General features: G+C 39.3%; 4 protein-coding genes across 4 annotated transcripts; 2 read left to right on the top strand and 2 right to left on the bottom strand.

The window, feature by feature from the left end:
* The first annotated feature begins 11,990 nt into the window (after positions 1-11,990).
* Positions 11,991-16,124, top strand: fdps (farnesyl diphosphate synthase (farnesyl pyrophosphate synthetase, dimethylallyltranstransferase, geranyltranstransferase)). The gene is made up of 10 exons (XM_056270323.1): positions 11,991-12,138; positions 12,604-12,759; positions 13,515-13,655; positions 13,797-13,877; positions 14,456-14,578; positions 14,749-14,837; positions 14,966-15,038; positions 15,123-15,200; positions 15,296-15,430; positions 15,540-16,124. The coding sequence occupies exons 1-10, from the start codon at positions 12,001-12,003 to the stop codon at positions 15,738-15,740; spliced, it is 1,215 nt and encodes a 404-aa protein (XP_056126298.1). The 5' UTR covers positions 11,991-12,000; the 3' UTR covers positions 15,741-16,124.
* A 473-nt stretch (positions 16,125-16,597) lies between these two features.
* Positions 16,598-31,222, top strand: rusc1 (RUN and SH3 domain containing 1). The gene is made up of 12 exons (XM_056270700.1): positions 16,598-16,749; positions 18,025-21,189; positions 23,364-24,350; positions 25,573-25,692; positions 25,798-25,874; positions 26,067-26,084; positions 26,338-26,512; positions 27,403-27,508; positions 27,626-27,672; positions 28,065-28,824; positions 28,914-29,078; positions 30,102-31,222. The coding sequence occupies exons 2-12, from the start codon at positions 18,117-18,119 to the stop codon at positions 30,265-30,267; spliced, it is 5,694 nt and encodes a 1,897-aa protein (XP_056126675.1). The 5' UTR covers positions 16,598-16,749; positions 18,025-18,116; the 3' UTR covers positions 30,268-31,222.
* Positions 31,223-33,894: 2,672 nt separating this feature from the next.
* On the bottom strand, positions 33,895-41,869 carry trim109 (tripartite motif containing 109). Its single transcript, XM_056270312.1, has 6 exons — positions 41,216-41,869; positions 36,616-36,711; positions 36,270-36,503; positions 35,011-35,102; positions 34,810-34,925; positions 33,895-34,616 (listed from the first exon to the last, which is right to left on the bottom strand). The coding sequence occupies exons 1-6, from the start codon at positions 41,672-41,674 to the stop codon at positions 34,111-34,113; spliced, it is 1,503 nt and encodes a 500-aa protein (XP_056126287.1). The 5' UTR covers positions 41,675-41,869; the 3' UTR covers positions 33,895-34,110.
* Positions 41,870-49,563: 7,694 nt separating this feature from the next.
* Positions 49,564-64,985, bottom strand: LOC130103943 (histone-lysine N-methyltransferase ASH1L-like). The gene is made up of 10 exons (XM_056270298.1): positions 64,932-64,985; positions 56,406-56,508; positions 56,164-56,266; positions 55,968-56,035; positions 55,620-55,792; positions 54,200-54,337; positions 54,036-54,090; positions 51,721-51,835; positions 51,102-51,350; positions 49,564-49,740 (listed from the first exon to the last, which is right to left on the bottom strand). The coding sequence occupies exons 4-9, from the start codon at positions 55,991-55,993 to the stop codon at positions 51,243-51,245; spliced, it is 615 nt and encodes a 204-aa protein (XP_056126273.1). The 5' UTR covers positions 55,994-56,035; positions 56,164-56,266; positions 56,406-56,508; positions 64,932-64,985; the 3' UTR covers positions 49,564-49,740; positions 51,102-51,242.
* Between the last annotated feature and the right edge of the window lie 1,225 nt (positions 64,986-66,210).

Genomic DNA, 66,210 nt, shown 5'->3' with positions numbered 1-66,210 from the left:
GCTTGACTCCGGCGCATGTACGCAGTAATAGCGTTGTAAAATGCAGAATTTACTTGTACAACAGCTGCTAGCAAAGATATACGCCATGATGACACCCAATCATAGAGCCGAGCGTGAGCCTCTACTACGTCATCGTTTCTAAAGTCCTCCGTTTTGACCCGTCTATACTAAAACGCCCTCCGGAGATTCAAAACGAAAAACGGATCGGCAGCGTTTCTAAACTTCTCCGTTTTTGCCGTTTTAGTCAAGACGGGAGGTGCGTAGCAAAAGGTCTCCGTTTTTAAACGAAAACGCAGTAGTGTGGACGGGGCCTGAGAGAGAGAATGAAATGTACACTCACCGGCCACTTTATTAGGTACCCCATGCTAGTAACGGGTTGGACCCCCTTTTGCCTTCAGAACTGCCTCAATTCTTCGTGGCATAGATTCAACAAGGTGCTGGAAGCATTCCTCAGGGAGTTTGGTCCATATTGACATGATGGCATCACACAGTTGCCGCAGATTTGTCGGCTGCACATCCATGATGCGAATCTCCCGTTCCACCACATCCCAAAGATGCTCTATTGGGTTGAGATCTGGTGACTGTGGAGGCCATTTTAGTACAGTGAACTCATTGTCATGTTCAAGAAACCAATTTGAAATGATTAGAGCTTTGTGACATGGTGGAAGTAGCCATCAGAGGATGGGTACATGGTGGCCATAAAGGGATGGACATGGTCAGAAACAATGCTCAGGTAGGCCGTGGCATTTAAACGATGCCCAATTGGCACTAAGGGGCCTAAAGTGTGCCAGGAAAACATCACCCACACCATTACACCACCACCACCAGCCTGCACAGTGGTAACAAGGCATGATGGTTCCATGTTCTCATTCTGTTTACGCCAAATTCTGACTCTAACATCTGAATGTCTCAACAGAAATCAAGACTCATCAGACCAGGCAACATTTTTCCAGTCTTCAACTGTTCAATTTTGGTGAGCTCTTGCAAATTGTAGCCTCTTTTTCCTATTTGTAGTGGAGATGAGTGGTACCCGGTGGAGTCTTCTGCTGTTGTAGCCCATCCGCCTCAAGGTTGTGCGTGTTGTGGCTTCACAAATGCTTTGCTGCATACCTCGGTTGTAACGAGTGGTTATTTCAGTCACTGTTGCCCTTCTATCAGCTCGAACCAGTCTGGCCATTCTCCTCTGACCTCTGGCATCAACAAGGCATTTCCGCCCACAGAACTGCCGCTCACTGGATGTTTTTTCTTTTTCGGACCATTCTCTGTAAACCCTAGAGATGGTTGTGCGTGAAAATCCCAGTAGATTAGCAGATTCTGAAATACTCAGACCAGCCCTTCTGGCACCAACAATCATGCCACGTTCAAAGTCACTCAAATCACCTTTCTTCCCCATACTGATGCTCGGTTTGAACTGCAGGAGATTGTCTTGACCATGTCTACATGCCTAAATGCACTGAGTTGCCGCCATGTGATTGGCTGCTTAGAAATTAAGTGTTAACGAGCAGTTGGACAGGTGTACCTAATAAAGTGGCCGGTGAGTGTAGATGAGGTGAGACTTTTGTCTCAAGGGAAGAGGGGGGGAAGTCAAATGTTAATTTCCAGCAAGATCCTTTGTTTCAATAGACCAGTGGGTCAGGTCTATCTCTTCGACCAGTTTTTCCAGTCTTACACTGAGCATGCGTTTACAACCCAACATACAGTCAGGTACAGCCACGGTCGCTTCGGGCAGGTGATATTTATAGCATAGGGGGCGGGACGCTTCAGATTCTAGAGAGCATTTGTTTGGACAGAAGATGTGATGAGAAGCTGAAGTCTGCAGTGATGTCATAAAAATCCATGATCCATTTTAGCGGAAGTGAGAGACTAAGTTTTGAATGCTTATATCTCCTAAATGTGAATTGTGTCATTGTTTTGGAACACACCAGCTTATTTATAACATTAAAGGCACAATATGTAGGATTTTTGCAATAAAATATCCAAAAACCACAAGGCCAATCTTATATATTTTGTTTAGTGGATTACTTACAATATCCCCAATGTTTCCAACTATTTGTAAATCGTGAGAAAATTGCGATTTTAACCAAGGAAACGGGACGTGTCTGCAGAGTCGACAGTCAATGACGTCATATCCGCGTTACCCTCGGTTTCCGCTTGTACTGCCATAGTAACCATGGTGACAGACGTGGACAACTGGGTTATGCGTTATGCCTAGCAGGACGCTCACGCTGTTGTTGTTTTGTTCAAACATTATGGACCATGGCAAGCAGATTTTGAGACAAAAAGAGGACTAGAACGAGGATCAAAATCTTTCGAGATGCCGAGAGCTCCACGTCCGCGACTAACTTCAACTTGACAGAGACGCGAGTGTTCCATGTACTTTATTAGACAGGTGAGCAAATGTACATAAAACTAATCATTGTTATTTAGTTCAATATGATGAAATGTTAGAATATGATCTGTATGTTATTGTAATGTTGATCTAGCTTAACGTACTTAGTCTCATCCTAACTAACATTAACTAACAACATTCAACACACTCAAATGCCCTTTAGTGTGATAGTGTAACTGTTAGAGCAAGTGAAACAGCGCTGCGTTACCTCAAGTTTAATTCGTCTAATAAACTGTCCTGTGTGAGTATTAATTCAGCACTTGCGTGTATAGTTGGGTAGAATGAAATGTCCTTATTTCTTTATATCTGCGGGACTCGCGTTGCGGGTGGCGCTCGTATACGTCTCTCATTAGCAATCGCGCCCAGCTTCACACCACAGTCATGATAAAAACATCACTGTATTCACTCATCCATAAACGATCCATCAGCTTGACGACAAGATCCATAATTCCGTTTTACGTTATTCCGTTCCGACATTAACGTTTGTAGACTCGTCTTACATTATCTAACGTCGACAACAACTCCCATGAGCCCACGCTCGACGTCATCAAAGTACGTATTTTGTTATTATTTTGATTGAGTGACCCCTGGTGGCCAAAAATTACATTCTGTACGTTTAAGGCTCATCCTAAGACCTAAAAAACTAAAATTTTGATTTCAGGGGGCCTTTAAAGTAGTTTGACTCTGCACAAAAGCAGCTTCTTATAATTGCATCTAACCTTGTTCACAACGAGCGAGCTGGACCTTTTTCACAATGGCGTGCATTTTCACAAAACACGTAATGGCGTGTTTTAACGGTCATTAGCATCTTAAATCCTGCAAAGTTTTTTATAGTTCAATTGTGAAAACATTGTTGTGGGGTTGTTCTTTTGCTATTTGAGCAAATGGGAACAAAACCTCATTCAATGCTATAGAAGTTTACCCAACTATGACGACTTCCATTTCTAACTTCCACTTCCATTTTCCACCCAGAAATGTGAACAGGGTCAATAGGATGCGTCATGTCATTTTCTTGCATCTAGCCAAAAACTGTGATAGGCAATTTGGTTGTCCTTGAAGTACTTTATGTTTATGGTCCTATTAAGCCTGGTTATGAAAGTTAATGAAGTATATTTAAATAAGTATTTTAAATACAAATAACAGTCTCTCAAAGTATTTAATTACAAATTACAAAATACTCAAAAGTAATTAAATACGTATTTCAAATAGATGTAATTAAAATACTGCCCATCTCTGGCTATAATTTAAAAAGAACATTTCAATGCACTGGCGCTCATCACTGAACACAGCAAAATATCGCCATCTCAGATCTCTTGCTATAATACAATACAATACAACACTCCCACCTGTGTAGTAATGTACTAATCAATGTCATTAATGCCAGTTAAACTAATATTAACTTATAGGGCCAATTCTGCCACAGAACAGGAAAAACCTAGTTTAAAGTCAGTGGCGCGTTATTCAGATGCTATTTTAAGGGCGCATGCTTGGCCATAACGTAGCATGTGCACAATGCGCATTCACTTTGCTTCTCTCATCTACACAGACGCAGCAGTTCCCATTTTTGCAAACCATACATAATTAGGCCTACAAGGAAAAATATTACCACACAAGGGTAATCATTGTGGTGTCCATGAAGATGTGAAAAAATAGGCATAAATCTAGCTTACACATTTACCCAAATTATTAGGCTATACGCCTGTTTAACCGAAGCTAATTTGGGTGGGTTTCTCCCATCCCCATACAATGTCACTTCTTTACGGCCCTGACGAGAACGTCAGTCTCCTCGGCTGTGAACCGCTACTTTTTTTCCACATTTTTTATTTATTTATTATTATGCAGTAATAACAAATACAAATCAGGACAATAATAAACATAAACAATACACAATACAGAGGGTTACATTACTTAAACATAAAGAACATTAAACTAGCTTAAATGATTGACACCATTTCAGAGTCTTACATGCAGTGGATTTTTTAGAGTTCTTCAAATAATTAAAAAAATGTATTTCTTAAAAATGAAAAAAGAAGGAATTTTCTTTGAAAATGTACCCTTGTGAATATAAAATTTGGCAAGAAAAAGTAGCAAGTTAAGAACAAATTTAAAATGAAAGGGGTCTAATTTCAGAGAGTCACCAAAAAACTAAAAATTTTGGCTTATAGAAGTTTAAAGATAGATACCTTTTAACAAAATTTGAGAAGTCAACCCAAAAGATTTTGCAATACACACATTCCCAAAACAAATGAATAATTGTCTCATAAAACTGATGACAAAAGGAGCATAAAACTGATGACAAGGAGGAGGGTGAAATTTATAATTAACTGGGTAGCAATTGTGAATAATTTTAATAGAGACTTCAACCACTTTATTAGATAAAAATATTTTTTTGCAGAAGGAGCCAGAAATTCTCCCATACTATATCATCAAATTTATTATTCCAAAAGTTTACACAAGCAGGTAAAGAAATCTGATGAAATCGCATCAGCTCCGCTTTTCCACCATCAGCAGTATCACTTTTTCGGGCCAAAACATCGCCCTTTCCACATCTGTCACCAATTTGGGTGTTAAAATGGACTCTCAACTCACCTTTGACACCCACATCAAACACCTCTGTAAGACATCATTTTATCATCTCAAGAACATTGCCAAACTCCGTCCAACACTTAACCTGGCAGATGCAGAGAAGCTCGTCCATGCCTTTGTGTCCTCCAGGCTGGACTATTGTAATGCACTTCTCATCGGGATCTCTGGCAAAAGCATCCAGAGACTACAATACATCCAGAACAGTGCTGCCAGGATCCTGATGAGGGTGCGCAAGCATGATCACATCACGGCCATCCTAAAATCTCTTCACTGGCTCCCTGTCCCACTCAGAATTGAATATAAGGTCTCCCTCCTCACCCACCAGTGCATTCATGGACATGCCCCCCTTTACCTACAGGAACTCCTCCAACACCAGAGCTCCTCACGCACTCTCCGGTCTGCAAACACAAACACCCTTTATGTCCCCAGAACCAAGCTCTGTAGCATGGGTGGTAGGGCCTTTTCATCGGCTGCTCCGAGGCTGTGGAATGCCCTCCCTGATCACCTGAGGGCCCCACAGACTACAGATGTTTTTAAACAAAACCTAAAAACGTATCTTTTAAAAAAGCTTTTAAATAAATGTATTTTACAGGGACCCCCCCCTCCCCCCCCCCCTTGATTTTGAGTTTTTAATTATATTACTATATGGTCTGTAGCACTTTGAGATTGCTAAAATGTAAAGTGCAATACAAATACAATTTATTATTATTATTATTATCTCTGTTAAGAATTGAGCGAATTTTCTAGTTTGACAAGCTGCTGAGAAAACCTTGATCAACAAATAGATTAGTGTTGTCAAAAATAGGTGGAGAGCATAAAGGACCTTTAGGGCCAGGTGTGACTAAAGGTTTCACTCAATCAGGAATTGCACCAAAAACAATGGCATAATCTCTAGGGGGGATTGGAAAAGAGAATTCTTGCATAAAGTGTTCATAAGAGAGCAAGACACCCCTTTCATCTAAAAGTTGACTCACTAAAAGTATATTTTTATCAAACAAAAGAAAAAAAAAAGAGATTTATTTTTATATTTAATATTTTGGTTGTTCCATATAAAATAGCTGTGGAGAAAAATTATAATTATATATTAGGGACTAGCATATTAAAGGGATACTCCACTTTTTTTGGAAATAGGTTCATTTTACAACTCCCCCAGAGTTAAACTGAGTTTTACCGTTTTTGAATCCATTCAGCCGATCTCCAGTTCTGGCGGTACCACTTTTAGCATAGCTTAGCATACATCATTGAAGTGGACAAGACCATTAGCATTTCTAAAAAAAAAAAATGACCAAAGAGTTTCAATATTTTTCCTATTTAAAACTTGACTCTTCTGTAGTTACATCGTGCACTAAGACCGACGGAAAATGTAAAGTTGTGATTTTCTAGGCTGATATGGCTAGGAACTATACTCTCATTCCTGCGTAATAATCAAAAAAAACTTCACTGCCGTACCATGAGTGCAGCAGGCGTAATGATATGACGCAGCGCCTGAAAATAGTTCCGTTGTGTTGACGGAAGGTAGCCTATTTTCAGGCGCTGCGTCATATCATTACGCCTGCTGCACTCATGGTACGGCAGTAAAGTTTCTTTATTACTACGCAGGAATGAGAGTATAGTTCCTAGCCATATCAGCCTAGAAAATCGCAACTTTACATTTTCCGTCGCACGGTGTAACTACAGAAGAGTCAAGTTTTAAATAGGAAAAATATCGACACTCTTTGGTCATTTTTTTTTTTTTTTTTTTTTAGAAATGCTAATGGTCTTGTCCACTTCAATGATGTATGCTAAGCTATGCTAAAAGTGGTAACGTTACCGCCAGAACCGGAGATCGGCTGAATGGATTCAAAAACGGTAAAACTCAACAGTTTAACTCTGGGGGAGTTGTAAAATGAGCCTATTTCCAAAAAAAGTGGAGTATCCCTTTAAAGCCCGTTTATGAAAACTAGAAAAAGTTAAAGGTATTTTAGAGATGTCATAGTTGCAGCGCAACAAAAAAATGCAAATCTCCAACTGAACTGAAAATATAATTTGGGATAATATTCCAAAAAGATGTAGGGTTTTGGAAAAAGGTCAAAAAAGATTTTATCCAATCTTGAAAGAATTATTAAGAGTGGAAAAGTCCAATAAGTCAAAACCACCCATTGTCCGATCAGCTATCATAACACTCTTTTTAATTAAATTACTTTTAGATTTCCAAACAAAGTTAACTATCATTTTGTCCAGCATTCTACAAATCTCCCCAGAAACATCCAGAGCCATTGCAGGATAGATAACCCGAGATAACCCATCTGCTTTGGAAAGCAACACTCTACCGGTTACAGACAGATCACGCTGTAACCAAGAATTAAATTTGCGTTGAATAGACAGAATAAGAGGTTCAAAGTTCAGTTTTGATCTTTACATATAATTATACCCAAGTATTTAACTTCGGATTTGACTGGAATGTCACAGACTTTAACATCAGTGGAATGTTTAATAGATAAAAGTTCACATTTGTGAATATTAAGAACTAAACCAGAAGCAAATGAAAAGAGATCAATTAAATTTAAAGCTACAGAAACTTGATCTTTATTTTTTCAAAAAAAGAGTTGTGTCATTAGCCAATTGGCCTATTAATATTGATCGGTTTGCAACAGAGATACTTTTCAAATTACTACTTTGAATGTGGACGGCTAATAATTGCATAGGAAGCAGAAAAAGATACGGCGATATTGGGCAGCCTTGACGGATGCCTCTGTCTATATTAAATCTATGAGTAGTACCATGCTGTAATTTAATTGAAGCATTGGCGTTATTGTACAAAGTTTAATTTGCATTGATAAAGTTGGGGCCAAAACCAAAAATATTCAAAGATTTAAGAATAAAAGGAAACTCAACGGAATCAAAAGCTTTATAAAAATCAAGAAAAAACAAGAAACCGTCATCAAGGATCAGATCCGAGTAATCTAAAATATCAAGAACAAGTCTAATATTATTTGAAATAAGTCTGTCTTTCATGAAACCTGACTGAAAGTCATCAATTATATTATCTAAAACACATTTAATTCTTTTAGCAAAAATCATGGCTAGTATTTTGTAATCATTATCTAACAAGCTTATAGGTCGCCAATTTTCAAGTTGAGTGGGGTCCTTTTGAGGCTTAGGGATCAAATTTATAACACCCTGAGTCATAGAGCTTGGGAGAGTTCCCTTATGTAGGCTTTCTAAATACACTTGGAGAAGAATGGAAAAAGAATATTTGAGAATTTCTTATAAAACTCTGTGGTCAGACCATCACTTCCAGGAGATTTATTAGGTTTCAGCTTATCGATCGCCTCAGAAATATCTTTAATTTGAATAGGAGATTCATAGCCTGACAGACTTCGTACTTCCGCTCAATTTCAGTTCGCTTCTGTACTCAGTCTGAGATAGCGACCTATCTCTCAGTTTTCCTCCGGCCTGAAAACAGCCGGCCAATCAACGAACAGAGGGCAGGCTGAGAGCCGTAACGTAGACGCTAAGCGCAGAGTTTAAGATTGTATTTTAGGTTAGGGAAATCGAAAACGACCGCGGATATGGATACACGGGATGCAATTCGCTCTGTTGTGGAATATACTCCCGGCATTCGCAAACTGAAGCCCGAACAAGAAGAGTGTTTGTTAAACTTTTTGAATGGAGGTGATGTTTAAGTTGGAGAGAGAGGTGATTGCATTATGTGATTGGCTTACGGGTAACCAATGATTTTATACTTCAGACAAGCCCCCCCCCGAAAAAAGAAAACACTTATGCCATTCCAGACTCTGTCTACGAAGCAAAGTGAAGTAGCAGAGTTTGGTATTACCAGGCTAGGAGATTCACACAAACTTTTGCCAATATCATCAATTCTGGTCTTAGTCAAGATAATTAAGAAATAAGTCAAAATTTTGTTGAGAGTTTCTAGAACGATAAAGATTTTTATAAAATTCTTCACAATATCTTTGACTTCCTATCTAAAGGATGCTCTAAGTCAATGTGACCTTGATTATCTGTGGTTGTTATTTTAATTTCTTTCACTTATTACTGTCTTTTTATGATTTGTACACCCTGTAATACGAATAGAACTTTATGCTGTGATACTGTAAATGTAAATTTTCTACTGTGGGCAAAAAAAAAAAAAAAAAAAACATTCTTCACAATAATTAGAAATGTCTTTATGATCTTTTAAAACCACTCCATTTATGTTAACCCTCTGGGGTTCTTCGGACCAAATGGACCCGAAGAATTTAAATAAAAAAATGTGTAAAATCATAGCTTCATCGGAATGGTCCGAAATTTGGTGACTTTGTTGGTACTTGGTATATGAACACCCAAAAAAATTGGGGACAGGATTTGAATAGTCTAAGTGGTTGTAAAAAAAATGGTCACACTCAGGGTCTTCGGGTCCAAATGGACCCGCCATAGGAAATGAATGGGAAATTGACAAAAATGTGACAATACAGAGTTGTTTTGTGCGTACAATCAACAAATCAGCCACGATCCAGAAAAAAAGCACACAACAGTGAAGGGGTGAATCTATAAAACATCAAGAGTGCAAAACAGACACATCCACACACACACACACACACACACTTTTATACACAAACACACTAATAAATTCAGATTACATAAATATGTTTTGAATTTTTAAAAATCACAGCTTCATCGGAATGTTACGAAACTAGGTGACTTTTATGGTATTAGGTATGTGAACAAACAAAAAATATTGAGGTCATGATCCAAGCATGCTAAGTGGTCGTCACACTTCTGCTCTTTGGTCAAAAATGACCCCCATAGGAAATGAATGGGAAATTGTCAGAGTTTTTTTTTTTTGCATACAATCTACAAATCAGCCAGGATGCAGAAAAAAGGACTCAACAGTGAAGGGGTGAATCTCTAAAACATCAAGAGTGCAAAACAGACACACACATACACACACACACACACACACACACTGTATTATATATTTATAATAATCTGTATTATAAAGTAAAACTGGCACTTCAAATTACCATTTAAACCAAACAAACAAACAAAAAACAAGACAAAAATAGTCTTTGAGAATCTGTTATTATATTTTAAAATCAACAACCTGAAAAAAATTGTCAAAGATGTGCAAAACTCACAAGAATTCTGAACCCTTTCTACAGAGAGCTGTAAATCCACTAGTGGTAAAAATGTGCTATTGCGTGATAAAAATGCTCAGTGTGTCCAGCAGATGGCATCCATCTCATTTCAAAAATTGTTTTCATGAGGCCTAGGCTTGACTCTAAAATGAAATACAGCTTTAAAAAAATAAAAAAAAAATAACATATTTATAAAAAAATTTATATTATATTCAATGGGAAAAAATGGGTCATAATTATTGCATAAATATTAATTATAAATCATAAAATTTTCTCAAAACACCAAAAAATAAAATAATTTTTTTTCCATTTGGTCCCGAAGACCCTGAGTGTGACCCTGAAATGAAGGACCCCAGAGGGTTAAGACTATTTATAGAATTGAGATGATGCTGTTACTCTAACCTAAAAAAAGAATTGGAATTTCGTTCTCCCTCTTCCATCCATCTCCTTCTTGAACGAACAAAAACACCATTTGCTTAACATACAAGTTATCTAATGAGTTCTGAAGTTAAGCCAATTCTAATTTTTGGACAACTGATTTTAAAAGGGGATGCAGGAGAGACGGACAATTTTTTTAACAATGTTAAGTTCCTCTAATTTGTATTGCTTGGCTTTTTGAGATCCAACTTTGAATAACATTAACCTAATATTGTATTTTAATAGCTCCCAATTAGAACCAACATTATTTTCAGCTTGAGCTTTAAAGTCCCCATGAATTCAAAATTGACCATACCTACTTTGTTTGCCTAAATTGATCGTTTTGTGGTGAACAATTCATCCATGCAAGTCAATCTACACAAAAATTTTTTTTGGCTTCGTAATCTTTAATCAAAATCTGAAATTTCCCCTCCCCTCTGCGTTGGAGGACCTTGCCTGATGAAGTAGGTTTCACGGTTTGGGCGTCTTCTTAACATCCATAATCACGCCCCTCCAACTGACAGTAGACAGGCTGAATGAAAACACCTACTTTTCTAGATCCAATCAGGTGCTAGTTGGGAAAAAAGCCACGCCCACCATTTTGCCTCATTTAGTATTCCGTTTCTCTCGGAAATACGACTCACAACACTGGAGAAAAGTCGTTTGCAACTTCCAGTTCACGGGGACTTTAATAAGAAAGAAGTGAATTTTAGAAATTACAGATTGACAAGTTTCCTCATCCTCTAATAAAGCAGAGTTTAGTTTCCAATATGAACAATGTTCTTGAGTAAGATGGGTTATCAAAAGACATGAATAATATACTTATGATCGGACAGTGGAGAAGGCAAAATTTCAACCTTATTGACGTAATCAGATAAAGAGTCAGATATTAACCAAAAGTCAATCCTAGACCTATAGACCTGCTTTCGACTATAAATTATAGAGTATTAAATGAGATGCACTTTAAATAACATGTTTAAAGACAATTGTTCACGGACATAACTTCACGCCGCCATTTTCTCCCACGCTGTGAACCGCTCCTGGCAATGAACACGAGAAATAATGACGTCAGATTTCTTACTAGTGCAATTATAATTGCAGATATATCTAAATATTATTCTAACTAGTCAAATTATAATTATGACTATTCAAAATACATTTATGACTATCCAAAATATATTTATGGATAGTCAAAACATAGTTTTATATGCTAAAACGGCTTGCCATAATGGTTGTGCCCCGCTCTCCCCTATGTTATGCTATGAGATAGTTTGCCAAAATCTGATAGGTTCACTTGGATTCACTCCACCCTTTGCGTCCTGGATCGTTTCTTCTCATTGGCTAATTTCTCCGGAGCCCATCCTCGTTCGATTACTTCAGCCAATGGATGTACGTGATGTCATATGAGCTTTTGCGTACACGCACCAACAGATCATGCGCAAAGCATTTCGGTACTTGACGTTTAAAAATGAAGACTAGAGACCGAAACAAATGTACAGAAAAACTACAATATGCGTTACGCCTTCGGTCTTATGGGCCGTCTTGACTTTTCATACGGCAGGTGAAATAAAAGCACACAGACATGAGTGTGTCAGTAATCTGAGCAAGGATAGATTCCCAATGCCAATGGTAAGTCAAAGTAAACCTCTTACATGATGAAAGTGTACAGTGAATAAGTAAATCTTAAATGTTCATATTGCTCTTAGCGAAGCTAGCAAAGTTTATGCGATCATGTTTACATCTGAGAGTTGCATTGCTTGTTATGTTGAGCATGCTAAGTAATTTTCTTGCTGTTATTTCCTAAAATTAGATATACGGTAATTCATTTAGCAATGTTACATAAAAGCAAGCATGCGAAACCAGGCTTTTACTGCGGATTAAACCCAACCCAACGCAAACAATAAGTTGTCTGTAGGTTGTTATGTAGGCTATGTGTGTATGTATTTTCAATTTAGGACAATATATTATTTCCATTATTTCCATTGTTTCCAAATCATACAGTAATCATGTTGTCAAATGTTTGCCTAGTGGTTGTATTTGTGTCTATGTCATTTGTACATCTGTGCACTGTATTTGTGTGCCCTGTCACTTCAGGGTGACAGCAGGTGCAGTAACGGTGTCCAGCAGAAAGCAAAGATGTTGTCGGATGCTCAGCTCTTTGATGGGGAATTTGAAAAGCTGGTGTCTGAACTTACAGAGCAGGACTTCACTGATCCAGTTCTCACTGATGCCCTCAACAGACTCAGAGAGGTAAAGTAAACTCTCACAACCAGTACTGAAGAAACATGGGTAAGACTAAGAGATAAAAAGATGACACACTGCACTGGTTATTTAATGTGAAATGTATTTTAAGAAGTACATAGTGTAGGATTACAAATTTATTTAAATGTTTAATTTAGGTTTCAGTACAATAGTATATAAACTGAGAAAGTTCTGTAGATTGAATTTAGCATTCAGCTGTTGAGCACGAGATTCCTGTCCTGTTCTGTTTCTCTCTATTGTAAGTTAAATGAAATAGATTACTGAAACTCTTGGGGACTCTCGTGAGCTTTTGTCTCAGCAAGAGAGAGTCATGGCATTCATGTTCTTGAGTCTCAGTGTTTGAATAAGTTATCACTCTCAGTTTCAGTACAGGTTTCCTAAACCTGTATACGAGTTTGCTCCACCTCTATGTAAATCCCTCCCCCTAAATGTATAAATTGCAATGTAAAAGTTCCCTTAGTCAGACGAGATTGAGATGCTACAGCGACGCACTAAAGAACTTCTGCTTGAAAGATACCTCAACGTCTCCTGGTCTTCGCTTCTGACTTTTCTACACTTTAGAAGAAAATAGTTCACAACAATAGTCAGTACATAGACATAAAGAAGTTGAGACACATGGAAACTGGCACACAAAGCATTTGCCGTTTAAATCTCCAGAACATATCTAAACGATTCTTAATCAACTCTGCACTGAATTTATTGTGTTATTTGTCAGTTTTGTGAAATGTGTAATTTTTCTCTAGGTGCTTCAGTACAATGCCCCTGGAGGCAAGAGAAACCGAGGCTTGTCTGTGATTGGTTCTTTACGGGAGTTAGTTTCTCCCTCTGAACTGCCACCTGATGAAGCTCACAGAGCCCTTTTGGTTGGATGGTGCATTGAACTGGTGTGTAAAATTGATAATATTAATTGCAATGGGGGATGGGGATGGGGGTGAGGGGGGGGGGTGAGGGGGGGGGGGGGGGCTGGGTAGAGAAAGAAAAAAAGAGAAAAAAGTGCAGTGAAAAACTTTTTGATTTCTTCACAGCTTCAGGCATTTTTCTTAGTGGCTGATGACATCATGGATGCGTCCATGACAAGAAGGGGTCAACCCTGTTGGTATAAGAAGGTAATTGATTTATGCTCATTAAAAAAAAAAAAAATTCCAAACACAAGAATATATATTTTTTTAATGATTATTACATTTTTACTGTTAAAGGCATTGTCCAGCCAAAATATTATGTCATCATTCCAAACTTGCATGACTTTATTTCTTCTGTGGAACACAAAAGAAGATATTTTGAAAAATGTTGGTAACCAAACAGTTTCCGTTCCCATTGACTTTCACTTCATAGTCAAAAATGGAACACACACCTTTTGGTTTCCAACATCCTTCAAAATATCTTCATTTGTGTTCCACAGAGTTTGTGTCATACAAGTTTGGAACGACATGAGGGTGAGTAAATGAGGACAGAATTTTCATTTTTGGGGGAACTATTCCTTTAATAACAATACAAATCAGAATTCTTGTGTCTGATAACAAAACAAAATTGGTACAGATCACGGTATTGACAATTCATAGTTGTTTAAGAGGAATAAGTATTATATTTGTATGTTTATTATGTTATATTATATAACAGTAGTGTATATCAGTTGTGTGGAGTATTCCTGATCCTGTGCTAATTGGGTTCTTTTTGAATTTGTCAGGAAGGCATTGGTCTGGATGCCATTAATGACGCTTTTCTCCTGGAAGGGGCGATCTACCGCCTTCTTCGCAGACATTGCAGAGGACAGCGCTACTATGTCCATCTGCTTGAGCTTTTTACTGAGGTAACACACACAAAGGTTCATTAGTCTGCTATAACACATGTACGCACATTTTAATTGTTCGTACAAAGGTACACAAAACTGTTAAGCTATTTCGACCACATTATGCATATTGTTTAATAGATAAAGACATAGCTGCGCTGTCTTAAAACTGAATCTTTTTTTCCTTCAAGACCTCTTTCCAGACAGAGCTGGGTCAAACTCTAGATCTGATGACTGCACCACCACATAAAATCGACCTTGATCGCTTCACCATGGAGAGGTGAGAAGTTGAGCTGGACTTTTTAAACTTATGGCACAGACAATTTAAATGCTTGCTTGCTGATTTATCTATAGCTTATTATTTGCCAATTGCCTACCGTTCACTGATTTACATTGTATTTGCCTCAGGTATAAAGCCATTGTGAAATACAAGACTGCATTCTACTCGTTTTATCTCCCTGTGGCTGCAGCAATGTACATGGTGAGTTTAGCATACATGTGTTCTGTGTATATTTAATGTAAATAATTATTTTTGTGATCCCTTTTTTTTAATTATTGATTACAGGCAGGGATTGAGAATGAGACTGAACACAACAATGCTAAAACAATTCTACTTGAGATGGGAGAGTTCTTTCAGATACAGGTATTAGTATAAAGCAACATTTTTGAAGCCTAGTATCCTCAATCAGATCTGGTTGCAATATCTCAAAGCATTCATAACATGTTTGTTGTTGACAGGATGACTACCTGGATTGCTATGGGGATCCTGCAGTGACTGGAAAGATCGGCACAGATATACAGGACAACAAATGCAGCTGGCTGGTGGTGACCGCACTGGGCATCATGACACCAGAACAACGGGCAGAACTAGAGGTGAGAAAGTGTGGGAATGCTGAATGACAAACAAATATATTGAATGCGAAAATAGAGCACATTAATGTGGGAGAGTTAACAGTTTTTTGTCTTGTCTTCTTTCTCTCAGGCATGTTATGGGCGTAGTGACGCTGAAAGCGTTGAAAGGGTCAAGGCTTTGTATGATACTCTGGAAATGCCTATCCGATACCATCAACATGAGGAGGGGAGCTATCACCGCCTTCAAAAACTCATCCAGTTTCATGCCAAGAATCTGCCTCATGCTGTTTTTCTTAATTTTGCCAAGAAAATATATAAGAGGAACAAATGAGGTGTGGTTCAGGGAACTGGAGGGACTTGACAAATGGATTTGAGTATTTTAGGCACACAGACTTCAGGGTCAAATAAAGATGCAGTGAGGGATTTTAGTTGTATATGAAAACAATATGAAAATGGTAGATTTTAACTGCACTTTAAATATACTGTCAAGAATTCAGATGCATTAAAAAAAAATTATAATTATGTCGCATCATTATTTGTTTTTCCCCATTTATTGCATCAAAAATGCAATCGCTGATTCAGAGGTCAGGCATTGCACAACAAATAGTACATCTGTCAGTGTTTAAATCGAGGTACATATGTATAAACCATATATTTTCATCAGCTTTTGCATTGTATTTTCAACATCTTTGGAAGAACTAGGGAGAGTAAAGAAGTAATGAAAAAAGATTTATAGATAAAAATAAGTAAATAGTTAAATAGAATATTTTTTGAAGTATGAGAACCAACCGTTCAGATGCACATATTCCTTGAAATATTTAACTTATGATTTAATAATAAGAAAATACCCTAGAGAAAATATCTTCAGGGCAGTTTCATTCAGAATCCTAGCTTTTTTGTTTGTTTGTTTTTGTGAAACCTGTCACATTACCAGTTGTACTGTACGTTTATAGACTACCAGAATGTCTGTCTCAAGTGTCCGGTCAGGTGATCATTAATCCCCAACATTGCTGTAAATGTAGAATACAAAACGACATAAATGTGCAAATAAACAAATCTGATCAACATTTTTTACTATGCATTACTCTGTGTGAGGTGTTTGAATGAGTGTGTGCAAGAGAAGTGTCGAGTCGTCTGTGAGAGCCGAGCAGAGAGATGCTGCTGAGGGAGGGGTGTGGTCTCGAGGATGGGATGAGAGAGAGGAGGGGAGGGTTAGATGACGGAGCGATAGACTGGAGGAAAGAGAATAACGGCATAATAATTTCAGAGTCATGGCTTGTGCGGTGGAATAGAGATCGAGATCAAGAAGAACGCATCCTTTATATCCTTCTGGAAATTGGGTAAATTCGTTTTCTTTTTTGTATTGCATTGTATGCTAGATTTGAAGCATTTTGTTTTATTGCCGAATTTTCTGATTCTTTTCTGATCTTTTTTTTTTTTTTTTTTTGCTCAAAGAAAATACTTTGAAGCTATATCATAATAACCCAATACGTTATCAATGTGAAATTTTAGTCTACCGTATTGATACAGTATTACAGTCTGCGGAGGAGGTGCACAACTCGAATCATCTTTTTAGATATAATTTTAAAACGCTCTTTAAATATTTATTAGCCCAACATTAAATAGTACACAATGGTGTATTAGAGAACGGGATGTTCATGTATTAAATATCAATCATGAGTTTATTTACTAAAACGCTCGCTAGGCCTAGATTTACATCCTCTGTATCCAAGGACATTGGTCGCGAGCAGTGCATTGCCCACTGTGTTTATAAAGAGCGAAAACAGCGTTGGTTATTGCTACGATTTTCTGCTCCACATGGCTCCCGCAGAGAAAAGCCATATATATTGTATTAGTGGAATAAAGAGATTTAAGGCTACATTTTGCTACAGCATGTTCTGTTCTCTCTAGGCATGATCATATATTTAGATTAGTAGGCTATTCTCGAAATAATGTAAGAATTGCAAGAATGAAAACAAATTTGTCCTGAGGCCATGGATTGGGAGAATGCAATTAAAGACTTTGAAATAATGCTATAATATTGATATAATAGGTCTACAGTGCATAAAATACTGATCCAAACACACACACACACACACACACACACACACACACACACACACACACACACACACACACACACACACACACACACACACACACACACACACACACACACACACACACACACACACACACACACACACATATATAGATAAGTATTTTATATAGGCCTATTATATCAATATTATTTCAATTATAATTTAATTAATAATTTAAGACAGAAAATTTAATTTTACTACTAAGAATGCCAGCAATTTGAAAAAAAAGAGAAAAAAACGAACAAAAAAAATGGTGGTGTACAGTAGGTACTTGTGTTTCAGTAAAACAGAATAGTGTATATATTTTTATGCTCTGAGAAACTGGAAAACATAATGATGTTCAATATGTTCAATGATGTTCCGGGAACAACAGAGAAATACTTTATCTATAAAATTTACCAAATGATGTTAAATTATGAAGAATGTTTGTCGGACCTCTCAAGCAAGGTGGTATATATATATATTTTTTTGCTTTTGTGTTTCTAAATAGAATCTGTCTTTTTGATATTTCAGGTACTAACATAGTCCAGGATGTGACCCCATATGTTTACAGACTCCTTAGACAAACATCAAAATAATAATCAGCACATACAAACTATACCACCATGCACCCCTCCTCTCGTCCCTCTGTGCCCCCACGTTCCCGCAGGTTTGACAATAGGCGCATAGAGGCAAAACCAAGCCAAGGGGCTAAGAGGGATGACAAAAACATGAACACAGCATCTTCATCCCCTCGGCGTGGCACTCGGGGACCACCTGAGTCTTCCAAGTTAAAAGGCCCCGGTCAAGGTGCACGAGCCCCAGTGGTTCAGTCCAAACTGGTGCGGCCACAGAAGAATGGTGCTCACGCGTTTCCAGCAATCTCAAAACCAAAAAGTGGACACACTGTATCAAACCTGGCCCCAGCTGTCGATCCAAACTGCAATGAGCCCAGCCTACCTTGTCTGTGTTGTGATGGCCATTCACCTCAGGATAGCAACAGCCTTTTTAATCACAACCATAACAACAATAACACTGTAAACATCAGGCAACAAATGAAGCTACCGCCGCCACCTCCTCAGAAGGAATTGGCTGTTCCAAAACAAGACATCAAAGAAGACGAGTGTGATCCAGAAGTAAAGCAACCTCATGCCATCCCAGTGAAGGAGATAGAGAAGGAAAATGACGATTTGGATGAAAAAGAGGCTGGTGACCTCAAAAATGATGACTGCAGTGTAAATGTAAATGGCAGTATTGATGTCAATGGCAACGGCAATTGCAATGGTGAAGATGATGAAGATGATGATGATGATGATGATGATGAAGATGATGATACTCTTGTCCCTTCTTGCTGCAACTGCCCAGAATCCATGCTAGACTTCTCCCTCACATCTTCTACCTCATCTTCTTCCACATCCATTAGCAGCTGCTCAGATCTGGAGTGTGACTGCCCTGATACATTTTCATTGTCATCACAGGACCAAGAAGCCACTGAAAGCTGTCCATCTTCTCGCTCACTGGTCTCCAATTGCCCTACCTTTCACTCCAATGTCTTACCATTAGATCTCAACCCTGCAAGATCGCCTTGCTCTTCTGATGAAGGCTATCCCTCAGCCCCGTGCTCTCCTTCCTCTGACTACACAGAGAGCAAGAAATCAGAAGAAGGAAAATGTATCAAAGTGGATCTCCTCCATTTTTTAGACTCCATAGAAGAGTTGGGCAAAATGGATCTGTTCTACCGCATTGTTAGGCTGGCACATTGGGAACTGGGTGGTGAGCTGATTGTCAGAGATAGATTGGATCACCAGCAGAAGCTTCAGAGGGTCAACAAAGAGGTTAAGTTGGCATATCTTGTGAAACTTCAGGAGGAAGGGTTAGACTTTGACAATGAGGATATCACTGGCGTTTTGGATGAAATGGGCAACATTGACATTGCATGGAATTTGTATAAAAGCAACAAATCAAGTGACTCCCAGGAATTTTCTGATGCAGGGGTAGATCTGACAGCTCCTTCTGACCTTGATGAAACCCCTGCCTCTGATTCACCTGCTTCATCGCCATTGGATCCTCCTCCCCGGCCCCCAAAGCCTCCAACAAGGCATGTGAGTGCTCACCCAGAAACGCACACTTATGAGAACATCAGTGGACATGCCTTCTCAGTCTCATCCACCAACGACACTGCTCCTTTCTCTTCAAGGGTCCCTGTTCCTACCTTGCCTGCACTGTCATCCTCACCCCCAGCCTTGAAACCTCCTGCCCTTCCTCCTCCTCCTCCATCACAGCCTGTGCCCTACTTCTCCCTAAATACAGACAGACCTACTCTCACCTCCCCCACACCACCCATTCCTCCTCCAAGAAGACGTCATAAAGCCCGTCTAGAGGCTCAAAGGCTTGCTCAGCTTGAAAGAGAAAAGACTCCTCTGTCCCTTCCACCACCAACGTCCAGACCTCCTCCATTGCCACCTCCACCTGCAATGTCCTCGCCTCCAGCTATCCCACCTCCACCATCACTCCTGCCCCCTCCATCATTTCATGCTCTGGATGTGGAAATCAGAAAGTTGCTTGCACTTGCAGGCCTCACCCAAGCTGAATTGCTTAAACTTAGTCCCGAGTTGGGTGTCTGTGTAGATGTAGTCCTGGAGAATGAGCAACCGCCAATGTCTGATGTCTCTCAGTTTGGAGAAATCAGTGTTAACAGAACACACAAGGAAGATGGTGTAGATAAGGGGTTGCACTCCATATTGAGAGAAGGAACCAGATTTGGGAAAGACAGGTCTACAGGTGTAAAGGAATTAGAAACGCTCAGTGAAAAGGACATTTCTAAAGAAGAACAGAAAGAAGCAATCAGGACAACATCCTTCACAGAAATGTCAAGACGACGTAAGAGAAATGGTGGAAACTGTAATCATAGCTGCAATTGTGGATCCAATGTTAGCCTATCTCCCAACTCATATTACAGCACTGATCTTAGCAATACAAACATCCCGAATGTTAGCTTTGGGAGTTTTGATTATACTTCTATGATCTCAGACACCCCTCCTCCTCCACCTCCACGACCATTGCCCCCTTGTCCACCAATTGTCTCCAATCCTCCTGAACTTCCCCCTCTTAAGCCATGCACTCTACCTGCCAATGCATCTCGCCCGGAAAGATTTGATTGGCTGATAGCCTTCACCCCAGAAACAGAGTCGCCACCTCTTGAGATGCAAAAATTGTCCAATGATGGCACATTGCAAAAAGGCTTAACTTCAGGCTTAAAAGTCACAACCTTTAAAGAATTACGCAACAGAAGCAAACAGAACTCCAATCCAGCCCCTATTCAATCAGAACCCGATCCAACTGTCGTCACCCCAGACCCTGATTTCCTGTACAACCTTAAATGGAGAAGAGAGAAAATTGATGGGGATGGCTGGGAATATACTTCCCAAGCACAAGCCTCTTTTCTTCAGCCACCACCCACTCCTGCCTCATTGTCCCTCTTTAGGGAAATGTGCCGCCTGAATATACAAGATGTTTGCCCTGCAAAACCCAAAGTGTCCCAACAAATTGGCTGTTCAGTAAGCGAAGCCAGCCTTAGGACTATTTGTGATGAAAGAGATAAAGCTGTTCACACCAAAATGATGGAAGACGAGGATGAGGATGAAGAGGAAGTTAGGGGAATGGCAGATGGAGCTTGGACTTTGGAATCCAGGACAACAGGTAAAGTTGATTTCATAAATATATTTGTTTTCTCTGACCTGTTTTGTCTTAAAAGGGTTCATCAACATCATACAACAGTGCAAATTCAGTGGAATATTAAAGAGAATGTAAAAGAACAATGCTCTGATGACATAGAAAGTGATGAGCCAAGATGAGAGTCACACAGGCAGATGGGTAGATGAATCAGCAGAGCAAGACTGGAGGGAATCTCAGAATGCAGCAAGCTTAATGCTCTGTTGTTTTTTCATGATGTCACAAAGCCTTTTAATTATTCATCCTCTCAGCAAGCTAATTCCCTTTTTCTGTCATCCTCTCTTCCCTTGCCATGCCACACATTCTGTCATAATTTCCTCAGTCAACCTTTCTATTTTTCAGTCAATAGTTTCTATGAATTTCTAAGTCAAATTAATTGGCATTTCCCTTAAAATTATATTACCATCACAAATATTGCTCATACAATAGTCATGATGCACATTCCAAACCTTTCTGCTTCTGTCCTCAACTTTGTCATCTTTCTGACATAACTCGCTGTATCCTTTTATTAATTTGATACTCCTATGCTTGCTATTCTAGCTTCTTATTATTTGCGATTTGCAATTTCCTTTTTGCTGTGCTCCTTTCTGCACTGTTTATCTGCCCAATGGAAAAGGTAAATTTGCTTGGATCAGGCTACCTCACTGACAACAGATATAAATGGCCTCTAATGTGCCTGTGAATTGAGTAGCAAATACATTTGGAGGAGCCCTCATTTTTTTTTACAAGTTTATCATGCAACTCTGCTAACCCATGCTTTGGCAATATTAGTGATATTCATCTTTTTCATGGATATTATTATTTATAAATTAAACACTTGTGTTTAGTTCTTCAAGTTAGTTCTTCAAGTTGTGTGTCTGTTACCATTTTGTGTTACTAAATTGCTGTTTAGTGAATCATTACACTCATCATCACTCGTATTTTGACTTTATCAGTTAGCACAAGAAAATGACCATATGCCTTTAAGTGTAGGAAAGGCGTGACTCACCTTTACACCAATCACAATACAGCAACAGGGAAACAGGAAATACTGAGTCAAACTGACTTCACTTGAGAGAGAGAGAGAGAGAGATATCAGCACATGTTAAGGTAAAATAAAATGGTTTATGTGAGTAAATCATAATACTCTATATATACTGTATGTATTACAACACTTAGTCACCATAATCCATTGAAATGAAACATGCAATCTACTGATAAGAGTCAGAAAGCAATTGTCAATATTGTGCATATGAAAGAGCATATCCTGAAACCCAAATGTCTAGCTTGCCTTTTAAGTCAAAGTTGCCATTGCAGGTGTAATGTGATCCATGATACAGCTCCTAGTGAGATCCTAGATAGAGAGTGCATGCTTTTCTGCACCCGGTCGGATGTTGAGGGATCAGATATAGTGCTGTTAGGCTTTGCACACCATATAGGCCTACTGCCATGGAAGATTGTAGGATGTTTAAGTAACTCAAAAAGACACAGAAAAGATATATATTTATTTAGGCTAAAATAGTTAGTCTTTCTCTTTTTTTCTATTTTAATTTAAAGGAATAGTTCACTTGAAAATTCTGTCATCATTTACTCACCCTCATGTTGTTTCAAACCTGTATGAATTTCTTTCTTCTGCTGAACACAAAGGAACATATTTTGAAAAATGTCAGTAACCAGACAGTTGATGAACCCCTTTTACTTCCATAGTAGGAAAAAACAAATACTTTCATCTTTCAATATTTTCATTTTAAGTGAACTATTCATTTAATGTTCTGTGAAACACTGAGTTGCATTTCATAAAATGTGCTATCCACATTAAATGTATTATCTAAATGTTCTCATCTTTGTACAGTGAATAATATACATACTTTCCCCATACACTGTGTCGTGTTGCGTTGTGTTCTAATGTTTGTATGGTTATTATAACAAAGAAAATACTCTCTTTAGCATATTGAATGTTTGAAGGAGTTCTCTATCATGTTTCATCAAGAGCATTCTCTCTTCTTCAAAATGACACTAACATTTTTCCATTCTCTCTTTTTCTTCCTCTTTCTTTACTGTTTGCTGTTTTACCATTCTCCCCATCCTTTCGATTCTGAATCTTCTCTATTGTTATACTTTCATAATTCTTCACCCCTGTTCCTATAATGCTCCTGTTGAAGTGTCCTCACCTCCCCTGTCCCTTTCCTTGACCTCACCTTATTACCTGCACTCTGCTCCCCTGTCACAAGCCTCCCAATGTTACCACACTGACACTAACAGGAATCATGCCGTGGCACACTGTGAGGGTTCCATAAACATCTCAAACCCATTATGCATAAATTCCAGCGAAAACGACTATACTGACTCCCTGTACTGTGCTGGGCCAGAAAACAATGCGTTTTTGTTCTTTAAACAAGACAATGATCTCAGTGGTAACATGAATTCTCTGTACCACCGCTGTAATCATGCTGACAGCTTTCTAGATTCTTTATACATCTGTGGGCATGATCCTGACAGCACAAAAAACAACTTCTGTCCTGAGTATAACAATGAAGTAGATTCAATCAGAAATGATGATTCACTCTACAGTGATGCCAGATACACAAGAAATACCCTGAAGCTGTTCACTGACCCTGAACCACCAACTAACATTAACACACTCACTGAGGGTAACATAACACCATACAAAAACATTGACATGCAGACTTACATTACTATGCGAAACCTCAAAAATCGGAGCTATGTGAACAAAAACAGTTATAAAGATGACTCGCTGTTTGATTTGAACTCAGACAACATTGATAACTCAAAACCACCAATCAACCCGTTTTATGACAGTAATGAAAACACACTAATGAACAAACAGCAGCTAGTATCTTTCCCTGCCTACTATCTTTACCACCCCAAAAACTGCCCCTTGCATAAAGGTGCCCCACCACGGCTGTCCCCCGTAGGAGCGATCTCACCTCCCCACAGGTGCGGGCCTCCAGTTCCAGGCACAGATGTTGCCCGTCTCTGCTCACCCCTGTTTCCTCGTAGTCACACCCTTCCTGCCCTTGCTGCACCCCTTTACTACCCTTATCTGTACACCCCCCCTGTTCAAGTCCCTCTGCGGGAGCCATCGGTTCCCATACTTCACTCTCAGAGTCCACCACCGCTCACTTCGAGTAAGAAATCAGTCCATTCCCATTTCTCTCACTTTCTTCCACTTCTATCCCACTTTCTTTGATTGTAAAGCACTATGTCTGTTTGTCTGTGTGTCTCATTCATAATCCTGTGGATACTGTAGCACTGTCAGTGTCTATGACAGTGTGAAATATGTGGCTGTCCGTTGCATGATGACATCACAACCTCTTTCTGAAAGTGATCATAAATGGCTTATTTCATGTTATTTTTTTACTGTTCAACTGTTAGTGTTCCTTTTTTTTGGTTATAAATTCTGTTAACTAAAACTACACTACAGTGTGTAACTTTTGACCCTCCAGTGGTTGAATCATACAACAAGTTACTTGTTGAGGAACATTGTTTTGGTAATTGCGTGAGTGGTACTTTGGATGGATAAATCTGATGACTTGAGGGCATCAGACTGAAACAGTGTAAACTATTAAAGTTAACTATTAACTCAGCTAGTATAGGCTAAAAGACAAATAGACCAAAGTAGTAACTGGTTTAGAGATTAAAAACTATTTATGCACCTTCCATTACATATAGTAGTATCCTGACCTTCTCTCCTTTATTTACGGATATGTTGAAACATGCACAGAATTAATGCTGGGCGTTTGCATTTTCCCAAAAAATCCGTCCCGACTCTAAAATATAAATTATTATAGGCCAAGGCAAAAACATTATTTGGAAGATGGATTTACGATGTACTCGCCCATTATTTAAATTGTGTTAATTTCAAACAAAAAAGTTACATAATGTAGCTGTAATAATTTTTTATTTATAAATATACTTCTTGCTTTCATTTAACCTTTGCTTTTTGTGTTTATAGTGTACATGTATGTATATATATATATATATATATACTGTATATATATACTGTATATATATATATATATATATATATATATATATATATGTGTGTGTGTATTTTTTTACATTTATAATTTTTTTTTTTTTTTTAAGGGATTGGTGTTTCTTTTTTTATGCTGCTCAGCATGTTTTGTTTTTCACTTACCTTATGGTAATGCATGTGGCAAACCCAAATATGTCTTGAATGAATAAATATATTTCATAATTTATTCATGAATATTTGTATTCAATCTATACACATTCCTCGCGAACTGCTGTCATGTACTGTACTGGATGAATCAGGATCAACTGTAATACATTATCTTCTGTTAATCGAGTTTCTAACTCCACCCTGCTGTCTTTCCCTCCTAATAGCGGTTCGCAGCTTCTCATTTGCCGGCTCTGAGCAGAAGAAAGCGGCCTGGATGGGAGATGATGTGAGGACCTCACTGAGTGCTGAAGGGCTGGCTTCTGCATGCCTGCAAGAAAAGAAAAGTAATATAGTATAGTATACCTCATGATTATACAAAGTGCTGGTCCATTATTTTTCTTTCCTTTTTTGTAAAGAAAATAGTAAGTTTATATGTTTTTGTCACACAGCTCTTGTCAATTCAGTCAGTGTGGCAGTGGAGGCCATTTTGGCTCAATTCAGTTCATCCAGGACTGTTGTACAGAAGGTCAGTTTTGTGCTAACTTTCGTTTTCAAACTTGGCATTATCAACCCCACTTTAGTTTAATAGAAAAATTCCCACAGAAGAAACAAACAAACAAACTTTGAACTGAAATTAGTAAATCCCTACCTGTTTTTTTCCCTTCTCTCCATGCCACTTCCATGCACTTGGCTTATCTCTTCCTTTTTCTTTCTCCAGTTTTACTCAGTAAATAAGGTACATCAAAGTCCATAAACACGAGCTTTGCAAATTACTTATTTGCACACTAACCTCATGCACCTTTTCACCTCTTTTTCCTATTTCTTGCTCCCTCTCTCTAATCTACCCTTTTTTATTCATTTTAAATACTTTATATCCCATATCTCTTTTTTCCATTGCTTTGCACATTTTTATTTTTTCTCTTTCTGTCTGTCTCCCTTTCTTTTATCTGTCTATCCTCCATTGCCCTTTTCTTGACCTATTTTGACAGACTCTTTCTGGAGACAGCAGTGTAAATCCCTCTCTGGGTCGTCTGGTACTGCAGTGCCTTTGTCCAGCCCTGCGCAGCCTTCTCTGTGATGGACTCAAGCCCCACCAGAGTGACCTCATTGCAGGCAGAAGGCCAAATTCACCCTGGGGATTGGTTCAGGCCTCCACCAAACCAGGTATAAGACATCTGGACCTGGATTACAAGACAATTACATTCATTAAATATCTATATTTTTATATTCTACCTCTCTTTCTCTCTCCTTCATCCTCAAAATTGTTTCATTCTCTTCTTTTCTGGCACTGTGAATCCCTGCAGTATTGACTCATGCATCTCTGTCATACTTCCAATCTTTAAATATTCCTCGGTTTTCTCCCTCAATGTTTTTGTTTTGTTTTTGCTGCTCATATTCAGTGTCATATTTTTTGCAGCTTCAACATGATTTAAAATGAACCATACAGCATTGTACACAATCATTCCCTTTGCCCTTCCTAGCATTTTAAAATAATTAATGATTTGCTTAAATGTAACTTAAAAGTGCTTTATGCAATGTTTTTGACTGTAGTAAAACAAAACAACTATGTTTGCAGTTATTTAGGAAACATGCTAAGTTCACATTCTTGTTTCTCCGAAAAAAAAAAAACAATTCTACAGCCAGTTATTCTACTTCAAAATGAGCGTTCTATGTCGGAATGTCTGTTTTTGTTTTGGTTCATGTGATCCCGCCCACTGCCAATTTACCCAAAAGTATTTCGACACCCCGGGTTGCCAGTTGGCGGAAAACACTGCGTATTGCAGCCATGGAACCCAGCAAATGAAATTGGTCAGAGATTACAGATTCTACCTGACCTAAAAACCCTCGCCATCCATCTAAAAAGCTCTATGAACAGAGCCGTATTAAAATGCAGATAAATTACCTTGTTGGCTTCCATTGTAAATTTCGCTCGTTGCTGTTGCGTGTTCCAATATTTTGAATTTAAACTGCAGTACTCATTTCAATATGACATACTGCACCTTTGAATGTTTCTTTAAAAAAAACTTTTCTCTTCATTTATGGTGCTTCTTTAGGCCCAAGCACACAGGCTTTGCACAACCTCCAGACTAAAGTAGCGGGGCTTCCCCAGCTTAAGCAGAACAGACATCGGTTCAACGCCTTCCTGTTTGGCCTTCTCAAGTAAGGCAGAACTTTCCTCCGTCCATCTAAGATGATTTAATTGGCAAAATTAATAATGTGTCTCTTTCTTCTTTTCTCCACTGTTTTATTCTTATTCTCTTCTAATCTGTCATGTAGTGTCAAGCTTCTGGATTACTGGCTTTCGCATCTACTGTCCTGTAGTGGTAGGCATTCATATTTACTGTTGTTCTCTAGTGGTCCGTGCTGGAAAATCCATCTTAAGCTAGTTTTTGGAACAATATCTTATCAGCTCTGGGGTTGTGATGGCAATGATGGATTGTAAAAATACCAATGTTACATTTTTATTTTCTTAAAATCATTTCACATTGATCAAAATTTACTAACAACAATATGCAACTTAGCTAAAAACGTCTCTCATAGAATGCTGCAGTAATGACATGTTTTTGTAGCCCATACGGTGCCTTCAAACAAAAACCCATTGACAGTGCAACTGGAAGTTTCAAAATACTAACTCATTTCCAGATGTAATAATTTTTTAATAATAATATTTTTTATTAACTTTTTAAATAATAATACCTTTTTTACTGTCCCGCAGATGTGTTGGAAACATATTATCGCCCCACTTCCTTCATGCGCCTGTCACTCACTTCTTGCCAGCCTCTTTTTGAGGAGCTTCTCCTCCTACTGCAGCCTCTCTCTCTTCTGACCTTTAACCTCGACCTGCTGTTTCAGCATCACCACCTTGACCCCTCCTCCCCAACTCTTACCCCAGCCAGTCACACTTCTGACATACATAGCCCGCCAAATGAAGACTTCAGCTTCCACTTGTCACCCAAGGGGATTTTCCAAGGAAATGGCCATAATCTTGGAAGCATGTTAGAGCAAGACCTTGGCATTTTGGGTTTAGACACCAACCCTAATTCAGGTCTCACAAGTCAGGTTCTTGATGTGTCAGCCTATCGCAATCCAATTTCGCTGTCATCAAGCAGCACCAAGGAGGAAGCCAATCCGCCATTATCATGGTTTAACGGGAATGAGATCTCCGCACCTCTTAATGTCGGAAGCCTTTCCCAGCAGGCAGGCCAGGCTCTTCAGCAAGGCTGGGGGGCAGTAATACGTTTGGGGGAACGTTTAGGGCAGAACTTTGGTTTGGCCACTAACACAGAGGATGTTAAAGGTCCTAACTCACCAGATGACTTCAAGACAGGCTTCTCACTGAATCCAAAAAGTCCAGTTGAAAACAGGCAGCAACCAAGAGAGGATCTTTCCTTGTGGGATAGTGGAGCAGCTGTTCCCTGGGGTATGGGACGGCTCTTTGGAGCTTCTAAGAGCCCCAACAACCCACCAACAAGCAGGTTTGATGATGTTTTTTTAAATGTCAGTTTAGTTTGTTTCAGATGTGTCAGGTTTATTCATGCGACATATCTTTGTATTCTGTTTATAGACGTCCATCTCAGTGGCTCTCCCCTGGCGTATCCGTCTTTTCTCGCATAGTGAATCTTGGCCAGGTTTCTCCGCCTGAGAAGAAAGAGCTCCAGAGAAACAAAGATAAGGAAGAAGATGAAAATGAAAAGAATAATGAAACCAGAGATCAGCCAAAGCCCCCGAGGTAAAGGTTTCATTGGATTATTCACAATCTTTTTTAAGAGATTTACATTTATGCATTTTATGAGAATAATGTTCAAACCTTTTAGGGCCTTTTTTTATTTAACTTAATAATAAAAATAATAAGATGTGTGCACGTATTTAAGATGAAAGGAAAATGTTTTATTACTTTGCACTACATTTGCAGAGTCATTAAGTTTGATTTATCATGGACAAATTCTATATCTCATTGACCCATAAAGCACAATCTATTTTGTCTTTGAACATTTTTACTCAGTGTTATTTTAATATTATTCATATACTATTGTAGTTTTTTATTTTAATATTTTGAATAAGCTTTTATTTTTAGATTTAATTTTAATTAAATAGTTAATATAGTTAATTTTTTTGTTATGTACTTTGTAATTTTTATTAGGTTTTTTATTTCTAAATAGTTTTCATTTATTATTTCAGTTATATATTTTATGGTTTTAGTTTCATTTCAGTTAGTCATTTTAGTAAATTTATTCACTCATCTGATATCCACATTACATAGTATTTCAGCTTCAGTTCAAATAACAAACCTGTTTTTAATCGTTTTAATAATAATAATGATAAACAATAATAATATGTTTAATTTATATAGCACCTTTCCCGAGCTCAAAGATGCTTCACAATAAAGAACAATAACATGACAATCATACAGTCAATAATATGCACAGTCATATGGACAATGGACATTTGCCCAGTCCAGAACAAGAGCCAATGCGGTTGCGTTTAGCAGTTATATCAAATTGTGCAAAATATTCAATTCCATAAAGATGAACACAGCACAGTGTCAGCATAGAAAGATGTAAGCATACAAACACAGTGAGCAGTACATGAAGAAAATACACACTATGACTGATAATATTGCAAGAACAAATAGGTTTTAAGCTGAGATTTGAATTTATAGATAGAGGTTTTGTTGTTATCATTTAATTTTATTTAACGACAGCAACGCTGCTATTACTGTCATTGTTCTGAGTCTTGTGTTCTGGTTGATCAGGGGGGTCAGAACTCTGTGTGACCACACAGGCACTGGAGCCGAGCTGAGCTTCAGGAAGGGGGAGGAGCTTGTTCTGTTGGGAGGTGTGGACCACGACTGGATTCGATGTCGTCAAGGTCACAAAGAGGGCCTTGTTCCCATTGGTTATGCTTCACTTATCATGTGACTTATCTTTAATTCTGCCCGTATGTTTGTGTGGAAAAAATATCAGGGGATAGCATACAAGGAAAAAGAGACCATATAATAGACGTAGTTATTAGTAGCCGTGTTACGTGTTTATCCGTTTATCTCTGACCCTCTTGCCTGGTTTGTGATGTCTGGAATATTTTCTGTGATATATAGCTAAAAAATCATTATAAATTACTGTATAAATTATCAATATATATATATATATATATATAGATTTTACAAAGATAGATAGACAGATAAACTGGAAATAGAAATGGGTAATGAATAAGTATCAAGTTTAACAAAAAATAAAACCATCATATTGTATTTATTATTAGGTGTTCTGCCATAACAAATGGCTTGCCCACAAGCTTACTTAATTAAACAGCTCAGCGCAAAGTTATCAAAAAATGTATATTCTCAAAGCAGCACTTCATCATAATTTTAAGTCCAATAAACAACCAATATCCATATGTGGCTTTTTTATCCAAACCCTTTCTTGTCATATCATCAGCCCAGCAATGTTTTATAAAGATGCACACAACTTCATTATTGCAAAGGCATGAGTTTTGGTTATTTGGGGGCTGCATTAGTGCATAAATCAAAGATTTACTGAAGTTAACTCTTTCATTTATTATACAATTTTATTTTATTTTTTATTAAAAAGCTAAGGATTTACTGACTAGTCAGTCTATAAACTAATTGCTTGACAATAAAAAATAATTTATTCCTCAAAATAGTAATAATTTGTTCTCCTAATTTGTACACAAACAATTAATGGATGAACTTTGTGTTGCCTGAGGATTCCCTAATTTTATTATCTCCCTTACCAGAAAAAAAGGAAAAACTTTTTTTGAACATTTTTGACCAACATTATTATTGTCTTATTGTTATTATTGTAACTCTCAATGGTAACAGTCAAATATATTAGTGTGGTAGTGTGTAGATGATTCTTTTATATTTCTTACAGTGTGATGGCTTATGTGGTAAGATCTGTATCACCATGAGCTTGATAGTGACTATGCATACTCTGTACTGTACTGTTTATGAGGCTTGTTGCTGGGGAAACCCATATATGATTGATGGCATTGATGATTTTCTTTTGAATGGATATTCTGCATCAGTATAATGTGTTGAATCAGGGGTTTACATACTAAACCTGCATGAATGTGTATGAATGTGTGTAGCAAATGTAAGGTAATAATCATCTATACAACTTATTTGTGAGCACGGACACATTCACTCAAGATAAAATTGCTTCATGCTAAAGGTAGCCTTTTAGTGGCTGTAGTGGGAAAGGTGATTTAAATTAGAGCTTGCTAATTCTTGTTCATTAAATGGCCCTCTGTGTTTCCCACAATTGAATGCTCATGTGTAGTATACATTTTTGTCACACCTCTGGCTTGGCACTGCTTTCAGCTGAGCTGCTAATCAAAAACATATTCGATAACGTGCCAGTCCGCATGGAACACAGCTTTGTCCATTACACCACATGATGATTTACCTTCAGGACGATTCCATCCAATTGCAGAAAAGCAGCCAGCTATACAGTATCAACTGAGCACTGAAAGAACTGAGCATTCACATTACTGTAAGTGTAGCGTATGAAAGCTTACAATTGAAACTTAATGTCTGGGATTTATGTATCTACTATTTTGTCAGGGACAATTGGTACTGTTTTTAGGATATAGTTTAGGCGGTATATTCGAGAGAAAAAATCTGAGACAGAACTCCTTGTGAAGTTAGCTTTGTAATTGGCTTGAGAGTTGAATTGAAATTGAGAGTTAAGCAGGGGTTCGGTAGAAAATCATATTTAGTATCATAGTCTTACCTCACAGGGCAAACTGCAATGATGCATGATTTATTATTATTATATTATTTTTCATGTACTGTAGCTGTTATTTTCATTATAACTGCATTTATAATTGTGAGATTTGAATTACATTAGTATGTTTTGGAGAAAGAAACGGCTATGTTGCATTATAAATATAGTGTACTGATTGTTTGTGGTTAATTATACCAAATTATCTGCTATTCATCTGTTTCTCTTGTCTATCTATCTCTCTTTCTATCACTTGTGTGAGTGTACTTTTGTGTGGTGATGAGCTGCGTAGCTCTGTGTGGTATTGCCCATCGCTGGTAGCACACTTAAAGCATAATATGTTCTGTACCAACTCTTGAGTTCTGTAATTCCCTGTGAATCAGCTCTATGCATGTTGGTGTTTGTAAATATACCCAATAAAAGATGAAAAGAAACAGGTGTGTGTGGTGCTGAAGAGTATAAGTGCTGTGGCCACAAATGTACAGTGTTTGGTGTTGTTTATACACGTCAGCTGCAATACAGGGGGGTATTCCAGAAAGCAGGTTATATGACATAGCCGGGGTATGATTAAGTGTAAGTAAATGGATAACCTCAACTTTCGGTTCCAAAAACGGAGGTAACTTTCAGTGTGTGTAAGTAGCCATAGAAACCTACTCTCTGAACATAACCTGCACAGGTTCAGGTTCTGTTCCAGGATTAGTTTACTGTTACTAACTGTAACTTACTGTTCAGCGCATACATGCCCTATTGATGAGGCTCTAGTGGGCGTGACAGGTAGTCCACTGAAGGTGCGCTAGTGCAGTATTTATTAACACCCAACGTGAACAGATACAAAATTAAAAACTTGACTTGACACTCACCGACAATGGTTACAGGGACAAGACAAAAGACTGGAAACATGAGGTTAATAAATACGCAGAGACTAATGACCCGACAAGACATCTGTGAACAGGATTAAACAATGAACCAATGAGAACACATTAAAGGAAGCACATGACATGATCACAAGAGGACAAGTGAATCACATGACAAAGGTGAGGACAAGGCAGGATAACATAACTGAAAACCACAAAAATAATACATGAACATGAAACAAAACCAAAACTAGACGTGACACCAATAGCCTCTATTCTTATGGTGAGCTTCTAATAAACATCGTATTCAAAGATCACTTGTGATCACTTATCTCATATGTTATGATTGGTTATTGCCATACATTTGACTTTCTTATTGGTTATGTGTACATTTGAATTTTGTCTTTGTTTGTATTTAAAGTCTTTGTGCACCTTAATTGCGGATCTTTTAGCCCTGATGAAGGCCTGTGCGCCAAAACCCGTTCATGAAATAATAAACAATATTATTTTTTCAGCTCCACTTTCTGATTATTTTGACAACTTCACAAGTGTTACTGGTATTGTTCAAAAACTGCTTTTGCTTTTTCCTTCCATGCACCATGGTTGCACCAGTATAACCATACAACACTTCTAATATCAAACAAACCAAGTCCATAAACTATATATATATGATGTATTTTCTATAAATCTATACTCTATATTGTTTTTACTGTAATTAACCATGTTGAAAGAATGAAGGTGACTTTATAACCATGGTAGCTGCATCTAAACTATTTCCTATATAAGTCAATTTCTGCCACATAAGACAAAAAAATGACAAAAAAGTCATAATTATGAGATAAAAGGTTGAAATTGACAAAAAGTTAAAATTATGAGATAAAAGTTATAATTATTACATAAAAAGTCAAAATGATAAAAATCATTGACTTTTTAATCTTGTCTTAGTATGTCATCATTTTGACTTTTCTCATAATTACTACAGTATCTGATCATTTTGACAATTTATGTCATAATTATTATTTACCAAAGCATGATTTGTTTCTTATGTGGCAGAAATGCCAGATAAGCTTGCATATATTTCCCTTGTTGTCTAAAATAAAGAACAAAAATCTCCTGTGGTCTTTTTTCCTTTCTTGATAAAGTGTCTAATTGTTTCCGGGACGGATCAGTTCCAGGACACTGTCAGAGGATCAGCATTCTTCCCTGCCAGATAAGCTCCAGGAGAGAGGCTGAGCGAGTAAGGGATGGAGGAAGGGTATGTGGAGGTGTGCAGTAGAGTCATGTCATCGGCATTATAGAAGCGCACCTGACATCTGTCGCAGTCCAGGTACAGCCCTATCCTGTGTGGTTTCACTGTCAGATCTATGTCTGTCACTGTCTCATACTCTTTGATGCAGTAGCCTTGGTCATGTTTAAGGTGAAGCCCAATGTCCTTGTTCAAGTTGCTTATACAGCCACCATCAAAGCCCGCGCTCCAGTCTATCTTCGCTCCTACGTCCACCTCCCAGTAGTGCTGCCCTGACTGGAAGGTCTTGTGGGTCCTGGCCAGAGGCCTATAGTCTTTGTGACGCAAAAAAATCCCCTTTTTGGATGTGCGGATGACGCTGCGCCCATCGGAGGAGACCCTCAGGTATGGGTCATGACAGTCATGTATGACATTACGATCAGGGACTAAGAAAGACAAACAAAAATTTGAAAGATAAATGCAGCTTATCTTACAAGTCCAAAACTACTGGTCAAAAGTTTTGAAACAATTATGATTTTTTTTTTTATGTTCACCACTAAGTGTGCTGTATCTTTAATATACTTTAACATGTATTTTAATACATAGTGTTGCCTACATATGGAAAACTAATGTCCTCACCTGGTTTGATAGAGCCCAGCATCTCCTTCCACACAATAAACTGCAAATGAGTCTCATGAAGGCCGAGGAACAAAGAATTAGGTGTGAAATTTACGCTTTTCACTGTTGATTTGAACCTACAATGCAGGAGATGAATGTAACTGATGGGATATATACAGAGTTGGTCATGTTTACCTCAAGCATTACAGTATATTGTCATACTTGGTTGTTTGAGAAGCACTGTCATTATTTTCACTGCCGCTTTCTTTTTCTTTCATCTCTTCAACTAATTCCAGCCCTTTCTCAGTCCACCACTACAGGAGAAGAACCAGACAAAGCAAATGATTATCGTCATGAAAACTGCAGCTATGAATAACCCAGTGTTATGTTATGTACAATATATGCAATAATTATGTGCTTATAGTCCTTTCTTACCTCGCAAAAATCACATTCTTAAACCTGATTCCTCACTCTCAGAAAAATATGCAAAAATACCTTTAGGGGTGCAACAGTATTTCACTGGGCCATCTTTATACTTGATTCACACTTAAACGATTCATAGTATTATACCTTAAGGGTACATATATCTCTAAATCTTTAATATCCACCTTTTAGGTGAACAAATGAATGTAAAAAGTTGTCCTGCTAAAGGTACTGACCCAGTAACAAGCTGTTGTACCCCTGATGGTACAATTTTTGCACATTATTTCTGACAGTGTTGAGGTCATTGCATGCAACGAGAAATATTAAATTATATATAATATTTTTCTAAATATTCTAAATGTTGTATAGGCTTTATTTTAAATTTGACATGAACAAACAGGTCTCATCGCATCCGCTTGTCAGAGAAAGTGTCAACAGCAGTATGAACTGACGGTGATAGCAAACCAAGCTAGTTATTTTATCCGCGTTTTATCTTATTTTTATTGTAATTAAGATATCAATTTTTTTAGATATCAATCTGCATATGCGCTTGACATCAGTTATGGTGAGTTTCTTCTTCCTTGTTTCTTAATCAAGTTTAGCCAAGTCATGTCAAGTCTTTGTATTTGTTTGTTTGTTTGTTTGGTTAAACTGCACATTGGTTTGTTAAACTTGCCTGCAGTGGATACGTTACAAAGATTACCTACTATATAATTATGGTAAGGGTTTGTTTTAGGGTTTATTGCTTATAATTTACTGTTATTACTATTGTACCGGTAACTACATGTAAGATGTGTAGCGGAAAATGTGTTACCTAATTTCTATATTATAATATTTATATAATTTAGGATCATGTTTATGATTGTCAGTTTTGTTTATGGTGATTAAATCAGCAGATTTAAGTGAAAGGACTGTATTCAGGGTAAAAAAAAGTCTTTATATTTGTATGATTTTTAATCAAAGCAAACTGTATAAAATCTAATTATTATTTTTTAGTCAAATTATGTTTCTGAATAACATTAAAAATGATTGTGCTGAATGCAAATGTTTGTTTGAACCTGCAGAAACCCGTCTGGTTGATCGGACTCAAAGACTGAGTGTAGAATCCCTTCCTTCTCTCTTCCATCATTCAGCTTCTCTTCTATTTCTGCTCTATTTCTTTTCATCTTTTCAATCATTTCCTTCTCTTCTTTCACTAACATTTTCTTCACTTGCTCCTCCTTTTTCCTCAGGAACTGGTGCATCTCCTCAAACTGTGCAGAGATCTGAGAAGAGAGCTGTCGAGACCTTTCCTGAGAAAAAAAGAATCACGGATAGTAATGAACCCTGCTATGATCCTTTATGGAGTCTTTAGAGTGATGTTGATAGATTGTTTCACTCTTTTGTGTAAAGTGTATTTTTCACCTCAGTTTTAGAGATCTCATTCGTCTGTTTCTTGATAAGAGCCTGCAGGTCTTCATTCTCCTTTGACAGGAAACTCAGAGGCTCTAACAATAAATTCTACAACACACAAGATATTTCATATTTCAGGCATTATCTTTAAACTGTTTTACTCAAAAAGATGTAAAAAATTATTTCAAATCATAATTGCACTACACATAATGAGCTGAATGAGCTTCATATTACTACCAGTGACAGTCTACATAATATGGCCGTAGAAAGAACCAAGCTTTTGGGGTTATTCGTGGTCTGTTGAAAGTACTTTGTTAATGCTTTTACACTTAAAAAAAAAAAAAAAGTATTATATAAAACAGAAAAAAGGCCTCTTCTCTTTTGCCAAATAGGTAGGAAAACTTCAACACCCATAATGCACAGGGCATGTTTCCGTCCAAGGCCACTCCCACCAGTCTGCTATGGATACGCGTAAGTCAAATAGGTCAACCGCCTTGCTTTAGTTGGAAATACTTCGAAGCAAACTTTTAGTCATAATGGTGTCGACTTAAATTGTTCTCGGGTGTAAGCATTCAAAGAGTAAACATTTAGCGGGAAGGAGTTACTTTCTGTTTCCAGTGAGGAATCCTTTGGCTAAAAACTGCAAAGAATCTTATAAACGTATATGGAGAGAATACCGCGACAGAAAATCTGTAAAACCTCAGTGTTTTTAGTCAACATTTCAAACTGGATGACAACAAACACAGTGTATAGTAACTGAAAATAATACTAAAAGAAACTGCTGTTTTCACGAAAGCCCTGCAGCTGTCGAAAATCCACCGAATGACGCGTTTTGCATTATCTGGCGGACTTTTGCTGACGGATAAATGTGAATTTCTTGCAGGTAACACGGAGAAAGAGTAGGCTAAACATTGTTAATTTACATATACTACCCACAATAACAAAATGGCAATACAATATACAATACCGAACGCAAATTGGGTTGAAAATCGGTGAAGTTACACTTTAATAAGTTTAACCCTCATGTTCTGTTGAGATGAGACTTGTTTTTAAGCTTGAGATCCTAGACCCCAATGATGAAAATGTAAAAATAATGACCGTACATTTGAAATTAACCTCTTACTTTCCCCTTAAGTTCTTTAATGTAAAGAGAATAATAATTTCTTATATTTTCTACTTGGCCTAAATAACTAATCATTTATTGTGTTTTAGTTCCTGACAAACTAAACCCCAGTAAAATATTATTGAAGCTTTATCCCTCTTTTTTTTTTTTACCAAAGTAAAAATTCACTTTTTACAAATATAAATAATAATATAATAATAATAATTTTGGTTATATTTATTTATATTAAATGAAAAAAGTAAATAATAAAATAATAAAATTCATTATTTAATATTCCTTACTTAAAATCTCTGAAACAATTAGTAAAGTATAATGTCTTAAGTACGTGTGGAGAAAGTTATCAAGCTTCGTTTTTTATGACCCGTTCTTCTAATTAAGGCTGGAATACACTTGACTGAACAGATTTCTGAACAGATTTTAATACACTGCCAACTTTGGAAATGGTTACAGAGAAAAACTGGGCATCATACACTGAACGAGTGAGGATCACTCACACTTTCAAGTCGTTCCAAACACAACAAATCCGCGTAGAAACGTGTGCCTCTTCCGTGTAACAAAGTTTTCTAAAATGGGCTCAAAATATCTCAATCTGAAGCTAAAAAAATCTGTGTCCATCATACACATGATTTTTTGTGAAATTGGTCAACTCAAATCTGTACACTGGTTACTGACTTTTGGTACTAGTGACTCTACAGATTGTAAATCGGGGCCAAAAAGTTGTGTAGGCCTAATGTATTCCAACCTTAAAGGGGTCCTATTATGCGGTTCCACTTTTTCAACTTGTGCAATAGCTGTTTGAGCATGAAAAAAGATCTGGAAGGTTACAAAGCTCAAAGTCCTAAGGGAGATATTTGCAGAATCCACTTTCCATGAACTACAATGAACGACTCGTTTGGACAACATTGCGTTTTTTCCAGATCTTGTGAAGTCATAATGTTACTCATTGAAATAATCTACGCACACGGAATACACAAAAAAGGAGATGAGGCCTGGTTTACTGCATAAGACAGTGTTGTAGCTAAGTTAAAAAAGACGTTGTTTTGTCCACCCAGTTTCCAAAACTGACCTTCCTAAGGCTGGCGAACTTAAGAGTGGTTAAAAAATGATTTTAAACACTGTTCCTGAAAATGTATAACCCCAATGTTTATCTGAGCGCTGCACATTTTACAGAGAACAGTTTCAGAACATAAGAGAGTACAATGCAGGCTACGCACAAAAGCTCCTGAAATGGAGCAATTCCCACTTTGTAGGGACAATCTGTTGTTTGTGGATCACAACTTGTAAATGTGTCTTATTATTTAGTTGTGTTTTCTATTAACAGTTCTAATGATAAGTTTTTATTTGTTGCTACAATGTAAACAAAGGGCAAAGCTGTTTTTGTTCAATTTTGTAAGCTCTCGCTTTTGTAAGCCTTTTCACCGCCTCTAAGGAAAATGAATCATGGTTTTGTGATCGAAAATTATCATGATTAAACGGTGTAAAAAAAAAAAAAAAGATAAAAAACATACCACTCTGAAACCTCATTGGTTCTCTCATGTCAAGCGAACATGCTTGAGCTTCCATTTATCATAACTGATGTGTGAATTGATATGTGAATAAAAGCCTCAATTCAATCTGTTCATTATATATAGTCTCTTTATAAAATTTGGACTTAACCGCTCATATGGATTAAAGTAACAACAGGTAGTTTTTTGCTCTCGGGCTCCCCCTACAGTTGGGAAACAGTATTGTCCTCTACTACTGTCGTAAACTCTGTCATCCTACATGCACGTGCAATTGTTGACAACCAGGATAGCCCTGAACACTGTAGGAGGAGGTCACATGCAGGTGTTCTGCTTGCGTCGCGTGTGAAATGTCTTCATCCCAGGTACAGTGGCATATATTTCAGCATGTCATATGAATATAATTTCATGGGTTTTATTTTTTTTCTAACGACAAATGATCGCGATGCTCACGTTTACAAGCCAGCGTCATTATAGTAGCCTAGTCTATTGGTTACCGTTTTACTGGATCTATATGATACTTCAATGCAATGTTTGAGTGGTTGATAATAACCGTATATCGTCAATATTATAATATCAAGCTACCATAAATGAATCTGCAAATTTTACAAATCGATTTGCATTATAGCTTGAGGCAAGACAAATAAACAAATATCACAGACATGTTAGGTATCCTAAAATATGATTTTATTAATAATCTTCCTCCTTTCTTTGTACATGTTGAGTAGACTACACTTTTTAGGTCAAACATTTGCTATTTGCATTTCATCGATTGCAAAGTTCAAATCAGAACGAGAATACTAGCGATAGCTAACCATCAAAAACTAGAATATCGTTTACTAGCTACCAGATTGATAATTCGCTATTACTCTAGCGAATTAGAGAGGTTAGAGAGAGGCATTCTTTTTTCGATGGAGGGTTCGATGCTCCCTGCACACGCAAGGTCTCTCGCTCGCTTTCTCTCTCTGCCGTCCGCGCGCGTTGGAGCACAGTCTCTGTCTCGCGTGCGCGCTCGCTCTAGATTCCGGGAGATTTGAACTAATTTGCGGTATAACTTGTCGATCACGAGTGGCTCAACAGGTAGATCTATAGATAAACTCATCTTTCAGGGATTTGACCGACCGGGTTGACAATTTAGCGTGAGAAACCGGGGGTGTGCCGTACGTGTGAGCGTGTGAAACCAATCAAATGCGGGTGTCTCACGGCCAATGCGTGAGAGTTGGCAGCTCTGCAATGTTGATCCTCGTTCTGCCTTTAACGCGATCACTTTCTCTTTTTCTCTTTTTGCTTTGCTCCGATAAAACCTTTGCTTTCTTGTTTTTCTGTGCTGCTTCGGCCATGACTATAACATTTGGCTCGCAAGTCCGATTTTAAGGAAGTGGGGGTGGTGGTGGAAGTGACGTATATGCCGTAAAGCAGTCGAATTTTGTAGTTCTCTTTGTTCGCCGGTTACTACCCGAAACCCGAAGTTTAAAAGTACGATTAAAAACGCAACAGACCCCGTCAGGCTATGGCAGACGTGTCATTCAACCTATTGTAAGTCGATGTACCATCACAAGAGACTTGGAAATATATTATGAAGGTTGAAAAGTTACCTGTTGTTACTTTAATTTAACGATCTCTTTATGAACTTTTTGAAGTGTCAAAGTGGTAGTTTCATAGCTGTCAAAGGAGAGTACAAAAAGCTCTCAGATTTCATCAAAAAGATCTTCATTTGTGTTCCGAAGATGAACGAAAGTCTCACAGGTCTCACCCAGAACAAACTTGCTGCAATAACTGCCCTACATAACTATTTTTCTGTTTATAAGACAAATTATGTACAGTTACTTATAAGATGATCACATATCTTCAGTCAGTCTTCAGTGTGGGATTAGATACAAAATAGAAACCAAAAAACTTGGATATGACTTGCAATTTAAGTAGCATCAAACAAACTTAATTAACGTAATATCTACAGTTTATGACTTTGCAGTCCTAACTCACTGACCTTTCGGGGCTCCGCTGCCTCCTCCACAGGTTTGAACTTGTGTCCCTGGTGTTTCTCACCGTCCCTACAGATCAGACACACCAGTTTCTGGTCCGTCTCACAGAACAGCCTGAGTCTCTCCTGATGATCTGAACACACCAGCTTCTCCGGTTCTTCAAACACTCTCACTGCAGTCCCACCGCCTGCTCCCGAAGCTTCTCCGTTCATGTCCCTGAGCGCCTGTTGCTCGCTTAAGTGCTCCCTCACGGCATTCACCATATTCCGCAGGACGCGGTTGGACCGGAGGTCCCACATAGTATAGGGTCGCCTGCATTCCGGACACAGTCTCAAGCGGCTGCTTTGGGAATGATTGCTGATACACTGTCGGCAGAAAGTGTGGTCACACAGCAGGCTCACGGGATCCGTAAAGTCCCCCAAACACACGGAGCACTGTATCTGTTTCGACAGTCGAGAGTCCATTACAGCTACTTGTTTGAAAAGCGTTGGCTGACAAAACCCTGCTTGCGTCCCCTAAATGTCCCAAACACTCGCTGGCACAGGGGGTTTAGATGTGAGGTGTTGTCCCAACAGCTGCAGAGACAAATGACAACACACATGTCCACCACATGTGCAGGGGCAGGAGTGTTTGGGAGCTCTTCCTCTGCCCATACTTGACTTGTCCAAGTGTTCTAAATAAAGGGAGCCATTCGACTCCCCCGCACAGATTCCCCCACACAACTTCCCCCAATAAATCGTGTCACTGTCCTCAAACACATTTAAATTACAGTCTGACTGATTCATATCAAGAGTAGGACAAAACAAATGGTTAGCTCATATTACCAAAGTCAGATTCAACCTTCCCTCTCATTCATTACTGACCTCAAAATTTTGACCAGTATCTTAGTTAATTTACAAGAATATAAATGCTATGAGACTCATATCAGCAAATGAAAAAATAATACAGCCTATACAGTTTACTCTGTTGACTATTACAGCTAAGACTCTAATTATAGAGATGGCAACAGTATGGTTGTCCCTGCTTGTATTATCTGCACATTATCTGCACATGTGATCATCCCACCACCTGTTGTGTCCCTCCATATGAGACGGAAGGTCAAATTTGACTTATTTGGTAGCTTTTATGAGCTAACCATTTGTTTTGTCCTAAATGAATAAGTCTCTTCTGCTCACCAAGGCTGCATTTATTTGATCAAACATACAGTAACTATTATTAAAATGAAAACTAATTGTTTTCTATTTGAATATATTTTATTCCTGTGATGGCAGAGCTGAATTTTCAGCATCATAACTCTTGTCAGTGTCACATGATCCATCAGAAATCATTCTAATATGCTGATTTGCTGCTCAAGAAACATTTCTTCTTATTATTATAAATGTTGAAAACAGTGCTTAATATTTTTGTGGAAACCATGACATATTTTTTTCAGGATTCTTTGATGAATAGAAAGTTCAAAAGAACAGCATTTATTTGAAATAGTAATCTTTTTGTAATATTATAAATGTCTTACTGTCCCTAAATGTAAAATATGTAGTTTAATATGAAGCTTAGACTAAATATCAGTCAATGAACAAACAAACAAATAAAGAAATAACAGAATCAAAGTCAGAGGCTATAAATTATCCAGGGCTAAGGCCAATTATATATATATATATATATATATATATATATATATATATATATATATATATATATATATATATATATATATATATAAAAAACATAATAATAAAACAGTAAAATAAAATGAACAGAAATTGCATTATGTTAAGATATCTTGTGTTATGCGCATTATTGTTCCTGGTCCAGGTCCAAGTTTCTTTTCTACTTCGCTTGACCACCAACAAATTGATCTCAACCCTAACAGCTGGTAGTCCTGGCACTTACATCAGCTAAAGACCATGAGCAGTTGTAAAAACAGCTGCCATCAGATATCTGTAAGGGATAATCTGGGTTTTGTTTGTTTTTTGTTTTTGTCACAGCTCTGTCTTCCTTGTCTGGGTTTCCTCATGGTTTAGTGACAGAGCTGTGACACTCCCGGGTTGTCGTGTGTTTGTGTCTTGTCTAGTCTGTTGTGAGCACATGGCTGTTATGTTGTTCCTTGTGCCATGTGCTCTTCTGTCTATTGTCAGCCCCTCCCATCTCGTTATCTGTTTAGTGATTAACGTTCTTCACCTTGGTTGTCTCGTTAGTCTCCTGTGTTTGGTTCCTATATAGTCTCCTTTGTGTTTGCAGTCCAGTGCTGGTTTGTTGTACATGTTACGTGTCTTCGTGTTCCTCCCGTGATGTCTAAGCCCTGAAGTTTGTACCTACCCTGTTTGTTTTGTTATTAAATCACTCTGCATCTGAATCCACGTCTCTTGTCTACCATTCCGTGACAGTTTTGCTTCACTCTCGTTATTTCAACAAACGGCGAAAATGTCAAAAATTAGATGAGTAGGCTATATGTGTGCTATTAGCAGAGGTCCAGTTATGCACAGCACAGGGATTTCACTGCTGTATCACATGTTTAGCTCATAATGATATGCAGTATGGAAATGGCTGAGATTCACAGGTAGGAATCTAGTTGGGAAGGGTTTTAATATAAGGCTTATAATAGGCCTATACAGCAAATACAATGATGAATATGTATTGATTCCAATTGTAATCAATACATATATTTAATTGCTTAAGTCTGAACATGTATCTTACTGTCACAACTGTTTTCTCGTACCCCCACCAAGGTGAATGCAGTGTTGGGTGTAATGATTTACAAAGTAATTAATTACTGTAGCCTCATTGGTAACATTTTATTTTGATGGTCCCTTTTGACAATCTGTTGACTAAGTCATTTTGCAACTAACTCTCATAAGAGTATTAGTAGCCTGTCTGCTTAGTATCTGCTAACTCTTTATTTTGATGGTCCCCCAACAGACATTCTACTGACTATAAGTAACTTTGTACATGTCAACTTATTCTAACCCTAACCTTACCAGTCTACTAATACTCTACCAACACTCTAATAAGAGTAAGACATGTAGGTACAACGTTATAGGGTAGAGTGGGTGGGAAATACCCAGGGTAAAATGCTACTGTTTTCCCCAAAATAACCACTATGGAGTTAAAATACTGTTTTGTTGTTGCTATATAGACTACATTGACAAGAGTGATGTAGAAGTAAAGGGGTCCAGGAATGACGTCACGTTGTAGGGCAATCGGCAGTTAGCATCACACTGGTTACCTCAAAAAAAAAAACCAATAGGATTTTTGGTAATAGTGATTGGACCAATAGTGATTGGATTATCACAAAAAAAAAAAGAAGCTCTGTGATCAACAAACGTTTATGATACTTAGACATTTTGTACATCAAGATAGTTTTCACAGATGAATGCAACTTTTATGAATTTTTAAGCCTAAATACAATAGTCAGAAGTAAAAAGCTAAAGGTAGGCTATAAACGAACTACACCCCGCCACATGACTTCAACGTCACCATCATAAGCTTCCTACATAGAAACAACATTTTCCCAGAAAGTTTCAGTTAGAATAGTTTATAAGAGCACAATTATAAGCATAAGGAGGTTGTAAAAGCAGACTGAGTTTACCTGTTATGCGTGATGACGTTTAATGTCGCCGATGACAGCCTCTGTAGTCCCATTGTTTTTCAACAGCTCAGGTCTCATTTAGCAACTTGTTAGCAACCGCCTTTTTCAAGACACAAAATCACGAGGGGGGTAATACTGCTGTATTTTATGTTGTAGAATAAAATGTGAAAGTATCTTCAACTTGTGTTCACCAAAGACATTATTTCAGCCATTTAACCAAAAACCCCATTTAAAAAACAACAACTTCGGGACTATGGAACCCAAATCTCGTTTCCGCGATTTGGCCTACAAATTTACGTCATACCAGCCATTTTTTCAAATAGGCTGGTTTTCAGCATGGTTCATTAATAAATATTCATATTTTAGGCTTTTTTATTTTTATTTTAAGCTAAAGATGCTTGTACTCTGATTTTGCTGTAAATGAAAAAGCAAATTGCTTTATCAGAGTGGGGGCATTTTACTTCTTACTTCTCATTTTACTTTACTTCATTTTACATTTTACTGTGGTGCAAATACATTTTTTTTTTTTTGTCAAAAATCTATATGAAACCTCTGGACATTTTTGTTACCCCCCACTCTATCAATAAAAAGTGAAACTGCCTTATTTAATATACTTTTCTCTTTAAAGAAGTAAAGTAAGAGATTACTCTTATTTTTTTATGTTAAAGGGTTAGTTCACCCAAAAATGAAAATTCTGTCAGTAATTACTCACCCTCATGTTGTTCCAACCCCGTAAGACTTTCGTTCATCTTCGGAACACAAATTAAGATATTTTTGATGAAATCTGAGAGCTGGATCACTCCTCCATAGGCTTCTTAAGGGATCGAAACTGGCCGGCTCAAAAGTTATGAAAGACATCGTTAAAATAGTCCGAGTGACTACAGTGGCTCAATCTTAAGTTTATCAAGCGACGAGAATACTTTTTGTGCGCAAAAAAAACAACAAAAAGAACGACTTTATTCAACTACTCTGTAAGGCCGTGATATTTCACGTAGTGAAACTACGCAAAGCTTCTAGGTTGCACGTCACACGTAGGCTCACTATTGGCCGACGCTGGTCATGTGTGTGATGCGTGACGTACAACCTAGAAGCTTTGCGTAGTTTCACTACGTGAAATATCACGGCCTTACAGAGTAGTTGAATAAAGTCGTTCTTTTTGTTGTTTTTTTGCGCACAAAAAGTATTCTCGTCGCTTGATAAACTTAAGATTGAGCCACTGTAGTCACTTGGACTATTTTAACGATGTCTTTCATAACTTTTGGGCCGGCCAGTTTCGATCCCTTAAGAAGCCTATGGAGGAGTGAGCCAGCTCTCAGATTTCATCAAAAATATCTTAATTTGTGTTCCGAAGATGAACGAAAGTCTTACGGGGTTGGAACAACATGAGGGTGAGTAATTACTGACAGAATTTTCATTTTTGGGTGAACTAACCCTTAAGCTGCAGTCCGCAGTTTTTCCTCTTTGTCGCCATCTCTGTTCGAAATCTGCAATTGCAGTCATTCGCGGAATTATCAACTTTACGTGAGTTGTAGTTCGACATCGCCTCGACACGGCACAGCGCGGATGAACACAATGTTTGAGGAGAGTGTGCAGCTGTCAATCACCGCGCCGGTGTGGATACTGTCATTCAGAATCACAGATTATTCTTTTTGGAAGTATGACCAACATAAGAATTTTCACCGGGCGGGAAATGTCATCTGAACAAGTAAGTAACATCCACTTTTGTTCTGGTTCTGACATTGCACTAGCCTACATCCCGCTGATTAAATCTAAAAACAGCTTATCATCACGCAAAACCGTGCAAATTATACTTGTTCTCAAATTGTTAATGTTAACAACGTCAGTATTGCGTGACTACATGTAGTCTATTGTCCTTCCGATATTTATCAGGATTTTATTTATTTATCATTGTTTTCGCATGGGTCCGGTTGAAGTCTCTTTTTTTCTGTAGCCACTCCGAAGTCCGAACAAAGTCTTTTGGATTTTACAGGGTGAATCTGTTGTCACTGGTGATTGTCGTTTGAACCTTTCTGGATCCGCCATCAAATTGCTAAGTTTAATTATATCAAGTGCTGTGAGAAAATGCTATAAATCTCCACCTCCAACATCCTCACACGCAATATAGCCTACTAGCCGAGACTCCTTCTTTATGTGTATAGATGTGACGTAATGACCCAAAGACATGCTCGAATCTCCCGCGGAAATCCACCAGTACCACTGGAATAGAGAGCTTTCCGGTCGACCACCATGGGACCTTATTTCGTAAGTTCCGAAATAGGGTCCCATGAGCCGGAAGCGGAGGGGAGGGACTTAGGCTCTCTATTAAAACATTATTACAAGCTTACCGTTTTGAATCGAGCTACGGCAAGCAGATAGCGTTGAACACTGGCTGGTTATGTATTTTCTCAAATATGTATTTTGTATCATTTTTAACCCCAAAAAAGCTACGGACTGCAGCTTTAATTAATTACAGTTGCTTCTGTAATTGCATTGAATGCTGTATAGTCAATAGAACAATTATATATAAAACAATAGTGGATTTAACAAAAATTTAACGTGTAACGTTACAATTTATGTTTTTAATGTAAATGCTTTAAAATACTTTGGTCAATTAAAAATAATTTATGCAATTTTATTTTATTTATTTGAAAGAATTAAAAGAGCAGTTTCATGTCTATCCTTGTGTTGTTCAACTATTCGAGGTTGATGGGATTATACAAAGATACCCTGCACTGATCTACTAAATCCACTAGATGGCGATATTATGCAAGTGTCATTCACCTGCACTTCTATGGAAAATGTAAACTTTCTTAAAGCACACTTTTCACTTTCTCACTAGTTAAATTTGTACAGTCCAAACTCGCACATGTCTGTGAGTGTGTATATACACGTAGATTGATTCATATACATATATATAGGCTAATTAATACGAAATGTTTTTACACATGATGTTTATTTATTATTTATTCTTGATTTTCAAGTATGCTCTTCAGTGACCCTGCTGGCTCCTTTGTAGACAAGTTCACTAACTTTTTTGCCATTTGCTATTTATTCACAACACTACATTTTGCATGTAGCCTAGACCTATAGGAAAACAAGGATTTTTTTATCAAAATGCCATTGGACTATTCTTTTCATTCAATAAGGTTATTTTAACATTTGATTTAGTCTAAGTTTCAATGCAGTTTCAAATCTGCATCTATTATATTAGTATCTCAGAGTTAATATTATTACCAGGAGAGAGTGCCATTTCCCTTCTAAACACAATCCTGACACCGCTATCAAATGAAATAACAGCTAATACAGCTAGCAGGTATAAAATCTATTTATTTAATAATTCCAACACTTCAAACACAATTAGTCATAATATTCCGCATCTTCTCTTTCAATCTCGTTTGTGACGACCCTTTTCACATTATACGGTAATGAATGTAGCCTATGTGAAAATCAGTCACACCAGAATCTATTCTTATCCCGTTATATAACTAGAGGGATGAAATCAAGTCCACTATGTAAAAAGAGACCTGGAAAGAAACTTTATCTACAATTTTCCACCTACTCAGGAGTTCAGTTAAACAATTTTACATTGTGACCTGCTTTTGCCTTGAAAACAAATTTGAGTATACTGTTAATACCATAAAGAGATGAAATTTAATGAATCATATGATACAATTAGCTAATGTAGGTCCACTGACACATTTAATTGTACAGACAAAGCTACAGGGATGAAATAAAATTTGGCTTATGAAGCACTAATACGTTTATGGACAAATCAAAAGATAAAAATAGATCTGCAGCTCTGCCTATGGGTTTATTAGTCTCTGTAGAGTAATTGGTTACAACTTTCTTCAAGCACTATTATCTATAAACAATAAAACCTATTAAATCTGAAAGCACAATGGTTCAAATATTGACTCACTTTAATTAGTTAACTAATGTAGCTGGTTTAATTCATTTGTTCTGCTTTAAGCTGCTTAATGAGCTTCTAACAACGAATTTCTTAGTTCAGCATAACCATATACTTTGTTGCATACACAGCGATTATACATTAAACAATATAAAGTATGTCATGCATAAAGAAGACTATGAAAATCTGATATTTTACAGGCATTGAATGTCTTGTTCCAAATGACACATGCATCGAGACATCATCGGAAAACTATCTATAAAAATATTATTAAAGATAGAGATTATTTACCCACAACAATTTAAGACTGTAAATAGAGTTTCTTGAACCATACTAAAACATCATTTTGCTAAATATACATTATTTACAATATACAACGATATAAAACATTTCAGAGTCTCGAAGCTATAAAGATTACTGACTCAAATCAATATATTACAAAACATCACTAGCACAAGACAGCTCTGCACAAAGTGGTAGTAAATTCCCTTTAAAATAATAGTTTTTTTTCTAAAATGACTATAAACATACACATTTGCTTACATTAAGGCTGTGTTATTAAACCTTTCATGCATTATTGCTTACTTTATAGTTATAACTCCAACATAAAACTCTAAAAAGGCTGTAGGCCACAATTCTGCTCACATCCTTCAAAACTGTTCAGTCAGCTGTACGTATGTAGTCAGCATCTTGTAGGTATGCTGATGTAGTGTGTTGAATGATTTAAAACAGCCTGTGTGTGTTCATTCCTTCCACCCAAACAGCACCACGACTTGTTGTTTGCATGGTTTCCGGCATCCCGTTCAACATGTTTATGTTCAGAATGCTGTTCAAAACAAAAGAATTGCATGTTGTTCGGGTATATGAAAGGATCTGGGGTCTCAGATGTTGATTTGTTTAATCATGTCTCCTGTTTCTTCGCTTGACTTTCTTTTCCCTGAGAGAAAGAAAGGCTGAGGGGCTTTCGACTAATCATGTTGTCAAGCATCAGCCGTGTCCATGCTCACAAATGGCATTTCCAGGAGTGCTGTCTTAACCTGCAGAGGACAAAGAATGAGAGAAATAGTAAGAGCGAGAGCACCTTACAAGCAAATATAAATCAAGTGAAATGGGAATTATTAAAGGACCCTTGAAGTGCGGAGAAATAAAAGGCTTTGATCCATGCGGTGGCCTTAAGGCTGTTATAGTTAGTGCTTCACCTCTAGAGCCCGACTGAAAATATTAGCTTGTGTTACTGTACTTTTCCAATAGCAAATGGTTTGGTTAGCCAAACCAGGGAAAGAAACACAAAATTGTCATTAGGGGAAGTAAAAGAGACCTTCTACGTAAACAAGCCTTCATTTCTTTTCTTGTTTTAACTGCTCTGTTATAATATTTAGATATTTTTACTGAAATGTAAGACAAAAAAAATACCGCTAGAAAATAATTTATTGCAGTAATGGGATGTGCTGACATTAAATTCTGGTTGATTTGATAAGCCAATAGATATATTCATGTTCTGGGCGATAACTGAAAAAACATTAAAATGTATAATATAAAATGTATAATATTTAAATCAAAATAAATAAATAAATTATGTTTTATTTTTTATGATTATAATTTAATTAAAAATAAAATATTGAACTAATAAATGGATAATGATTATTAATTGATAAATAGCTAACTGATAAAATTCTAGATTACTTAAATCAAATACAATAAAAATGTTTTAATTTTATAATTATTAATTAAAATAAAATATTAAAAACTAGTAAATGGCTAATAACTAATAACTTTATAACATTACAATTGTATACTATTTAAAGCTAAATATTATTTTATTACTATAAACTAATTAAAAAAACTAAAATATTGAAAACTAATAAATGGCTATTACTAGCTGATGAACACTACAAACTATAATATTTAAATCTGAAATAATATATATATTTTTTTAAATATAAAAAAATAAAATCAGAGTTTCTAAACTGTATTAAAAGCTACAGGTGAATTCACAGCATTATAATATTCAGTATGAAAATGAATATTCATTTTAAGATTTACTTAAAATTACATTTAATAATGTTACTAAATTATAAGTGTTTTAAATTTAAAATTGGCTGATAAATGACAACAAAGGTAATCTAAATGCAAAAAGATGAGATATGAGCATACACAATGAAATATTGTCCAATATACTGTATATCTAACTTTGACTGTTAACTTAAAAACCCCTCTAATGTCGGATGATTACCAATATGGTACCAATATATTGTGCATCTCCATTAGTGATGTTTATAAATGATGTCATTTCTCTAAATTAATTCTTTTTTTTTCATAGCAGAGTTGTGTGAATTGGGACTTGTGTGCACGTTAGTACAGTCTGTGTGTGTTTGTGTATAAATGGCAAACCTTTTACCTGTACAGTGCATCTGTGAGTGCAATATACAGCAGGTCTTTGGTATCGGAGAGCATTATCTGCCTTCTGGAAGGCCCATCATGCCTCTGGGATTGGTCACAGCAATGCCCTGATAGAGGCTGCTGATGTGTTTTTTGTCACTCACAGGAAACTGCCGATCTGAGTTAAGGCCTCCCGATGAGCACTATGGTACACTTCCCTCAGCTGCCTCACGTTACGACCCACTGAGGACTCGCAACCGTAGTATTTCTGAAAGGATTCAAAACATAATGAGAGGATGAGATATTACCAGTGCATTTCTGAACATTATGCTGAAGCAGATTTTAGGCTTGGCTCCAATCTGCAGATATTGGGTCTTTAATCAGCATGTGCTTGCCAAACCAGTCAGGCATAAGACACTGAAGCTCAGGATGCTCCAGAGGGACTGTCACTCGAGTAAATTCATGGTGCTGTTCTATGGTAACGTTGCAAGGAAAATACTCAGGATGTGTGGCCATAAAAATCTAATCTATTCAGCATTTTGTTTGATGGTCAGTATGAGGTATGACCTAGGCAGACCCATGACAGGTGCAGAACAACATTAAACAGTGTGAGTCCATCAATACTGTGTGAAACTGACCTCAGCGCAATGGAACACCTTCAGCATGTCTGAATGAAAGGTGTCCAGACTCTCATAGTGGCCTGAGAGGAGCTGCCTCTGCAACATACTAAGATCAACAGGAGCCGAGCCTGATCTGGAAGAGACACACACAAATTAAATTAATTTCCCCCCAACAAATATAAAAAAAGCCCATGAAATCAAAATGGGAGGTTTGTGATTTTAGGCCTTGTCTAGTAGCTTTGAGGCCATCTATATTCTAGTGTACTGACTGAAATGTTGTACTATATGTTGTACTATACAAACTGTTGTCCGATAAAATGCTCTGTAGAGTGAGAACATCCCCTACCGACAAATTATACATACTCTACCATTCAAAAGTTTGGAGAGTCTGTAAGATTTTAGAAAGAAAGTCTTTCATGCAGCAAGGAAGCATTGATCAAAAGTGACACTTAAAGACATTTACAATGTTACAAAATATGTATATTTCAAATAAATGCTGTTCTTTTGAACTTTCTATCCATCAAAGAATCTTGAAAAAAATGCAAAAAGCATTTTAAAAAGTAAAAAGCTAATTTTAAATTGTTATAATATGTCACAATATTACTGTTTTTACTGTATTTTTGATCAAATAAATGCAGACTTGGTGATCGTAAGACTTTCGTAGCGACCCCAAACTTTTGCGCAGTAGTGTACCGTGTACTGTCTCCGACTAGCAATAGCAAGGAGCAAATCAAAGTTCATTGCTGTGTGTTTGGTTGCCAGAACCCGGATGCGCTGTACAGTGTTTACTATGTGAACAGCGTCAAGAGACTGACACAGACATTTTTGCGACATTAACATGAATGAATTTATTTAAATTATAGAAATTACTTCCAATTGACATCCTTAAAGGGGCTATGTGTAGGTTTTTACTAAAAAAATCTTTAAGATAAGAGTCTTCATTTGTACATTTATGAGCCAACCATAATGTAATAGAAAGAATGACACATTGACTGTCGGCCACGGTTGCCTCTATCAGCCTGTAGGCTCAATTGTCTGTGGAGGAGTCGGGTCCGAATTGGTGTGAAAATTCACAAAATGTGACGTCATGCGCTTTCTCGTCTACTTGGGCTTACATCTGTACGGCAGCCATTAGTAAGCAGCGGCAAATCGCTAGCAGTAGTGTTTCAAATGGACTCTGCGGACGGAAAGAAGCGACCAGCCTCCAGCACAATCCAGATACCCACGGAAACTCCTCGTAAGTAAAAAAAAAAGAAAAAAAAAAGCCTTATCTAGTGCGGCCAACGAGCGTGCGAGCATGTGCACCGAGAACGAGCATGAGACTGGCTGCAGTTTCTCTAACGGCCACTGGTGTCAGTAACGGTAAGAAATTTCAGAACTTCCGCAATGCTCCTTTAAAGGGGGTCATCGGATGCAAAATTCACTTTTATATGGTGTTTGCATATAAATGTCTTTGCAGTGTGTGGACACAACCAACATACAATGAATAAAATCCATTCACTCCTTTTTTTTAATCCTCAAAAAGTCTAAACACTCTCAATAACCAAAGCCGTTTGGATTTTCTGAGCAATATGATGTCATATTGCTCATGCTCCGCCCATGACCACTGACAGACTGTCCCGTATTAGCATATTTCCGCCCTTAGCCATTTGTATACTGTCTGCCAAGGCCAAATAGAGGTCTCTGCAGACGGTAATAGGAGTTACCAGATCAGGGGGCGAGGCCATAAACAGAGGGGCGTTTTCAACCGCGTTACCTGATTTGCCCACGTCACAGTGTGGGTAGGTCTTAGGGGTGGGGTCGGGAGAAGGGCATCATTTATAAACACCCACCAGTGTGAAAACACCCACAAATTTAGAAACACCCACTTTTGTTCCGCAGAGACCTCCTACTCGCCAAGGCAGCACTTTATGTGTCTTGTGTCGACACCCCCCACGGAAGAGAGGGGTGGGGTGAGTAGTTGCTCATTATCATTTAAAGAGATATGCACCGAAACGGGTCGCAGTGAACAGAGCTGTCTTTGAGGATGTAAAAAGGGTGTTGTTTTACACAACCATTGAGGAATTGTAACCAAAGTGTGTTACAAAATTTACATGAAGACCCTAAAGAATCATAGCAACTTGTGGAAAATGGGCATCCGGTGACCCCTTTAATATCTATCATCACCACACCAACGCTTTAAGAGCATTCTGTAATCTACTGTAGCTGTCAGTGCAAAGAGGATTCAACTCTCAGATTCCCTGAATCTCTAATCATCTGGAGACTGTGAAGAGAACACCAGAGAGTCGCTGAGCAAACAACACTGGCGAGTGGAAAAGCACACACACACAAACCTCTTTCTGGAGCACAGGTTCAGCAGAGGTGCGGCGAGGGACTGTCCAGATGACCCTAAAAAACACAAATGACAGAAAGAGTGATCAGCTGTGCTGGTCTTCACACTGAGCCTCTGTCTCAGGCTTTTGCGACACGTCTCTATTAATAAAATCAGCAGACGTACCCTTGTGACTGACAATGACGTCATAGATCCCCTGGAGTGTTTGCGTGAGGTTTCTGCTCCGTACACTTCTCCCCTCCTCATCTCCCTCGCCGCCGAGTCTGTTTTCAGACTGTGTGCTCGAGTGAGTGAGGTGCTGGCCTGTAATGTGCAGAACACACATCCTCTTACACATACAGAATATAGTCTTATTATTACACATATACATGATACACAGCACACTTGAAAAACGTGCACATACTATTCAATGCACATTCAGTAATGGACTGCAATCCGAAGACTCTCACAGTCTGTCATCTTTATTTTAAGTGCAATAATCGGAATGCACTTAAATACACTTTTTCCATGAACTCAACGGGACACGGTAGCCTGTACGTGCCAGTTGCGCTAGCCGTTAACCACATGTCCTCTTCTGCCCTTTTGACTAATGCGGAGTGGAAATAGAATTGAGGTGGTTTTGGGAGCTGGTCCAGAGCTACGGCCCACAGAGCATGAAGGAGGAGGAGGAATAGCTGATGCCATGTTCTTCATCAAGAAACTGCCTCCGGTCAAAAAAAGCGCTAGAAACAGAGTGTCCCACTTAATGTAAGTGTAGCACCAGTACATACGCTGCTACGGTCAAGGTGAGGTTTGCTGGCAAACCAATTCACTTCAGCTACACACTTGGAATATTAGAGTCATCTCTTGAGGGATCAATTTCGTACTACATTCAAAACTTAAAAAAGTGACAATTGTTGAAATTACACTAAAATGGCTTTCATACTTCCACAACTCAAATACATTCGAACACAAACCAAATACATATGAAAACTCATGACGCCCATCCAGCGGGAAAACCCTGTACGAATCGACATGACGCCAAGTTTTATCTATTTGGTATTCAGAAACTTGGCCCATATTAAGGAAAAATCTGAATAGATACTTTTTTCTTCTAGATACTTTTTTAAAGAAAGTCTCTGATACCTGATAACAGTTTGTGTAAAATTTCAGTTTTTATTTCTTTGCCTTTTATTTCTTTGATATTATATTATCTGCAAATACATTTTTTTAAACATATACTTTTAAGGTACAAAGTACACCACAAGTGCACATTCAATACAGTTAAGCACACTTCTTTTTCACAAGAGGGAACTATGTTGGACTTGACAGCCAACCTGCAGCTTGTGAGTAAAAGCACATCAAAACACTGTGTCATTTCTCATGCGAAGATGACAGTCTTAAAGGCACAACAGCCTGCATAATTAAGATAAGAGTCAAAGTGGATGGAAAATGGTCATAGAATGTAAATAAATGATGACAGAATATTTTTAGGCAATATACCCCTTTAACAGCTGAGAACAATTTGACAACACGCACACGCACGCACGCACGCACACACACACACACACACACACACTTTACAGCTATACACACACTGCTGGACCTGACTTAGTGCTGGAGTCTTCCAGATCCCCTTTCTGACTTTGGCTGCTCCCTCCATCTTCTTTGTTTTCATTCTCTCGCTCTGTCACCTCCTCCCTCAGGAGCAATGCCTGTCTGTCTCTCATTTTTTCATAGTTTCTCACCAGAAAAATGCCATGTTCCAAGACGAAACTCCTATCAGGGGAATAAGAGCAATCACAGATGTATGAACAAACGTAAGAAGTACAAGACAATGAGAAATGTGAGTGTGCAAGTAAGAGGAGAGCATAAAAACGATCCATAAAACATAAAAAAGGAATGTGAGGAAAGGGTAGAAATCTTGTTATTTGTTATCACTGTGTGTTCTTGCCTCTCCTCATAAGACAAGGGCATCATCAGGAGAGGGGAGGGGACATTTTCAGCATCATTGCCTTTCTCCTGCAAATAAAGTCATTCGCAATGTGACCCAACTGACCATGCACTTTAAACTAATTCACAATGATGAAGTCACATTCAGGCATGATGTAATGGAACAGGAGTAATGGAGGAGTGAAATCTGAATATACCTGCAGTTCGAATGGGTCAGATTGATTGGGAAGCTTATTATCTGTGTCTGTTTCACTGATTTCTTCTCCAACGTCTTCTGTAGTTGGTCTACAGCTGACATTTCTATGATTAAGAAAAAAGGTTTAGACAAACAAATTGAAACCAAGTGTAAAAAACAGCCTAAAAGAAATTCACTCCACTTTAAATTTAACAATAGATGTTTTGCCTGCGAATGTGCTTGTGTATGTGTGTGTTTCTTTACCTATTAAGGCTGTCAGAAACGCAGTCACGAGTCACACTGTGCTTATGAGGTTTACAGAAACTGTCTTCGGTCTGAGTGTGAGATTTTACATCAAAAGACCCATCTCAAAAAGACAAAGAAGAAAATGTTTACACAATATTCACTGATTCTACAGACTTAATTCAGAGAACAAAGCCATTTTAAAGGGGTGGTTGATTATGATTTCACTTTCTAACTTTAGTTAGTGTGTAATGTTGCTGTTTGAGCATAAACAACATCTGCAAAGTTACAACGCTCAAAGTTCAAAGCAAAGGGAGATATTTTCTTTTAAAGAAATCGATTTTTAAGGACTACAAAAAACAGCTGGTAGGGACTACACAAGCTTCCTCCCAGGTTAGTGACATCACAAAACCTAAAATTTACATGAACCCCGCCCCCGGGAACGCGATTTATATATTATCATGACAAAATATGCTAATCAATGACTAGAAGATAACTACACATAAGCTACATAAATTCATCAACTAACCATTCAGAAATGTCCTGTTGCATTCTACATGTTGTCACTTCTTCTTGAGTCTCTCCATCTTTGTCTGACTCCGGTTTGAACATAAAAGGCTAAAGGTTTGTGAAATTTTCAGTGCATGTCTGTGTGAGGTAACCGAAGCTGCTAAGAATGAGCTGTTGAAGCTCCGCCCTTTGTGCCGGTAGCAGCAGCTCATTTGTATTTAAAGGGACAGACACAAAAACGGTGCGTTTTTGCTCACCCTCAAAAAGTGACAATTTTAACATGCTATATAAAAGTATCTGTGGGGTAGAGATGCGCGGATGGGCTATTATTTCATCCACAACCGCATCACAAAACTCATCATCCGTCCGCCATCCATCCGCACCAACGTTTTTGACCAATTTTCAAAACCGCACCCGCCCGCCATCCGCTGATTGGGCGATACAAGGCACTGCTGATGACAGCCGCGAGACTAGAAAGCTCTCAGAATATCAGCAGTGAACTCCGTCTCCGATCGGCGCGCAGGGACAAAAATAAATAAATAGCCTAAATTAAACGCACTTCGGCAAACCTGACCTTATCTGATAGGCTACTGTACAATATTTCCATTGTAGCCTAATAGAAAACGCATTTTGGCACATAATTTCAACATGCTGCTATTGTATGGGGCACCAATACGTGACAGTTCTCCATTACGGACGTGAACACTCAGAAAGCGGCACTAAAAGACTTTCAAACTTTCACAGAGGCCTCAAAAAAGCACAATGCCTTTCTTTAAAGCGAATTTCGTTTTGTATTAATTGTATCTTCATTTTAATCCATGTTTCATTAACCAATTTCCTGGATTTAATAAATAGGCTAAAAAGTAAATAGTCTATCTTGATTGTGTAGGCTATTTTTCATTATAAAATATTAGGCTGTGTATGCCGAAATGGATCAAATATTAATATTAGATTTCATCTGTCTTTTGTAGACATAGCTGATGGCACACCAACGAAAAAGCCTAGGAGTGACTTCGGCGTTTCTTTAATATCGAGGCTCTAGTTTATTATATGATTGTTAGGTTGATGGTATAAAATGAATTGCACTGTGCCTGAAAAAGACGCGCTATCCGCTCTCTTCCCGTGCATTCAAAATTAACGGGAGTCTTCAGAACAGGCTCGTCCAGCGTCAACAGCACCCAACTTAGCTCCAATGTCAATCAACGTCTGGGCCACTTGGTGGAATCCTTTACCAGAAACAATATCGAACGGGCGCATATCAAGAGAGCGCACAACTTATTCCAGGCAACACTTTTCTGACCTTCTATTTCCTTTGTTTTTAATTCTCCTTTTTTTGAATTTGTCACGTAGCTACCTCCTTCGCCGGCGTTGCCATCTCTGATAACAACAAGCAGTCTCTGCATAGACTCGACTAGCTGATGAAAATTTGACTATTTCAAAGTGTGCTCGATTTTTTTTTTTTTTTTTTTATGTAGGTATATAGTCAGATAACAATATTTAACAATGTATATTTTTTCATTTGATTGGTTCAACCGCCCGCCACCCGCCCGAAATTAATTAAAATATTGTTTTTCGTCCCGTCATCCGCCCGATCCGCGGTTTATCCGCGGAGTCCGCGGCTGTAACCGCCAACCGCGCATCTCTACTGTGGGGTATTTTGAGCTAAAACTTCACATACACACTCTGGGGACATCAAAGACTTATTTTACATCTTGTGAAAAGGGGCATTATACCACCCCTTTAAATATAATATTACACAGTAGTCAGTGACAGTCTTCAAATTTGATTGGCCAAGTGGCGGTTGTTTGTTGATTGGTTGTTTGTGTTTGCAGTGTTACAGAACGTTTTGGTTACGGATGTAACCCTCGTTCCCTGAGTAGGGAACGGAGACGTTCCGTCGGATGACGACGAATGGGGGTTTCGCTTAGAAAGCCTATCGACTTCGAGTATACAAAACGAGCCAATGGCAAACAAATGCCATGGGTCTGCGGAATTTGCATGGCGCAACTCCGCCCCACCTCGTGGGGATAAAAGGAGAAAGCCGGCAATATGCAGATATGTTTCTTCGCTGAGGAGCCAAGACTGAACTCGGCTGTTCCAGCGGTACAGCGGAAGTGGCAGGCAGACGGAACGTCTCCGTTCCCTACTCAGGGAACGAGGGTTACATCCGTAACCGAGACGTTTCCTTTCGTTGTCACTCCGAGTTCCGTCGGATGACGACGAATGGGGATACCAGTCTAATCACGCCACCTTCCCAGCTGTCTTCCAGTGCAGTCCAAATCTGAGATCCCTGTCGTGAGACTAGCACGGACGAAGGACTCCTATTTAACACAGGAATACCAAGGTACACTGGGGAGCATATCCCAGGTCTTAGGGAAGTATGCAATTACTGCCAACCCAGAGGGGGGGACTTAGAAATACACATATGACCCGAGGGATGCATATGGGGAATCACTGGGGTATCCAGCCGCAGGTGGAATATTTCAACCCCAGGGGTGGCAAGGTGGCTTGCCAAGGGAAAGACACATGCTCAGAGAGGCTTACAGTGGGAATACACATGTGGGGGCAGCTCCGGGAGGTACCATGCACACGGGAGGCATCTAGCCGACGCGCAGGCAAGAGACACTGGCGCCGACGTCAGGAGTGCTGGAGGAACTCAGGGCTTTCGGAGAAGCTCACCTGAGGAGAATATCGCACGTATCCAGTCCGTAGAGTGGAATGGCGAGCAAGCGAAGACACCTGAGCGGGTCCGGTACTAGCTGGTTGAAGCGAGTACATGAGAGGACACTGGCTCCACTCAGAGATTGTAGAATCTGGCGAATGTGTTAGGTGTCGCCCAGCCTGCAGCTCTGCAGATGTCTGTTAGCGAGGCGCCATGCGCTAGAGCCCAAGAGGATGCCACACTCCGGGTGGAGTGGGCAGTCACACCAAGGGGGCACGGTCGACCTTGCTGCTGGTATGCCAAAGCAATGGCGTCCACTATCCAGTGAGACAACCTTTGCTTGGAGAGAGCCTTTCCCTTCAGCTTCCCACCATAACAGACAAAGAGCTGGTCTGAGGTCCTGAAACACTGCGTTCTGTCTACATAGATGCGAAGAGCACGTACTGGACAGAGCAGTGCCAAGGCTGGGTCTGCCTCCTCCGGGGGCAGCGCTTGCAGGTTCACCACCTGGTCCCGGAAGGGAGTGGTAGGAACCTTGGGCACATATCCAGGCCGGGGTCTCAGGATCACGTGAGAGTACGCCGGCCCGAATTCCAGGCACGCTTCGTCAACGGAGAATGCGTGCAGGTCCCCTACCCTCTTGATGGAGGCCAATGCAGTCAGAAGCGCCGTCTTCATTGACAGGAAGTTAAGCTCGACTGACTGTAAAGGCTCAAGGGGAGCACTACGCAGGGCGGTTAAGACCACTGCGAGGTCCCAAGAGGGTACGAGAGGAGGGCGAGGAGGATTCAGTCTCCTCGCTCCTCTCAGGAACCTGACGATCAGGTCATGCTTCCCCACCGACTTACCTTCTATAAGATCATGCTGTGCGGCAATAGCGGCGACATAGACCTTGAGGGTGGAGGGAGACAGCCTTCGCTCCAACCCCTCTTGAAGGAAGGAAAGCACGACGTTGATCGAACATCTCCGGGGGTCTTCTCGGTGAGAAGAGCACCAGTTGACGAAGAGGTTCCACTTCAACGCGTAGACGTGTCTCGTGGACGACGCTCTAGCGGAAGTGATGGTAGCCACCACCGCTGGTGGTAGGGTACTCAAACCTGCCTCGTCCCGTCCAGGAGCCACACATGGAGGTTCCAAAGATCGGGACGAGGGTGCCATAGGGTGCCCCGTCCCTGAGAAAGTAAGTCCTTCCTCAGAGGTATGGGCCAAGGAGGTGCTGTCGCGAGGAGTATGAGTTCGGAGAACCAGGTCCGGGTGGGCCAGTACGGCGCGACCAGAGTGACCTGCTCCTCGTCCTCCCTGACCTTTGCGCAGGAATTGCGCAAGAAGGCTCACTGGGGGAAACGCATATTTGCGGCCCTGCGGCCAGCTGTGCGCCAGTGCATCCGTGCCGAGCGTGCCCTCGGTCAGGGAATAATACAGGGCGCAATGGGTCGAGTCGTGAGAGGCAAACAGATCTATCTGTGCGTCCCCGAACTGGTCCCAAATCAGCTGAACCGACTGGGGATGGAGTCGCCAATCTCCCGGGAGGGGCTGAAGCCGTGAGAGCTCGTCGGCTGCCCAGTTCAGGGCTCCGGGATATAAATGGCACGAAGCGACCTCAGATGCTTCTGACTCCATAAGAGGAGGTGGCGGGCGAGTTGCGACATACGGCGGGAGCGCAGACCACCTTGACGGATGATGTACGCTACGGTCGCGGTATTGTCTGAACGGACTAGTACATGCTGGTCCCTGAGCACGGCTCGGAAGCGGCGCAGGGCGAGCGGTACAGCCAGCAACTCGAAGCAATTGACGTGCCATAGGCGGTGGGGTCCTGTCCAGGAGCCCGCGGCAGCACGTCCATTGCACATGGCACCCCAGCCCGAGGTAGAGGCATCTGTCGTTACAACAATATGCCGGGAAGCTCGTTCCAGGGGCACTCCGGCCCGTAGAAAACTGAGGTTCGACCACGGGGTGAAGGTCTGACGGCAGGTCGGAGTAACTGGTACTCGGAGGGTGCCGTGTTGCCATGCCCACCTCGGGACTCGGTCGCGAAGCCAGAGCTGAAGCGGTCTCATATGAAGCAATCCGAGCGGCGTTGCCGCGGCTACAGATGCCATATGCCCCAGGAGCCTCTGAAAAAGTTTCAGTGGAACCGCACTCTTGCCCTCGAACTGTTTCAGGCAAGTCAGCAGTGACTGCGGGCGCTCACTCGTAAGCTGCGCGGACATGGCGACCGAGTCAATCTCCATACCGAGAAAAGAGATCCTCTGCAGGGGCAAAGTTTGCTCTTCTCCCAGTTGACCCGAAGGCCCAGACGGGCTACATGGCGGAGCACCAAGTCCCTGTGTTCGCCAAGCTGATCTCGAGAGTGAGCTAGAATTAGCCAGTCGTCGAGGTAATTCAGAATGCGAACCCCGTGTTCCCGGAGGGGAACAAGGGCTGCCTCGACGACCTTCGTGAAGACGCGAGGAGACAGGGCTAGCCCGAATGGGAGAACCGCGTACTGATATGCCTGCCCCTCGAAAGCAAACCGCAGGAACGGTCTGTGTCGAGGGAGGATGGAGACATGAAAGTAGGCGTCCTTCACCGTGTCGTCCGAGAACTCTGTGTGCTTAGAGATGGGAAGTCAGCTCTCTGGAAAAAGAGGTTCTCCCCCGGCCCTCCACCGGGGAAAGGAGTGGCCCTGCAACCACCTCCTGGAGAACTGCAACCCATCTCTGAGCTGCCCGTTACGGGAGCGCCGCTTTGCCCGGCATTTGGCAGGCTGCGGGGCTGGTACGGGCTGGGGCGCTTTCCTGCGACCACCTCCACGGCGCGGCCCGGAGCTGCTGGGGCCGGGCGGGAGGGGGCGAAAGTCGCAGGAGGGCGCGTTCGGCGGCAAGCTGACTGAGGCGTCTGAGCCGGCGGCAGCAGCTGGCCGCGGGGTCAGAACGTGTTTGGTAGCCTCAGTCTGCTTCTGGGCGGCCGAGAACTGTTAGGCAGAGTCCTCGGCCGCGCCGCCGAAGGGCCAGCCTGGGATATGGGGGAGTTGAGGAAGCGGGTTCGCTCAGCCTCGCGCATATCAACCAGGTTAACCCAGAAATGTCTGACCACACAAGTGGACATCACCTGACCCAGGGAGCGTGCGGTCACCTTCGTCACTCGTAGAGCGAGGTCGGTGGCGGCAGGCAGTCTCTTAGATGAGCCCTGAATCAGCCCTACCCTCGTGCATGTCATTGAGCACCCCGAAGGATGGCAATAACATGCAGTGAGACGGCAGCCTGTCCGCTGCTCTATAGGTCTTTGCCACCGGAGTAGACAAAAAACCTACAGGCATTGGAGGGGTGCTTAGGGTCGCCACGCCAGGTGGAGGCGCTGTGGGGGCACAGACGTGCTGCCACAGAACACTCCACGGGGGGAACCCCAGTGTACCCATGGCCGCGGCCTCTCGAGGGCAGAGAAGGTGGAAGAGGCTGCTGAGCAGTCGCGAAAGTCAAAGGAGACTCTCACGATCTCATAACCTCTTCATGCACATCCGGGTAGAAAGGATTTTGGGTTCGCCTCCCCAAAACCAATCATCAGCCTTGAGTGCTCGAGACATGGCAGAGTAATCCACACATGCCCGATACTCGCGGCGGCCCGGGAAGCATAGCTGTCAACTCTGGATCAGACTCGCTATGTTGCACACCCGAGAGTGGCAACATAGACGAGCCCTCACTTCCAAAGGACTCCAGCTCACCTTGTGACGCGGCGATAGACATGATTTCATCAGCCGGGGAACTGAATGAGATGCCGGCCCGCCGGCGTCCTCTGGACGCGGCTCTGACCAGCTAACTCATTCAGAACCGCGCGGGTTGCAATGTTAAAGAGAGGGGTGTGGACCACGGATATTAATCGGCGGTTTAGTTCCACACCGGCTATCTCAGGTCACCCTGGCCACCAGCCAAAGTATTCTCTCACGTGGAGAAAATAGATCGGGGTGTGGATGAGGGGACTCTCACTCAGTTGAGCTCATTGAGTCTTGACCGTTACATTGCGATGGTCATGTTCCCTTTAGAGAACGTGACGCATCCGCGAGCGCTGTTCGAACGTGACTGAAGCCCAAACACGTCAAAACAGCGCTCGTGCCCATCAGCTGAATCTATCAGACTACCGCACTCAGAAATGCACGGGCAGATCGTCTTTAAAAAGACGTGCCGCGTGCACGCTCTTTTTGTGTGAGAAAAGCTTGCAGCAGTGCTGAAGCGCCCAGGGAGAAGCACACAGCTGTTCAGATCAGCAGGCAGGAATGTGAAACTCGCTGGAACACGCCATCACACCAACACCGACTGGAAGCTGCTCGTCTTGAAGATTCTCGAAGATAGTCAGAGAATAGACTGCAGGAGTGAAGAGAACATCTTGGCTCCGAAGCAAAAACATATCTGCATATTGCCGGCTTTCTCCTTTTATCCCCACGAGGTGGGGCGGAGTTGCGCCATGCAAATTCCGCAGACCCATGGCATTTGTTTGCCATTGGCTCGTTTTGTATACTCGAAGTCGATAGGCTTTCTAAGCGAAACCCCCATTCGTCGTCATCCGACGGAACTCGGAGTGACAACGAAAGGGAACTATGGAAGCCCATTTCCACCACATAAGAAAAAACAACCCATAACAACCCATACTTTTGTTAATCATAATCATGACATAAAAAGTACAAATTATGAGATACTAAGTCATAATTATGAAATAAAAGGTGCATTAATGAGATACCGAGTCATGATTATAACATCAAATAAAAAAAAGTCAAAAAGAGATAAAAAGTCAAAATTGACAAACAATTTTTTGTCATAATTTGACAAAAAGTTGATATTATGATATGAAAAATATGTATAAAGCACATAAAAGATTTTGAATTCTGACAAGTGAAAATTCTGAGATACAGTATATGTTAAAATTATAACAAAAGATAAAAGATTATGAGATAAAAAGTCATAATAATGGAATACAAATTTTCTCATAATTTTGACTTTTGATTTAGAGTTTTTGTCATTACGATGACAGTCAGAATATTGTATTTTTATGCCATAATCATTTTTATTCCATAAAAGTTATTTTTTTGTCATAATTTTGACTGTATAATGACTTAACTACTAATTTCAAATTTTGACGTCATAATTTTTCATAATCTCGTATTAATGACTTGATAAGTCATAAATTTGACTTTTTACTTTGTATGTCATAATTTTCATTTCATAATTATGATTTACCACAGCATGATATTTTTTTTCTTATGTGGTACAAATGGGCATCCATACAGATCAAAGTTGTGAGCGGAAACTGAAAATGTTTAGTTATTCTGCAGAGTAAATTAAAGCCTCCTTACACCTACATACACAAACAACGACACACACAAATTAGCAGGTAAGCCTACTCACTGGATGGGGCTGTCTTCCGTGGGGTCTTCGACTTTTTAGAACGCTGTATTGGAACAGAGATTGCATCACAATTATAGTATGTTTAAATATAGACAATATTTAAAAGGATAGTTGACTCAAAAATGTAAATTTTCATCATTTACTCATCCTAATGTCATGCGAAACCCTTAAGAACCAATGATCCATGGCATCATTGGTTCTCATGTGTCTTGTTACCAATTGTGAGGCACAATTTTTAATGTGCATATGTGTGAATAAGATTTGAGACCTACAGTAAAGGATTTTCAGCAAATAATGACTTAAAGGGGTGGTTGATTATGATTTCACTTTTCTAACTTTAGTTAGTGTGTAATGCTGCTGTTTGAAGCATAAACAACATCTGCAAAGTTACAAGGCTCAAAGTTCAAAACAAAGGAAGATATTTGCTTTTAAAGAAATCGTTTTTTAAGGACTACAACAAACGGCTGGTAGGGACTACACAACATTCCTCCCGAGTTAGTGACATCACTAACCCTAAAATTTACATAAACCCCGCCCCCGGGAACACAGTCCATGTTGAGAAGAGGAAGAGTTGTTGTAGTCGAGCACATCTGTCCGTCTTTTCACATGCAATACAGTACGTAACACAAATGCAATAGAATGTCACTCTGTAGGCATCTTACAACAGTTCCCACACGAGCAATTTTATAGATTATCATGGCAGAATAAGCTAATTGAAGATAGTTCACTCCACATCAGCAACATAAGCTGCTAACACACACAAGCTCTTGAAGCTCCGCCCTCTGTGCCGGGAGCAGTAGCTCATTTGCATTTAAAGGGACACACACAAAACACTGACCCTCAAAAAGGGACAATTATAACATGCTGTTAAAAATTATCTGTAGGGTATTTATCTGTGGGGTCACATACACACTCTGGAGACAACAGAGACTTATTTGAACCACCCCTTTAAAGTTCCTCAAACAAAGCTATTCAATGGCTTGGAATGTAGAGCACAAGTCATATGGGGCTTTTGTTGATTTAGTCTAATTAAGGTCTAATTACGAGAAAGAGAAGTTTGACAAAATTCCCTCCTTTTCTGTTCCAGAATAAAGACAAACGGGTTAGCAATGACATAAGGGCTAACAAAGGATGACAGACCATTCATGTTTTATGTTTTTCAAACTAATAAAAAAAATACCTTTTGTGTTCACAGTGTTGATATATGTCATAGGGCAACTGAAAGTCAATCCGTTTCAACCTCAGATACTTTCCTGTTACACACACACACACACACACA

This window comes from Rhinichthys klamathensis, unplaced genomic scaffold (assembly GCF_029890125.1).
Source record: "Rhinichthys klamathensis goyatoka isolate OS25496 unplaced genomic scaffold, OSU_Roscu_1.1 h1tg000013l_1, whole genome shotgun sequence".
Lineage (NCBI taxonomy): Eukaryota > Metazoa > Chordata > Actinopteri > Cypriniformes > Leuciscidae > Rhinichthys > Rhinichthys klamathensis.
Note: the sequence above shows the minus strand (reverse complement) of the source record. Positions and strands in the feature narration are given on the sequence as shown.

Coding starts and splice junctions, on each gene's coding strand:
- rusc1 (XM_056270700.1), top strand. CDS start 18,117: ATGCACCCCTCCTCTCGTCCCTCTGTGCCCCCACGTTCCCGCAGGTTT. Junction 27,509..27,625: donor TTCCTGTTTGGCCTTCTCAA/GTAAGGCAGAAC, acceptor TCTGTCATGTAG/TGTCAAGCTTCTGGATTACT. Junction 28,825..28,913: donor AACAACCCACCAACAAGCAG/GTTTGATGATGT, acceptor TTCTGTTTATAG/ACGTCCATCTCAGTGGCTCT.
- LOC130103943 (XM_056270298.1), bottom strand. CDS start 55,993: ATGATGCCCTTGTCTTATGAGGAGAG. Junction 55,793..55,967: donor CCCTTGTCTTATGAGGAGAG/GCAAGAACACAC, acceptor TTCCCCTGATAG/GAGTTTCGTCTTGGAACATG. Junction 51,836..54,035: donor AACCTGTGCTCCAGAAAGAG/GTTTGTGTGTGT, acceptor TGTCTCTTCCAG/ATCAGGCTCGGCTCCTGTTG.
- fdps (XM_056270323.1), top strand. CDS start 12,001: ATGTACAGAAAAACTACAATATGCGTTACGCCTTCGGTCTTATGGGCC. Junction 12,139..12,603: donor ATAGATTCCCAATGCCAATG/GTAAGTCAAAGT, acceptor CTGTCACTTCAG/GGTGACAGCAGGTGCAGTAA. Junction 13,656..13,796: donor TTGGATGGTGCATTGAACTG/GTGTGTAAAATT, acceptor ATTTCTTCACAG/CTTCAGGCATTTTTCTTAGT.
- trim109 (XM_056270312.1), bottom strand. CDS start 41,674: ATGGACTCTCGACTGTCGAAACAGATACAGTGCTCCGTGTGTTTGGGG. Junction 36,712..41,215: donor AGGCAGCGGAGCCCCGAAAG/GTCAGTGAGTTA, acceptor TGTGTGTTGTAG/AATTTATTGTTAGAGCCTCT. Junction 36,504..36,615: donor ATGAGATCTCTAAAACTGAG/GTGAAAAATACA, acceptor TTTTTTTCTCAG/GAAAGGTCTCGACAGCTCTC.